The 63177-nt window shown below is 29.3% G+C and overlaps 8 protein-coding genes across 18 annotated transcripts; 2 read left to right on the forward strand and 6 right to left on the reverse strand.

The window, feature by feature from the left end:
- Nucleotides 1-3358: 3358 nt before the first annotated feature.
- On the reverse strand, nucleotides 3359-11367 carry LOC122538080 (sorbitol dehydrogenase-like). 2 transcript variants are annotated; one of them, XM_043671836.1, is made up of 8 exons: nucleotides 11178-11367; nucleotides 8714-8747; nucleotides 7798-7958; nucleotides 7079-7242; nucleotides 5479-5663; nucleotides 5192-5370; nucleotides 4648-4769; nucleotides 3359-4015 (listed from the first exon to the last, which is right to left on the reverse strand). In XM_043671836.1, the coding sequence occupies exons 1-8, from the start codon at nucleotides 11229-11231 to the stop codon at nucleotides 3862-3864; spliced, it is 1053 nt and encodes a 350-aa protein (XP_043527771.1). In that variant the 5' UTR covers nucleotides 11232-11367; the 3' UTR covers nucleotides 3359-3861. The 2 variants fall into 2 exon arrangements, with proteins under 2 accessions (XP_043527771.1, XP_043527773.1); XM_043671838.1 differs by lacking the exon at nucleotides 8714-8747 and having other exon boundaries at nucleotides 11178-11312.
- A 1601-nt stretch (nucleotides 11368-12968) lies between these two features.
- On the reverse strand, nucleotides 12969-15315 carry LOC122538081 (serine/threonine-protein kinase rio2). Its single transcript, XM_043671839.1, has 5 exons — nucleotides 15163-15315; nucleotides 14678-14819; nucleotides 14177-14555; nucleotides 13813-14097; nucleotides 12969-13727 (listed from the first exon to the last, which is right to left on the reverse strand). Exons 1-5 carry the CDS (start codon nucleotides 15226-15228, stop codon nucleotides 13076-13078), a joined length of 1524 nt encoding a protein of 507 aa, XP_043527774.1. The 5' UTR covers nucleotides 15229-15315; the 3' UTR covers nucleotides 12969-13075.
- A 2308-nt stretch (nucleotides 15316-17623) lies between these two features.
- On the reverse strand, nucleotides 17624-23610 carry LOC122538082. Of its 3 annotated transcripts, none has more exons than XR_006308782.1 (3): nucleotides 22662-23610; nucleotides 19155-22521; nucleotides 17624-18962 (listed from the first exon to the last, which is right to left on the reverse strand). XR_006308782.1 is itself a non-coding variant. In XM_043671841.1 (3 exons), the coding sequence occupies exons 1-3, from the start codon at nucleotides 23517-23519 to the stop codon at nucleotides 20626-20628; spliced, it is 2637 nt and encodes an 878-aa protein (XP_043527776.1). In that variant the 5' UTR covers nucleotides 23520-23610; the 3' UTR covers nucleotides 17624-20625. The 3 variants fall into 3 exon arrangements, 2 of the variants coding, with proteins under 2 accessions (XP_043527776.1, XP_043527775.1); XM_043671841.1 differs by having other exon boundaries at nucleotides 17624-22521; nucleotides 22662-22696; nucleotides 22814-23610; XM_043671840.1 differs by having other exon boundaries at nucleotides 17624-22521.
- A 108-nt stretch (nucleotides 23611-23718) lies between these two features.
- On the reverse strand, nucleotides 23719-29510 carry LOC122538084 (DET1 homolog). 2 transcript variants are annotated; one of them, XR_006308783.1, is made up of 9 exons: nucleotides 28609-29510; nucleotides 28369-28506; nucleotides 28163-28307; nucleotides 27971-28079; nucleotides 27688-27880; nucleotides 27328-27611; nucleotides 25992-26198; nucleotides 24225-24559; nucleotides 23719-23782 (listed from the first exon to the last, which is right to left on the reverse strand). XR_006308783.1 is itself a non-coding variant. In XM_043671844.1 (8 exons), exons 1-8 carry the CDS (start codon nucleotides 29014-29016, stop codon nucleotides 25609-25611), a joined length of 1668 nt encoding a protein of 555 aa, XP_043527779.1. In that variant the 5' UTR covers nucleotides 29017-29507; the 3' UTR covers nucleotides 24795-25608. The 2 variants fall into 2 exon arrangements, 1 of the variants encoding a protein (XP_043527779.1); XM_043671844.1 differs by lacking the exons at nucleotides 23719-23782; nucleotides 24225-24559 and adding an exon at nucleotides 24795-25792 and having other exon boundaries at nucleotides 28609-29507.
- Nucleotides 29511-30434: 924 nt separating this feature from the next.
- Nucleotides 30435-35471, reverse strand: LOC122538086 (E3 ubiquitin-protein ligase RNF126). 4 transcript variants are annotated; one of them, XM_043671849.1, is made up of 8 exons: nucleotides 35075-35471; nucleotides 34321-34422; nucleotides 33996-34156; nucleotides 33562-33660; nucleotides 32272-32444; nucleotides 32067-32182; nucleotides 31850-31947; nucleotides 30435-31686 (listed from the first exon to the last, which is right to left on the reverse strand). In XM_043671849.1, the coding sequence occupies exons 1-8, from the start codon at nucleotides 35153-35155 to the stop codon at nucleotides 31596-31598; spliced, it is 921 nt and encodes a 306-aa protein (XP_043527784.1). In that variant the 5' UTR covers nucleotides 35156-35471; the 3' UTR covers nucleotides 30435-31595. The 4 variants fall into 4 exon arrangements, with proteins under 4 accessions (XP_043527784.1, XP_043527783.1, XP_043527786.1 ...); XM_043671848.1 differs by having other exon boundaries at nucleotides 33562-33663; nucleotides 35075-35466; XM_043671851.1 differs by having other exon boundaries at nucleotides 32272-32432; nucleotides 35075-35455.
- A 6152-nt stretch (nucleotides 35472-41623) lies between these two features.
- Nucleotides 41624-45255, reverse strand: LOC122538083. Of its 2 annotated transcripts, XM_043671842.1 has the most exons (7): nucleotides 45096-45255; nucleotides 44787-45015; nucleotides 43887-44044; nucleotides 43575-43800; nucleotides 42466-43496; nucleotides 42071-42372; nucleotides 41624-41772 (listed from the first exon to the last, which is right to left on the reverse strand). In XM_043671842.1, the coding sequence occupies exons 2-7, from the start codon at nucleotides 44848-44850 to the stop codon at nucleotides 41700-41702; spliced, it is 1854 nt and encodes a 617-aa protein (XP_043527777.1). In that variant the 5' UTR covers nucleotides 44851-45015; nucleotides 45096-45255; the 3' UTR covers nucleotides 41624-41699. The 2 variants fall into 2 exon arrangements, with proteins under 2 accessions (XP_043527777.1, XP_043527778.1); XM_043671843.1 differs by lacking the exons at nucleotides 44787-45015; nucleotides 45096-45255 and adding an exon at nucleotides 44297-44428.
- Nucleotides 45256-47319: 2064 nt separating this feature from the next.
- Nucleotides 47320-51938, forward strand: LOC122538087. The gene is made up of 6 exons (XM_043671852.1): nucleotides 47320-47461; nucleotides 47691-47863; nucleotides 48292-48467; nucleotides 48592-48789; nucleotides 49289-50436; nucleotides 50560-51938. Exons 2-6 carry the CDS (start codon nucleotides 47699-47701, stop codon nucleotides 51477-51479), a joined length of 2607 nt encoding a protein of 868 aa, XP_043527787.1. The 5' UTR covers nucleotides 47320-47461; nucleotides 47691-47698; the 3' UTR covers nucleotides 51480-51938.
- A 506-nt stretch (nucleotides 51939-52444) lies between these two features.
- Nucleotides 52445-60300, forward strand: LOC122538085 (very-long-chain 3-oxoacyl-CoA reductase-like). Of its 3 annotated transcripts, none has more exons than XM_043671845.1 (4): nucleotides 52445-52862; nucleotides 56614-56989; nucleotides 58132-58475; nucleotides 59154-60300. In XM_043671845.1, the coding sequence occupies exons 2-4, from the start codon at nucleotides 56615-56617 to the stop codon at nucleotides 59389-59391; spliced, it is 957 nt and encodes a 318-aa protein (XP_043527780.1). In that variant the 5' UTR covers nucleotides 52445-52862; nucleotide 56614; the 3' UTR covers nucleotides 59392-60300. The 3 variants fall into 3 exon arrangements, with proteins under 3 accessions (XP_043527780.1, XP_043527781.1, XP_043527782.1); XM_043671846.1 differs by lacking the exon at nucleotides 52445-52862 and adding an exon at nucleotides 52908-52925; XM_043671847.1 differs by lacking the exon at nucleotides 52445-52862 and having other exon boundaries at nucleotides 56482-56989; nucleotides 59154-59377; nucleotides 59531-60300.
- The last annotated feature ends 2877 nt before the right edge of the window (nucleotides 60301-63177 follow it).

Here is a 63177-nt window from a genome sequence, read left to right on the forward strand (position 1 = left end):
GGTTAAAGAATCAACAAATAAGTACAAAATGTTACAATAGAAGTAAAGGGATATTACATAATATACACAAGGAACATTAATATGGCTAAAGTTAGCCATATTACAACGTCACAATATTTGTATTGGTTAGAATTCAAATTCAGTTGAAATTTAATTTTGATATAAAATTATAAATAACTTTTAGCGTGATATGTTCTGCTTAAACGTTTATATGCCATTTTTTCTATAATTGTCAAAAATTATGTGTAATAATTATTTGGTTAGATCTTACCTTGAATTGAACACAAAAATGAACGTTTTATCTTAAAAATTTATAATACAAATACAAATCTAACAATTATTGATCTAAATTTTTACCTAAGAACTTCTGGATAATACTTTTCGATGATTTTTCTGGGAACCACTTTCCTCTTTACGGACAAGATGTGCTTCCTTCCGCCATGATCCCGCTTAAAAATCGATCGTTCGAGAAATATCGATTACGTTCAAGAATCGTAAAAAGTGTATTGCATATTTCACCGTTGGGGCGCTGTAATCACACGTTTCACATGAACATAAATTGGAATAAAAAACAAAAAACATTGGTCTAAATCAAATACACAAAATTCATGACAAATTCTTCAAATGGACAATAATATTCATATATTTGATGAAAAATTGTCAATACTTAAAACTAAAATATGAGAAATTTTATTATATTACACAGTAGAATTATTATTTAAGCTATTAAACATACATACATCCTTAATAAATAATTATTGAATTTAGTATTAGAATTGTTAAGAATTATGCAATATGAGGTTAAAGAATCAACAAATAAGTACAAAATGTTACCATAAAAGTAAAGGGATATTACATATATAATAAACAGTTAGCCATATTACAACGTCATAATATTTGAATTGGTTAGAATTGAAATTTAATTTGATATAAAATTATAAATAACTTTTAGCGTAGTATGTTCTGTTTACACGCCATTTTTTTCTACAATTGTTGAAAATTATGTGTACTAATTATTTGGTTAAATCTTGAATTGAATGCAATAACAAACATTTTATTATATAAAAATTTACAATACAAATACAAGTCTAACAATTATTGATTTAAATTTTTACCTGAATTTCTGAATGACACTTCTTTCTGGATAATACTTTCCCCTTTACAGACAGGATGTGCTTCCTTCCGCCATGATCCCGCCTAAATATCGATCGTGAGAAATATCGATTACGTTCGAAAATCGTAGGAGGTATATTGCGTATTTTACCGTTGGAGCGCTGTAATCGCACGTTTCGCGCGAAATGGTAACTTGAAATAAAAAATAAAACATTGGTCTAAATCATATACACAAAATTCATGACAAATTCTTAAAACAGAACGATAATGTTCACACACCTGATGAAAAATTGTCAATACTTAAAACCGAGAAATTTTATTACATTATGCAGTAGAATTATTATTTAAACCATTAAATACGTACACCCTTAATAAATAATTGTTGAATTTAGTATTAGAATTGTTAAGAATTATGCAGTATGAGATTAAGGAATCAACAAATGAGTACAAAATGTAATAATAAAAGTAATCACAAATAAAATCACATAGTGCTTTTTTGCAAACAATGCAGATCTTTAAATTACGAATCTATACTAAATAAGATACCAAGAAAAATCATGTTTTATATCAAATTCGCAAGAAAATTATCTATTAAAATTCAAAAAATTTATTATTTATTATGAGTACTATACTATATCGCAAATAGTATCATTGGGCTATTGACTCATGTTACATTTTAATTAATATTTAATTTTACTTTACAGTTTGTTTCTACTCCGCAATACAGATTAAATAAAAAATTCCAAAGTCAAATAATTCAACGGTGAATTGCTATTGACCTAACGTTCAATGATACCAGTTAGGAATTAAGATAAAGTACCGGTAAAGTACACATCTCTGCGTGCTGCATATCTCGACAAAGGAGAAAGAACTCCAATATGAGAGTGACTCGAAAACAGGCTGCACGTTTTAAGCACCACTCGGGTAACGTAGAAGGCTAATAGAAGAAGTCATGCAGTGTCATTGTCAGCAGACAATATCACAGATGGTTAAGTTTCTTCTTGCGAATACATACTTCTGATTCATCGGAAACCATTGATCGAAAAGCAACGCTCGACCATTACCTTCCATCGTGCATGTCTGTATTTTATCTATACAGAGTGAGTCTTAAATGCGTACTTTTTACAAAATAGAATAAGTAAAAGAATCTACAAAATAAAATAAGTAAAAATATTATATGAATCTATATTCTACATACTTTGACTTTCGAGACAATGGAAAAGAAAATGTTCCACCTTGTGCCCTAGTACATGCTATTGCACATCGTAGTCTGAACTTTATCTAATTTTACAAGAATATCCATCGATATTCAGGCCTTGAGCGTTTTATAATTTGCAACAAATAAATATGAAGAAACAAATAAATTCTTTTTTTAATATTTTTTTTATATTCATATTTTTTATATATTTTTTTTTAAATTGCATTAGTTTTATCTCATAATATTTGTTAGATAACGAGATGCTGCAGAAAAAAAACACATTAAACAAAACACAATCCATTAAATTTTTATTTTTGGTACAATTTAAAATCTATTGTAAAATTATTCGAGAAATACTTGGCATTTTCTGAAAACTATGGAATTCAATGCTAAGACACGCAGTAACATCGTGGTATAAGGCAAACACATTGAACATTTTCTTCAATTTTTTATAACTCAAAAACTAAGATAAGGCATAAATTCATCTTGTCTGAATAAAATAAAAGTATAAACGGTCGATGAACTTATTATTTCTGAATGAAATAAAAATACTAGGAATCCTATCTTTTTTTACTTATTATATTTTGATTTCTTTCCACATAGTACTCATAATGGCAGTAGAATTTACTCTGTTATTTATATACATATGTGTATTAGTGTCATATAAAAATTTTTATTTGTGATGTAGAAGACTTCCAATAATATCATATCGCTAAACTGCGGATATCCATGCATTTATATAAGAAAAATATAAAAAAATGCATATAATATGCAAAAATATATAAAATATCAGAAGTATAAATATCTATTTAATTGAAATAATATCAGAAATGGAGTAATATTTGGTAGAAGAAACAAATTTTTGCTTAGACTTTCTTTTTATAAAAATTTGGAATTGTATAAAAATTCGCAGTCAACATATAAATGCATTGGAATGTAATGAACCACTGATTTTAAATATATAAATTTCAATTTTTGTGGACAGTAATATTTGCAGTTGATATTTGAATAACAATAGAAAAAAACATTAATAAAAAATACATTTTGATAATAATAATTTTAATAAAAATAATGAGAATTTTCTATTGTATATACATTAATTCATTGATCAAGGATTAAAATACATCGGTGAAAAAAAGAACATTTACATGTACACGTGCCTGCCGCATACAACGTAATGTGCTTTAGCATAAATATATGTCAATGTGTATCAATGTGCATCGGTATGTGTCATTATTTAATTAAAAACTGTACCTATATACATACATACACAACGAAACTTAATATGGACAATTAGCAAATTACCATTTGCTTTGGGAACTCAAACAGTATACATTTCATTTATATTTCATCAATAATGTGATTGCAACCGATGACAATGCTTTATAAAAGACATAAGTGAATTGTTCACGTTCACATATGCTACATATTTAACATTAATAGTATCAGTGTCAATAATATCGCCTGATCTTTGATTTTCCATGCACGTTTCATAGTTGTATCTTGTCGTAGTATTAAAAAAACAGTATTGAAATAATTCCGTTCGTTTTCTAGTTACAATGTATCATAACTTTAACAACATCGGCCTGTCCTGATTTAGAAGTTTCGAAAGCTTGAACTGTATCCTCTAATTTGTAATTATGAGTTATCAGTGGCTTCACGTCAATTTTCTCAGTAGCCAAGAGATTCAGCGCGTCGGCATAGCTAGAAAAATAAAACGAAAAACATTTTTTGAAGTGCTACTATTAATATTAACATTAACATTAATGTACGTATATTTTTACTCGGACATCATAGGACATTTCTCATTTTTAATTGAAATTTTAATTTTTGATGAATTTTAAATTGTTAATATATTAGTAATTATAATTATTAATTATGCAATAAATATATTAATAATATATCAAATTAAATGAATTACTGCAGCAAATATAACAACTATCCTAAGATTTTTGAGAAGATATATGTACAAATATTCACATGTAAGAATATATGTATATATATAAATTACATATGTAACATGTATACATAGTTACATAGAATCAAGATCATCGCCAAAATAAGCAAAAAACTTGCAGATCTTTCTTCTTCTTCTTCTTATCAAAAATATACTAATAAAAATTATCATTTTTCTATTTTACTTTACTGAAACAGTAGTAATAAATTATCACAATCTCTATGAGCTTATGTCATAAAATTATATCATAAAAAATTTTACAATCTCGATCTCTCGTTATTTATTCATCAGTAGTGGATATAACAAAATGTGCATGCATATACTTATGTACTAACTGCAATAGCTATTATTGGGAAAAACGAGAAACATTTGTACGTACTCGTTTGCGTATCGAAATACGCCTCTAATGTCAACTTCTCTCACAAGTGCGTTCATTAATGGAATTTGAACCTCCGATGCGCCCATTCCTACTAAAACAGCCACTCCGCCAGATCTGGTCGCCTAAAAATGCCATGTAAGTCCATTTAACTTACTAATGTACAGGTAAATATATTTACGTCTATTATATATATATATACATATCGTCTATTATTACTGGACTGCGGATTTTTTATGTATTTATGGAAAATTTGATGTTGCAGGAAAGCATAAAATGCACATGATGCGGAAACCTAGCACATGAAATGCCCAAATTACAGCACCCATTAGTATTTAATAAATTATTAATGAAAAAGGTACTACTTTTTAAATTATAAACCTAGAAATATAGATTCGCACAAATATCCACAGTCCAGTTTGTCTATGTGGATACAATTGACTAATTAATGTTATTATTGAGTATTATTATTAAATTGTAGTAGCAGTGATTCATATCGATAAGAAACAAAAGATACATATACGAGAACGAAAAATGAAAGGCTTACGAGAATCGCCAATCGAATCATAGACTGCGCTCCGCACGCATCAATCGTCTTATCGGGTTCTTCTCCGACAAGCTCGATTATTCTTTTTAAAATATGCGACTCGGTATCCTCCTTTTTCACTAATAATGTTTCATCAGCGCCAAGTTTCTTCGCAAGGTCCAATCGAGATTGTGACAGGTCTGAAACAGATCGAGATCCTTTACTTTATCATTCAAAATCAAACCAACGAATCATCTTGTTTAAAAAAAGAAAAAAACTTAAAAATTTCTCAGTAAAAGAAAACATACCGGTAATAACGACTCTACTGGCTCCCATAGCTTTCGCTACCAACAACGACAACAGACCAATCGGTCCAGCTCCCAAAATCAGAACCTTTGAACTGATGCCGATGTTCGCGCGCTTGCAAGCATGTACACCGACCGATAATGGTTCCAACAATGCTCCTTCAGCCAATGTCACATTGTCTGGTAACCTGCAACGCAAAACGATTTTGTTACAAATGTTGCTCTCTTCATTTACAAACTAAATTCATTTGCACAGTCAAAAAGTACTGTGCAAATTAAATCTATACAGTCAAAAATCGCACGGTGAAACAAAAGTATTGGCACACCTAGCTTTCTTGCAATATTTTTGTGAAAACGAGTGATACGTTAACGTAAAAGAATTTGTTTTAGTAAATACAGTAATTACTATATGCAGAAGTGATGCATGTACGAGTTATACACATACAATAGTACAAGTAATATAAAGATTCGAGAATGAAGGAAGTATTTATGTACAAATGTATTTGGACAGAATGGAAAATATTTTCAATGGTTTAAAGACAAACTTTCCTCTCTTAATGTTAGTGCGATATCATTCGATAACATTCCAGTGCTTACGAAAGAATATTTATTAGAGTAAAACGCGCTATTAAATGCAGATTAGGCACTGGAATATTTATATTTCTTGTACTGTTATTGTATAACACATCATTGGAAATTGCTACCGTGCACATTGCTTTTGTATGTAATGAATTATTTATGGAAATAGATTTTGCTAATATATCACTTGTTTGCACCAATACTTTTTATGAATGGTGACCTCGAATAAGAGTCTATGTTACACTTATCACATTCCGAGGTGACGCGGTTTAAAATTCGATATACTTTCAAAACACACAACTCTTTTTAGAAAAACACGTAACTCTTTTTATTCTGTTTTGCATCAACTTCTGACGGAATATTTGCTATCTATGTATACTGAAACGATCTCCAGAGATTGTAGAATCATATTATACTGTTAACTGAATTTCCAGAACGTGACGTAGACTCTTATTCAGGATTTTTATGCATTTGTTGGAAATTTGAAGACATAAAAACATAAAAATTTATAGAATGCACATAAAATATCCACACTGTAGTACTCACACTGTATAATTATAATATTTAAAGGATCTATTTAACGAATTTGGAATTTTAATCAGGAAATGTACGTCGACGTACATAATTAAAGTCGAGGAATGACGACTATACCAGAACAAATGCCTACTGTAAATTTAAATTGAATTACAACAAATGCTACAAAGTGTCTCGTTTTTCTACGCGGCGAGTAAAAACTGATCATTCCCTCACGATGAGTATGCTCGTTAAACACCGTAGAAGGATTAACGACACACACAACAATTCAAATTTCCATGGATTTGCATAAATTAAAAGAGAAAGCACCATAAGTGAGTGCCTATAAATATGTATCTTTACATCCAGTTAAGTGCAAAAATTCATAACATCCATAAAAATCTGTTCGAGCATAATTTTTATACCGTCGACAAGTATAATAGAAATGCGTCGTAATAAAAAAAAAAAAAAAGCGCGTAACATTGTTTGTTCAAAATTAATGTTAACTTACTTGAAACAAAAGTCCGCAGCATGCTTATAGAAACGTCTTAAATTCCCATGTACCGGCGGAGTGGCGCAAAATATCATGTCCTTACACAAATTGTAACGTCCTTCTTTACAAAACTTACACATTCTACAGGATACCCCAGGTTCAATGGCCACTCGGTCACCGACCTAAGTTAGACATTCGTTAAACATCAAAAAGTAACACAAGGAAACTGCATACACGATTGCATATATGTACATGTGTATATATAGATGCTATATATATATATGATTGTATATATGTACTCAAATATCACCTAACAATATTGGTAAAAATTATTGAACATCTACCTCCAACAGCACTAAAAATAATTTAGATATTCGACTCAACAATGACACTCCACATTTACAAAACGAGTAACTTTTTATTCGCGAATATCGATTATTGTAATAAATTGCATTTAATTCTCTAGGCACTCGATCTAGCTGAAGTTGTGATGGATAATTATTCGATTTGTTTCTCCTTTCACTCAATATTTATAAAATGTAATCTGAGAATCGAGTGACACACATGTACATACGTTTACATATACGTAACCACTATCTTCTTAATTTCACGTCATATATACACTGTTGTTTGTGTACGAAACAACAAGTTTTATAGATAATCAAATGTATTTTAAGTCTACAAATGATCAAAAGTATTTCAACAGAATTTAACAGTCGTCGTTCAATCGCACATACCTTCAAGTTCTTCACATTCTTTCCAAGTTTGACAACTACTCCGGAAGATTCGTGGCCTATTATCATTGGTTTTCGTACGACGAAATCACCTATTCTCCCATTAACCAAATAATGAACATCGGAACCGCAAATTCCAACGCAAGCCATTTGCAAAAGTACCTCTGAAAAAAGAAAAGCCGATTAAACGAAATTACATTGTTACTATTGGGCCAAGTTAGTCAGCAATCCTCGAAATCCTCAAAATGACAAAAATTTTTTTTTTTTTTTTGCAAAAAGTTGCCAATTCACGGAGCAATTATGCTTATATCATGCAATAGAAACTACTACTACGATCTATACTATTCGCTATTAAATAAGTCTATTAAAAAACATCGTAAAACAAACATTATTAAATATATTAAATGGAAATGAAATTTCTTTTTCTTTTCTTAAGTTAAAATCTTCAAATTAGATTCAGATTTCATTCCGAATTCCAGATTATTGAGAGCTATCTACGTCATATGCTCCAGTTATCGTTAGTAAAACGTCAATGTACGCATCTAGGTTGCCTGTGTGAACTATTATCGATAATACTTTAATCAATAATTAATTTTAACCATTAATTTTTATATAAAGAAATTTGGGAACAGAAAAATGCAGAGAATGCAAATACTATATGCATAAATATTTACGTAAAATGTAAAATAGAAAGTAGAATACTTGTTACAATAGTTTAATAGTGGAAATAAATTTTTGCTTAGGTTTGATTCCTTGAATTACGTTCATGAAAATATGAAATTGCATGAAGTTTCACAATCTAATTGCAGAGAATTAAATACAACTGATAAGGGGCAATAAAGTTAAGATATGTACTTTGTAGAACGCTAGATTAAACATGCACTTTTCTATTATAGTATCATTTAACAAATATTCTTACCATTTTGATCGGGTTCCTCGATCGGAGTTTGTTCCTGTAACCAAAGAGAATTAAAATTAAAACGATCAGTTGCGTACAACGATGGAACGTATAATGTTCAACATCGTCCAATTTTGATAGTTTATTAACGTTAGAACTATGTTAAGTTCCAATGTTAATTTAAATAATCAATTTATAATTTTTACTAAGAATTTTACAGTAATGTAGTGTAATACAGTAATATAGTTTTAAAGATTTAAATGATTTTTTGTAATGTGTGTAGTATTGTATTGTATTATAAAGATTTCTTCTATTCTTTTATTTTACTCTAATAGAAATTTTACATTTTAATCGTCGGTAGTTCTAGCACATAATTTTCAAAACCCTGAATGTCAATTATCTAATGTTCTTCCACCTTGAAAGCAAAATGCAAGCTAAAAAATTTCTATTACACTAAAATCCGGAGACTGTAATGGATTAATTGATTTGGAGTGTCCTTCAATCAATCTTAACTCTCGTGATACGCTTTGAATCTCTGATCTTATTGAAAGACTCATAAATGTAGCAAAAAAAAACTTCCATAATACTTGCAGCTAAATTTTAAAATATCTAAATATCCAAGTTTGTTTATAGTACTGTTAAAAGTGCACTTTTTGACAATTCTCCGACTACAAAAGCTGCCATACTATGACCGTATGCCATATCATCTCTGTCATGTTTGATGGAATTCTATTCTTTCCTATTCTTTCAACATATATCACTGCACATGTTTCAAGTGACATAAATATCATATACCACTATATTACTACCTCAGTCTTCTAATAATAACCGATCTTTATTTTTGTTAAACGTATGCTCGTATACTTTTAACTCTCGTTACATGTATAGAAAACAGTATAGAAATACAAATACGAATGTTAGCGTAATTTAGTGATTGGACTTTCCTGCATTTATGTTGCTCGAGAGTTTAACGATACACATCGACAAAGCTATACTACATCCGAATGAATGAATATCGTTTCATTCACACCGTATATATATATATATATATATATATATATATATATATATATATATATATATATATATATTACATTTTATAAATCCGCAATGAACGAAACAACGAACAGTAACGAAAGAATGATAAACGACACGATAGGCATTCTGGAACTTTGCATTCTCAAAATTTTAGAAGCATGACTAAAGAAACAGAACCTAGATTTAGTGATGCACATACAGTCGCATGTAGGCATCGCGTTGCACAATCCCTGCCTGCCTCTCTCCTTCATTACATAAACGAACAAAAAGAAAAAAGAACTAAAGGAGAAAAAGAGAGATAAAGATATTTATTAGAACGGTAACGGTACCTTCTACTGTTGATCGAGCCAAATTTATTACGCGAATTTAACACAGTGTTAAAAAGTTTCGCAAACAAAAAGAAATGCGAGGGACTGGCGGGCGGCGGAAAATTTTTCGAAATCAAGCAGCTGGTTGTGCCGTCACCGATCCAAATGGAAATTCGTTCCGTTACGTGCTACGGTATGCTTCATTTCATACAGCAGGAACGATGCAACAGTTGAAACAGTAGCGCGTTAGCGTTTAACAAGCGTGTCCGTGCACACGTAACGCAGAATAGATTGACCCCGGGGCGGATAATCGAAGAAATAATGACAAAAACGGTGAACCTTGTACTTGTACGTGTACACGGACGATCTGCCCCGTCCCTGGACGTGCGTTAATCGTATTAACGAAGTAACCGTTTCAAGTGATAACAGCGGAGACAAAGAGACATAATCGACGTAATCGCTTTGCTCAATGAAAAATAAATCTGCACGCGTACACGTCACATCCTCTTCTATCCCACTTTTCCTGTATTTTCGAAAAATCCGTCCGAGGCAGCGACGTTAGACGGGATAAAGATTTTAATTTCGTTTACTGGAAACAACGTCCGAGGCATCATCGAATATTTCCATAAATGTTCCATTGAACATTCGCGTAAACAACGTGCGATTATTCAGGACAAGATTATCACGACCAGCACAGCGTGTGTTACGTTAACGCTAGAACTATTCGACGAATACGGTCGAAACAACCGACTTATCATTTCCGTCAGAAATTTTTCGAACGTGAAATAATTTTCTTTTAGGGGTTTCCAATGATTTTTTTTTTTTTTTTTTTTTTTTTTTTTGTAAAATATATAAACGAAAAGCTTGCGCGCTCTGTCGCAAAGCAAACACGACAAAGTTCTTCTGCTTCTTTCACTTTAAAAACTTGGTGTTTTAAATAGAAACGTCGCAACGTTAAAATTTTCCTTGCGTATATGGTTTTTTATTTATTTAAATTCATCTTCATACGCGCAAAAATACGTTTGACGGTTGAAAATAAAAAGAAGGAGAGAAGGAGAACACATAATGGAAATTTTCTTTGAGAAATTACAAACATTAGTATATAAGTGTACAATGTATAATTTGTATAATGTACTGACCAGCCTAATGTCGTTGATGCCATAGAGAATAGCTGTGAGATTGTCGTTGGCCATGATACGAAACAACGTGTAGTTACAGTGATCGACGAGCGGTCTCTCGGTATCCGGAATATTTCACGGAAGAGCACTAGGGAAGCTAAAACTAGAAGAGAAGAGCACGCGCGGCTTATATATAAGCAGTCTAGCTGCCGCGCTCACCGCAACCAGCAACCTTATCATCCATCGCGTCTCCGTGGAACCTCTTTACTCCTCGAAAAGATATCGATGTTGTACGACCAACTTTCTTGATAAACTTTAGTCTCGTTCGAATATTCTCTCCTCCTCTTTCTCCTTTTACGAATTATTAGAAGTTGTACAATATATTTTTTTCTCTCGAATCGAACAATCCCCGAAGCAATCAGTGTCCGTTTATTCGGTTAAGAGGTCAAGATCGTTGATCCATTGCGAAATAATACGTTTATAAACGGCTATAAAATTCGAAGTGCGATACAGGAGCAATTCCTTCGGTTGGTAACTGTAACAGAAATTTCCCGCGACATATTTTATAATTTCGATAATTAAAATGTAAAACAATGCTGATTACATAATGAACACATACTTACACACTTGGTATACTTAAACACGTGCATTGACGTATTTGTCAATTATCTCGAACAATACGCGATTTTCGAAAATCCAAAAAGGATTATTTTGCAAATGTTTGTTACATATGCACGTGTATGTAAATCAAATGATAGAAAAGTACATTTCTACGCTTGTAGGAACGAATCGTAAAAATTAAACACATGAAAAAAAATCACAATATACGTACGCAAGTAAAATTGATGTAAACGAAAGAAAAAGAAAAAATTGTAACCACCGAATATAAACAAAATTAATGTAAATAACATTTGACCTTTGTATCTATAATCTGAAACAAACTAAAAGCTAGCTTATCTGCTCAATGCAAATTTCGTAATACGACAATTCTTTCAAAAATATCTCTTAATTTCCTTATCACTGTATAAATGGAAAAATAATGAAAAGTTTTATGATATTTAATGAAGATGTCAGCACCAATAGTTACATATCAAATAACATATCATATTGCATCTTTTGGATGCAACTTATAAAACTAAATAAAACTAAATAAAACTAAACTTATAAAACTAAATAAAACTAAACTTATAAAACTAAATAAAACTAAACTTATAAAACTAAATAAAATTAACTTAATTGTGAAGTATTTAAAGTTTGTTTATATTGTGTATGTTTCAAGAGTTTCAACTGTCAACTAACAAAATATTAGATTAATTATTTTGCAATTTCTCTTCTACTAAATACCCTTGTAAATTTTTACCAATCTATTTTCGGTATATAGATATTTATATCTATTATTAAATGCCTCTCTCTCTCTCTCTCTCAAGTACACATTCTTTTAGTAAATCAATTGTACATGATTATTCTTATAAATATTAAAAATGAAAAATTAAACGTTAACTTATATGAATAGAGAGGAGAGAGCAAGAGAGAAAATGTGTAAAAAATCATATGGATTTATATTTTCCATTATATCAAGTGTTATGTAAACACAACATGCTGAAAGATTAGACTGAATTTTACTTTTTATTTTATTTTATTTTATAATTTCAATTTTATCTCAATTTCATTTCCCTCTATTATCTTTATATTGCCATATAATAACTGATTCAATAAATAAAAAATAATACTAAATTATATTTCTATGGATAGTGAAACTATTTAAAAGTTAAAAGTATCATATCTAAATAAATTCTTTCAGGGAAATAATAGAAAAGAATTGAAACTTTATTTGTAATAAATATGTGATAGTTTTGTTGTTCTTTTTTTTTCTTTTTAATGAATCATCTACAATAAATAGCAAAAATGTTTTGTCAGTTTTATTCCCAACCCCATATCCCTGTCGACTGTTTAATTGTATCCTTATTCTCCCTCCTAGTTCTAGTTACCGCGTTTGCCTCTCCTTTCACGAGTATTCTCTTAGACTCTTCTTTTTTTCCGCGTTTCTGTAAAGCTAGTTTCACCTTTTTCTTAATGAGTTCGGGAGAGATTGTTGCATTTGTCATACTACTGTACATACTTCCTGAGTCACTAGATTTTTCTACGTCGGATGTTTCCATATCATCAAAAACCGAATTAGTCATTTCTTCATTCTGTTTTTCATTTAAATCATACGGCTTTGTACGCGTTACACTTTCCACTGACTTACTTATATCGATATTCTTGACACCTTCTTCTATAACATAATCTTCTAAAGATGAGACAATTGAGTCTTTCTTTTCATTTACTTTTGCGTTCACAAGTGTTTCCTTTGATGTACACATAAATTCACTTCTTACAGAGTTTTCAACTTGAAGTTGCACATTAATTTCATTCTCATCCGTACTTCTATCTTCTTCATTCGCATTCTCACTGCACTCATCCTCAGTTTCTTCATCTTCAACTTCGACCATGTCCATTTCCTTCAAAAAATCCTTAATTTGTTTTGTAATACCGCTGGCCTTAGTTTCAACATCAATATAATCTTCTCTCCTAAAGATAAATTCATTTATATAATTTAGCTCGTAACACTGATATTTTACTTAATGTTCATCTTTATATTTTTGCTATAACTTACGAAATATCATGAAATGTTGGGTATAATTCGCTTTCATAACCGAACCGTCTTTTAAAAAAGTCACGAACACACTTTACATCTCTTTCGAAATAAGCTGCAGCCTCCACATGCTCGGTGGAAATCATCTGCGGAAAATCAATAAGAATAGGTTTCCCGCTATTTGTTATCATGATGTTGAACTCGTTGAAATCACTGTGAATAACTCCATGATTTCCCAGTTTTACAATCAAATTCATTAATTCGTCGTACAACAGTCCAACATTACCCACTTTGTATACACCACATCTAGAACAGAGCTGTCTTGTAGATACTACACCTAAAATAAAATAGTAAAAAGATAGTAAAAAGAAGTAACGATACTTACAGAGGTCCACCTTCAACCAGCTCCATAACAACGCAATGTCTATTGAAATCAATTGGTTTAGGTACTGGAAATCCTCTATCGTAAAGTGCTTTCATGTATGCATATTCTCTTGTAGCCGCTATTCTTGATAGATACAACCACGATGCCGATTTTCTATGTTGATGATAATCTCTTTTACTTTTGATATTTCTAAAACAAGTCCTTCCCAATCTATGTAGTTTCAGGCATATTGACTCTCCCTCATCATTAGCAACTATGTAAATGTTAGATTCTTTTCCTACTCCAATTTGATTGCCAAAAGAAGTGACAGTACCTCTTCGTGCCAAAACTTTTAAAGCCAAATAATCGTAGCCTGTATTTGTCAAACGATAACCATCATCTAAAAAAATAAAGTGTTTTATACATATGCACATGTTATTTGTGTTGCTTTATTATTATCAAAATCTGTATTATATTATTTAAATGATCCTATTATTATTATTATTTAAATGATCAACTAACAATTTTTTCCACGTTCATAACTGAGAAGCCTATGCCTGCATAGTTCTTTCAACAACTTTTGCACACCACCGTAACGCAAATTTGCTATTTGAGCAGCCAGCGACGCAGGGACAAGTTCATGGTTCTTCATTCCCATTTCAATCTATAACAGTAAATATCAGGAGATTTAATAGTACTGCTATATTTTTTATTTTAAAAGTAACAGCTATTTTCTAACACAAGCTACATAGCATTGCACAATTAACTTGACCCAAGACCTGATATTTTTTCCTTTCCAAAATATAAAATTATATACTGTCAAAAGACCAAACATTCAGAGATACTCTTTAAACAATCATTTTCTCATCTTTTCACACATTAAAAGATATAAAATCCTGCAATGTTTGATATAACCTATTGTATCGTTGACATAAAATGAGTTACGATACGCATACGATAAAATATTGTTTTAATTTAATTATATATAATTAATAATGCACATTTACCGCTGTTAAAACACGAAAGTCCTCTCCCGTTAAATATCGTAAAATCGTCACGTTTAATTTCCCCATTTTAGATTATTTCACTATGATAGTCCGACGCTTCTCCGATTCCTTCACTTCCGACACCACTGCAGGTCAGCACAAAACTAACTTCACGTGCCACTGTACGTGAGTTAAGCAGCATGTAGCGACCCCTACTCTCTCTCTCTCTCTCTCTCTCTCTCTCTCTCTCTCTCTCTCTCTCTCTCTCTCTCTTTGAAGTATTTAGATCAACAATATCTATGTTCATTAAATCGTTCCGTCGAGATGTGTATTTAATATAAACAATAGAATATTTAAAAATTGTTAGTAATTTTATTATCACCATGGAATAGTGATTATGATAATTTAAATTTATATCACAATACTACAAGCACTTGTGACCGATATGCCATCTTGAGTTCTTAATCCAAACCAGAGTTGGGCATTATTCGAAAATTTTATATAATCGAATAAATTTTATAAAATTTTATATAATCGAATAAATTTTTATAAAATTGTTATTCGTAAATAACGAATAATTCTTTCCCGAATAAAATCGTTATTCGTTATTTACGAATAAATTTGACAGTATTTTATTCGTTATTCGTTCTAAACTCTGATCCAAACATCTGGAACAAGAATCAACATCATTAAGCCCCATTAATAAATATGGCTAGCGGATTTCCAAGACAAAACGCAAAATTCTTCCATGTGCTCTAATCTTTTTTCTTTCGACATGATTTCTCTTTTTCATGTTCACCAGACAAAAGAATTCATGTTCTTTAGTTACAATGTCTTTGTCTGAGACATGACAATAGATTATTTCACGAACAAAAATTACTAAACAGAATGCGTAATACATATTATATCTTGCAACTTTTACATTACAAAATTATTAAAAGATAAAAGTAATATCAATTCATTGCTTCTTTTAATTCTTGAAAATTTTTTTATCTTACACATTCACGTGCATTTCGACTATTTCGAAATTTCGAAAACAGAGACCGAATCGGTATTACGGATATTGGTAAAAAAAACAGGTATTTTTAGGATACTATTCGATTTCGGTTTGATGAAACCGAAATAGTGCGAATACCGATATAACGATGTTAAGCCGGTAGATGTGTTTCGGTATAATACCGGTAAATAAAATATTAATATATTAGAAAAGGAAAAGGAGACAATGATTAAAGTTTTCATAAAGCTGCCGATAGTAAATTTGACGACGTTTATACACGTACACTTTGTTTATTTTTATTAGCTTTTTTATTAGTTTTTAATTTTATTTTATTTATATTATATAGCGGCTAGCAGATGTCGGAGAAAGTCGTTTTCTCAGACATGCAATTAGGAGAGTTTACGACTCACGTCGTTTATGCTATTGAATTGTGAAGGTCAAGTTTATTTCTCACAATGCATAAAGATCAGACATTTGCACTCGGAGCTTTTAGTAATTCGAGCACAATAGCATTTCCACAAAGCGCCGTAAACCCTAGGTTTCCAAGGGTAATAAAATGTTTACTTTTCTGTCGTTTTTAACCATTACCATAATTATATTCGTTTTTAACCATTACCATAATTATACGTCATTATCCTTTATTATTTCTAATACTAATTCATCGTTGTATCTCTCACGCTACATTTCGACATAATTCAGTTTATTGTTTGATATTAAGAAAAGTATGTGCAATAAATAAATAAAATTTATGTTACTATAAACTATAATGAATGTTCTATTATATTATTAAAAATCTATTATATCATTAATCCAAATTTACTATTATAAACAATCGAAATCCACAATAATATTTTGAATAGCATGATGTCCGAATATTAATAAGAGTCACTGTACATAGAAAATGAAAAATGTGTTTTCGTCAGTAAAGCGGTATATACAGGTATTAAAACCGATTTCCCAAATACAGGTATATTACGATGAAAGCCCATACCTATATAATACCTAAATCTCAAAATATTTCGGTTTTCAGTCTCTTTTAAATTTTAAAACGTGTATACATGGATACGATCCAAGAAAAATATTTTCTATTAAATTAAATCATTTTACTATGTGTATATGTAATAAAATATAAATAATTAATTTAGAATCATAATTTATCAATATACATATGAATACACGATACATTTCGTTACTTGTAAACGTATTAAAAAAAAAGAAAAAATAAAAACTTTAAAAAATTTATTAATAAATCGTAAAGAAAAACTATTTTCATCATTGCTCGTCATATATCAATGGAATATCCATACTTGTCATCTAAGCAGAAAAATAAAAATATTTATCAGTATTAATTATCAATATTTTATATTTATAAAAATATGTAAATCAAAGATATTAAATAAACAAATGTAAAATATAAGTATAAAATAATTAAATATAAAATATGAGGAAAAGGTAAGTAAACAAAGATAGAAACACAGAGATGTATTTTATTTTAAATATTCTTGTTTATTAACTATAGTAGGTACTTAACAAATTGTTAATATTATGAAATAGTATAACCATACTACAGTTTAAAGAAATTAATTGAAAATATTACCCAAGTAATATAAGTGGCCAAGTACATTTATATTTGTAACATAATTGTTGTATGGAAATATTGACAACATTAAAGATGGAACGAATTTCTATATTAGAACAGAAAGAAAATTGCAGTAATAATACAATTTAAAAAACAATGATGTTACAAAGTAATAATACAATTTAAAAAACAATGATGTTACAAAATAAATGAAGGAAGCAAATTAAGATTTCATTTTACTAAATGAATTAAAATTTCAATTTGCTAATTTGTGAAAAGGACGAAGGAAAAAGATAGAAATCGATGTTTAATGTAATGTAGCTTGTAACATTTTTGAATGTGAAATCACAAACAAGATCATTATCAATTAGCCTTTGTATCAGTTATTTATCACTTTCTCACTTAACTTTAACGTGATATTCAAGCAACTAATTGCAAATACAAAATTATAAAGTCTTAGTCTGAGAAATTTTTTTACATTGAAACTTATCACTATTATCATCGCAGAAATATTTGCGGTGAAAAAATGAACAATTGCTTTTTTTTTTAATATTCTAATCCATCCTATATCTAATCTGTGCGTGCAAAAATCAGTTGTACATTACCCGTGCATATGCAATATTTAAGAATTAGAAAATTAACATTATACCAATAGTATGTACATTTAATTATATGTTATACACGGTGTTTACTGATATTTGCTTCAAACACTATAGGAATAGAATTCAAGAAATGAGTTTCAAATTCCATAAACTTTGTACGATAACATTTTTACAAATCTTACATCGAATTTATGAATATACAAATGACACTCGCAATTAACTAAGCTAAACAAGCTGTTGTAATACTTTCTCATCATATGTTAATTTACATAAAAATTAATCACATATATTAATTTATACGAAAGTTAACTTGTTGAGTACAGTTAATATTATTTTATATCATTCTCAACGTTGCAGGGACATTTGAAGAGGAAGACATTGGGAGAGAATTCAAATAAAAAATAACGTTCAATAGCTTACTCCACCTTGAAAATGTAAAATTCTATCATTTTCTAATAATACAATAAAATTAAAGGAAAATTTTGAATATATCTTTTATTATACAAGTCTTGTATTTTCTTTTCTACAAAAATGACTGGATTGCCCAATTTGTTTGGATTGTCTACCACCAATCTCAATCTTACTCTGAGTCGTACCTTTTTCACGGTAGCGGAAGTATCTTCTACAATTTCCATCCGATTCACTTAAAATTTTCGGCACGATCTTGCTTTTTATATAAGCGTATTCTAGCGAAATATGTATAGCTTTCGCGAAATATTTAAATCTTTTTTTTTTGCTACAGGCATATGTATAATTAACTTTTTCATGAAAAATAAAACCTTTTATTCAAAAGTGTACAACTTCCACAAAAATCGACATTTTTCAAAAATCCTACGTATTTCATTAGTAAATTTACGCAGAAATTAGAAATATTTGGTTTTCTTCTTTAGCTCAAACTATGAGACTGTAATCTACGCTACTGCAAAGGGGTGATGCATTGCGATGATATTAGCTCAATTATTAAAAAAGAAAAAAGAAAAAAAATACAGAATTATCTCTCAAGACTTGTATAATAAAGGTACTGCATTTTCCTCTAATTTTCTGTTAATTCTATTATAAGCAAAAATGAGAAAACAATATTTTACACATCCAAGGTGGCCCAACATAATGCTGATTTCTATCAGTTGTATCACCACCATATACTATACATTATTATAATGCACGCGCGTATTGCCACAAAGATAAAATATCTTTGAAGTTTACTCATTATTTTCCTACAATTCTATTTAATTTTTACTTCGTAAATTACTATACTTAGTAAATTAGTTGCTACATTTTTGCAAATAATAACATATATATTTAATATCATCGAAGTTCCTAAAAAGAAAGAGAGAAGAAAGAAAACCTAAAGAAGAAAAGAAAAAGTAAAAGTGAAATATTTAAAAAAGAGAAGAAATAAAGAAAAGAGATACTAATGTTAATGTTAATGTCGATATACTTATAAATATTGTCGTATTTATAAAAACTGTCCAAATTTAATCGATAAATTCTTAACATGAACAAACATTTTAATATACAAGTCAAATACATATTTTTTTTTTCATAGTTACTGATATCATGCATTGTCTCAATAAAAATGTGATGTTACATTTATCTAATGAATAGAACAAATTATTTAACGAAGATAAACAAAGTTTATACTAAGATATTATTGAGGAACAATTAACAAAAATGGAAGGGAATCCTACTTATTCCTATGTATGTCATTATTAATAACTTCTAGAACAATACATGTAATAATAAAGAATATGCAAAAATAGCAAGCAATTTTAAAAACAAAGAATCATAGAATCAATATAATTCAATTATAATTCACATATTGAAATATGTAATGTGACTCTGTAATTCACTATATATGTGCATGTAAGACGGACGCTTCTAATAAATATATGTATATATTGTTCTATTAGACGTATTGTAAGAAAATTAAGGATGATATTATTTTCAGTGTACATACATAAATATACATACAAACATAGATATTACTCATAAACTATAATAATTACATATACCTATATAGATGTTATGTGCTATACAGCTCTCAATGTTATACAATAGAAATGAAAGAACAAAAATCATATATTATGTAATGAAATCGTACACAGTAAAAGTAAAAAAGTACTGATTGAAACTGATTAAATTTAGTTAAATGTACAGTTCCTAGACAAAAAAAATTGTCAACTGCTTCTTGTATAAAAAGTTCATAAATTATTCTCATGTTGCGTATTGATCGTAAGTATGAATCATTATAGCTGCACTTACCAGTAACGTATTTTCAAAAATATCGTTTATCAAATTATTTATCATTAATCATGCGTAGATTTATCTTCGGCAAAAGATAACTTTTCTTCATCGCCAAATATTGATCCATCATCCGACAATTCGTCTGTATCAATTATTAATTCCTCTTTCTTTTTATTTCGAATCTTTCTGTGTGATCGCTTAATAGAAGTTTGCTGTAGCAACTTGATATAACTTTTCGTCTTCAAACAATTTGGTGGTGTTGCGAACGGTGATACATTTTCCGTGCTGATACTTGCACAATTCTGATTATCAGTTATAGGATTTGCCAATTTTTCTATCGATTTATTGCAAATCGACTTGTTTATCACATCATCTATGACAGCACAATTATTCGAAAGTTCTAATAGATTATTCGTTTCATTTAAAACATTTTCTACTGATATTTCACATTTTCCGTCCACGGAATGGTTACCTTCAATTAAGCCGATACTTTTCCACGAACTACTTCCACGTTTATTTTTTTTATGTGATTTTTTAATGGAATCTAAATTAGAATACAATTCCGTAGTTGACATATTTCTTGGGGTCAACCTACCCGTTACATCATTAGAACCGCAATCGTATATTTCTTCTGCAGTTTCATTGTTAACATCATCGGATTTTATTAATGTATTACATTTTTCCGCCCTTTTGCAACTACTTGAAAGATTTAATACAGGTGTTAAACATCTCGAGAAGCTAATATTCGGAATAACATCTTTCGAATGTTCAATCGATGAATCGTCAAAATGAGTATACTCTTTAGCAGCGATAGATACAATCAATGATCTTTTCCTTTTAAGGGGCGTGAAAATTTGAAATTCTTCTTTTGATGTATCCAATTCTTGTAGTTCAGAATCATACAATATATTTTTCTCGCTATCTGACGATATACCTTGTGGTTTTCTTCTTTTACTTGGAGATAATTTTTCCAGGGACGAATTCAAGCTCGCAGACGCCACTAAAGATGTAGAATCATCAATATTTGTAGCAATATCTAAATCCGAATAATTTTCCATACTATTTTTACATTTGGTCATATCATTATTAAATGCTTTATATTCATTATTTGTTACTAAATCTATATCTTTATTAAAATATTCTTGACGTTTTAAAAACCCAGATATTATCTTATTATGTTTATCCTTTTTATGAGATTTTTTAACTGAACTATATTGTGATAATAAAAGCCTGCTGGAATTCACTTTTTCGGGTGTACATGATCGCTCCTCTCTTGACACATCAAGATTATTCACCTTTGTAGGTACTTTATTTAGTTCAATATTTTCATATTGTACAAAATTTTGTGAACATTTAATATTCTCTTGTTCTTCTGTAGCTTTTAGTTTATCTTGTAAAACTTTCGGGCTGAACAATCTCTTTTTATTATCACCCTTAATTTTTTTATGAGACTTTTTTATAGAATCTTTAATAATTGTTTCTAAAATATTTATACGATTCTCAGGAGTAACAGATTTTTGCGAGTTTAAGTCTTCTTTTACTGGCACTGGAGTTACAGATCTAGTATTGTTAGTTGAATTATTAGCATTAATGTTGCTAGGATCAATTTTCGATAAACGGTCTACATTCTCCTCTAATTTTATTTTAACATCGAATTTATCTATTTCGTGTACGACGCTACTAGATACTTCTTTAGATTCTTCTAAAATATTTTTCTGTTCCTCTGTATAATCAAAAAGTGAACCTGTTTCTGATATATTATCTTCAGAATGATTTAAGATTAATTCATTAGAATTCGAATTTTCATCAGTACATCGATCAATATCTGATTTAGTATCTTCAAAAGAATCAATATATTTTCTATGTTGATTTGCTAAAAATCTAGATCTGTCTAGAGGTACACTTTCATTATCTATAAATTGTGTTGAGTAACAGGCACTACGCCTTGATGATCTTTCCTGTATACAACATTACAATATGTAAAAATTAATGATAATACATCACTTTAATACATCAAAATATAAAACTACTTATTTTTTATTTTTAAAAAGCAAAATTAACTGAGAGAAAAGAATTTCAATTAATTTTTTTTACTTACCTTCTTGTGGCTCTTTTTAATAGCACTCATACTTTCTGGAATTATACAAATTAAATTTTTAGGTGTGCATGGTCCATTGTCATCCTTATCATGAAATTCATGAAATAGATTTCTTGAAGTATTCACGATATCATTTGTATATTTTGATCTACCTTTGATACATTTTAATGACTGTGAACTGGGCGTTGCAGTTATATAAACAATGTTGTCAATGGTTTCTTTCATTCGACTACGTAGTAATGGTGTAAAACTTGCTGAACCTAATGATTTTCTGATATTCTTTGTGTTAGGTGTAGAATAATGTAACATTTCATGTTCCTTTGTATTTTGCTGCAATGGTGTCTCATTTTGGTTTTCATCAATAGAATCAGAAGATGAAAATAATAAACTACTGTTCGTAGACTCACTATGATTATCATCAAGATTTATAAATTTATTGGAAACTGACAAAGGAGAACTGTTTAGGCTCAAAGATTTTTGTATACCTCTCTTCACATGCCTAAATCTTTTTGGACTAGGAGTTAAGTTGAAATTTAATGACTTTTTTATTTTTGTTTTCCCATAATAAGAGGGGCTATTAAAATTTAAAGCCCTCATTATCTTAGCAGATCTAGATAAATGTTTATCTTCTTCAAGAGAGCTGTTTTCTAAACTAGAATTACTTGAATCAAAATTCAGGGATCGACTTAATCTGTATTTAACAAAACGTTTGTTTTTATATGGAACTGATCTACTACATGGTACATATCTATGTTTAAATGAGAAGTTGTCTTCTGGAGAGCTCCAAGGGATAAAGCATCTCTGATCCAATTTGCTACTACAAATAGCGTAATCTTTTTTACTCTTATCAATATTCATTTTCGCAGTCACTATGCAATCATCAAATGTAATTACAAATATGTTTTAAACATAAAGATTAACATACAAATATGTATATATATATATATATATATATAGGAAAATTTTTTTCATTTACAACTCCATAAGCTTCTATTCCTATATATATTTAGACAAAATTATAATACGTCAAGTGTTAAATTATTTCATGGCATTTTTATCATAATAAATGAGTTGTCTAATTATGATTTTGTTCTAAAATACAGATTATTGCCACTCTATAACTGCAACAAAAAGAAAAAATTAAACATTAAGCAATGTACATTTTAAAATGTTTTTAATTTTTAGTTTTAAAGGCAATCAGGTTCGTGTAATATTTATAGCAATTTTTTTAATTTTCAAATAATTTTTAGGACAAATTTAATTGATTACAAGAATTACAAAAACAAAATTTCAAACTTCTCGTTAAAATTAACCGAAATTGAATATATACAGTAACCTAAATATTGTGTACATATATCACGCCTCAATGGACGCACAAATGTATGCCATATCATGCATACATTAAATAATTCTCAAAATATAACTTCAATTACAATATATATGTATATTCGTATTAGTTAAGCTAATAATCACAATATATCACAATAAAATAATCACAAGTTAAGCTAATAATCACTTAATAATAATCACAAAACGAGTACAATTTTTACAAAAGTTACTTACCGAATTTTGAACAATGTGTTTAGAACCAAAGTAACATAAACTGACCGTCTTCGCATAGAAAAATCAAATTATCAAAAATTTTTCTTTACTGTGCCTTTCTTTTTTTTATGAATTGAACTATACATATGCAAAAATCCAGAATTCCATTTATTCAGTTAAAAATACACATATAAAAGACATTAGGTTTAATTATCAAGCACTTCACTTTAAACAAAACCTAGTATGGCTTCGCATTTCTTCTTCGGTCCCTTCAATACGTTCTTTAGCATCGATATACACATAAAATAGATGGCGCTGTATATTTTCCATGAATTGCTGTATATCCCATGTATATTCTACATATGAAAATTGTTCATATAAAGAAGAATTTTGTTATAGAATTATTTTATATTGTAATATTTTTAATTATGAGTGTGATATTAATGATAAAAACTTACAATAGCTTTAACATACAAAAAATTTTTTTTATCACATTAATCTTTTAATGAATTGAAGGACGCAATTTAATCATATTGAATATATGGTAAATATACATAATATACATATATAATAAAAACTTCAATCTATTCATTATTATATGCATTTCTTTATTGTATCTTTATCAAATTTATAAAAACCATGTAACAAGATTTTGGTATTTAAATTTTAACAATATATAAAAAATTATAATATTGAACTATTTTCAAATGGCACATTTCAACCTTTCCAAATTTCTTCATTAATAGAAGAACAAAGTCTTATTTTTTGTAACAATTATTGTGATATGAAATTTTGCTAAATATGTACAAAATTTTTATTTAGAAGTACCAAGTCCCAATGTGTTAAACTGGATTATAATATACATATACATTCATATATACATTGAAAAACATCTACTTAAAATTTTTGAAATATTTGATATCAGCTAGTTATGTTACAAAGATACTTATGATTAATTTTGTATAAGTATTCAGTCAAATGTGCTCAAATTATTCGAAATCAATAATGTAATAATACAAATGCTAAGTTTATCGTTTAAAACAATTGAAATAAAAATGCACAACAATACAACAATTAATATTAAAGTTGCGATGAACATCAATACAATGCAGAGATATGTACAGTATAAGTATAGGAAAATAAATAAGAATATAGTATATAAACAGTATGTATAAAGGTATAAGTTAAAAAGTTATACAGTTCTAATGTTAATGAAGAATAGGAAAGTATAAATGAATTACAAAATCTGATTAATTGTGAGTTCTTAATAAAATTATTTACATTTATATCAACTTTTTAAATAATTTTTTGTTCGAAAACGTTATCATTATTATTGAAACTGTACAATGAGATCGTATTCATCGAAGAAATGATAATGTAAATGTTAAAATACTTCGATGAAAAATTAAACGTGCCTAATATGGAAACTGACGATATATTCAGCATTCGTTCGTTGAACAGAAATGGCAAACGGATCTGTTGGATGAAAGGTAAATGCAACTAGTCGTCTCGCAGATGTAGGTGTTGTACGACCTAACATCCCCGCATACATTCGAAATTTTAAAAGACCAGAATCACGAGCGTAAAACCTTTAAAAATAATGCAATAGCATTAAATAATTGTGTTCAAATATTAATTGTTATTAAAAAGAATAATAATTCTACTTCTAATAATTACATGGAAGTAGTTTTAACAATCTATAGCAATTTTTCATATAAAATTAATACATCATACAACAAATTTAGTAAATAATTTCCATAAATATCAGAAATCAAATGAAAACTATACCGTATAGGATGCTCGCCACAAGCTTTGGGGCGCTCCATCATAGATACCCACTTATCGTCATAACAAAATAAGGCTAAATCTAGATATGGAGAACTTGAGTAAGATTGAGCGCATATTGGCAATTGAGCAAGTAATCTTTTTGTAGCTTCTGTAACACCACCATACCTGGCACTTATTATTGTTTGTTTAAACCTCTGTTGTAATAATCTGTAATAAAATTATAAATTAATACTATGACTTCAAGAACATATTTTACAACAAAATTGTACTATATTTTATGGATCACTGGCACTTTTTTATTAATTTCTTATTAGTAACTGTTCAAGCTTGATTACACTGGATGCGACATTTGTTTTATTTACTCAAAAGCATCAGACAATAAAAAAGAGAACAATACATTATTACCTAATGAACCATAAAAAATTAAATTTGTATAACTCTTTTATTTTATCACAATATGGAAAGTGTAAACAAATCAACGAGACTTTTATGTAAGTCCAAAAAGAAGAAACTCGAATTACTCTAAAAATTATCGATAGTTAAATAATAATGTAAAAAAATAACAAATTTATGTGGAAAATAACATTAGTATTATTATAACAAGTTATATTTTATTTGAACATTTGATAACATAATAGCACTTCCCAAAAAATAACTGAAAGTCGAATTTTACATCATTCGTAGTTCGCAACTTTTTATCTTTCGCAACTTGATTATCTTTTATTACACATTATTATCTTTTATTTTGAAAACAAATTATTTCTTCTGTTTTTATATGAATAATTTACATTTTATAATTTTTGGCATAACGAACTTTGAAGCTTCTGTATTAAAAATTGTAACAGTCCTAATAAAATTCAACTTAAATCAATATGATTAAAATTAGGAAAATCCTGCCACATTATTAACAATTTTTACATTATGATAAAACAAAAATTATAAAAATTTCACTTTTCATATATCAAATTAATAGCATAACATTTGTTGCTTTAAACATCAAAGTGCTGGTTCATATCAGTGATACAAATTGCCAAGATAATGAAGTTACATTATGTCGAATATTATTATATTTTAAGACATTACTATGTTTAGTTGACTAATAATTACATAAAGTTTCCAAAAATTATATAAGAAAATATATATATGTGATATATATATATATATATATATATCTTCATAGAATTCACTTCAAATGTCGTACAAACAATGAAAATTGAAAATTGACTCTCGAAATATAAAATTCGAAAATAATGAAAAAATTCCATGTTTTACATTAATTTATAATATACTGAAACAGAATATATGTATACTACATGTATTCTCGTAAATATTATACCTTGCATATATATTATTAGATGGAGAACACATATATTGACAGTCACCGCTCATTCTAGCATTTCTAAAGAAATCGCTGAAGTTTTCAAATTGTGTCAATAACTGTGTAGATGTATTATCATATGCAGCTAATATTTTAGCAGTAACCATATCATAAACTACCAAAAGTGCAGGTTGTACATTAGGTTCGTTCGCTTGAAGTGTTGCCACTTCTTCACTTGCAAATCTTACAAGAATATGATTTGTATCTAATAACTGCATTTTCCACATTCGTAATGCATTTAACTGAAACATTAATTTATTATGATTACATATACTTAAAGTACTATTATACTTCGAACTATTAAATTTTATACAATACTTGATCAAAATATTGATAAAAACGTCTTAATTCATATGGATCATTTGTTGTATCACTAATATATGCTGCTCTTTTATACAAGTAGACTAATAATTTATGCTTAAGACAATTTATTGTGACATCTCTAAATGGCCGACAGTTTACTCCTGGGCATGCACTTCGAACCAAATATGCATCATCCTCTAAACAAAACCTGTTTCCAATCAAAATAAGTTATTGACAATATAACAACAGTTATTAAAATAAATTTAAAACAAAAAATGTCTTTTTGTACAGATGGTACCTTCCTATGGTTCTAACATTAATAAACATTCCATCAAGAATTTGAAATATATGAATGGTTTGATGTTGTACAGACAGTACTGCCAATATATCTTTATAGAGATAGAGGCCTACATAAATAAAATCATTTGTTAAACAATCTGAAGAAGTAAAATAAATAGACATTCACAAATAACATTTAATTAATATTTACCTTGATTGTGGGACAAATATATTTTATCTACTTTAAAATGCCTAGTATCACATAATTTCCCTCCATGTAAATCAACAAGATGTAAGCTATAATCTTCAAGTGGTGATCTAGGATTTGGAGTCAGTGCTTCATTGTTAGAATAAATCTTAAAGAATAAAACTTAATATTATTAATCCTTAACAATCTAAGCTACATGATATTTTTACCTGATAAAAATGTGGTCTCAGTTCATCTGGAATATGTGCAGCTGACCCAACAATTACATAACGACCATCATCTGTAAATAAACTGCATTCTCTGTTCAATTGTTCATTACTTTGAACAACATTAACAATCCATTTAGCCTATAAATATCATAATAGATCTTGTTATTTATTTTCCATTACAACATTAATTATCCATAAGTGAAACTACATTATTAAAAAATTAAAAATAACACAATACACCTTAAAAAATCGACTAAAAATGTTTCTTCTAATGTTAAAACTACATTCGTCATTCTTATGGCCAATATATTCGCCTCCACAGCCTGCTAATAAATCAGCAGCTGCAGATGCACCACGATATTCGTAAACTTCTATAGAAGTTTGATCTGCACTAAATGCTATTAAATAACGACCATCCGGACTAAATTTTCTAAGAAAACACGGAGGTTTCTCCACATTCATAACGGTGAAATTTGGAAATACATTTTGATAAAATTGTCTGGCACAGTGCACGTGTGTTCCTGGATAAGGGCAACCAAACGTCTCACGACGTTTCAATCGTAATACTATATTCTGTGGACCTATTTTACGAGGTTTAATGGGGCAAGGTTCTGTCACGTATTCAATCTTTGCCTCCTTTTCAGCCATCCCTTGCGATTAATTGAAACATATATCAGAATATTCATTTCACTTGATGTATAGGTAGCTACGTAAACTGTGCAATATAAAAACTGTCTTCTATTCTTTTCTCTTCGTAGAAACAGATCAAACTTTCTTTTTGGTTATGTTTCATGCTTTGCTCAACCACATTTAATTTTGAAAATTAAAGTCAATTTTACGTAAACTGACAAGAGATTATCTTATTTGCAATATTATGAATATTTTTTTCAAAATTTAAATATTTGGCACAAAATCTTGAGCCATGTGTTTTCTTCCATTTTTTTTTTGTACGAAATAATTTGCTGTTAGTTTGAATATATCTTTTACATAACAATAAGTCCAACTGTTCCTCTATTTATTTTTTACTATTAGACTTTTCATATAACTCAACTAATCATATAACTCAACATAAAAATTTTCAAAATCTCAACTTGTTTCTTCTTTTTAATTTTTATTGTTATATTTATAAGAATCACTTTATTATTATACACTTTATAAGAATTACTTTATTAATACAAAGATACTATACTCATCTATAACTATGTATATATAGATCTATAATATATATATATATATCGCATACACGCATGCGCATATGTGAATCACACTAATTAACCTATATGAATTGTATAAATTTATTAATAAAGATAACATCTAGGATCATTCATATAAAAATAAAGAATAAAAATAAAAATTTTTTAATAATCTAATAACAATAATTCAATTATTAATTGAATTAATTAAAATTTTCATTCTTTTATACAATTAAATTTTTCAAATGTTTACATTATACTTTTTCAACTAATTATGATTCCTTATACATATGTATATTCTTAGTGTATAGTTCTTTTTAAAAATACATATACAATTCGTGTATATATATATATATATAATTATATATATATTTAATTATATGCAAAATATTTTTTAAAGATTCTACTACTACTTGCTTGTGTCACTACTATTGCTACTATATATTTTTGTTATCTGTTAAATATCTATAATTAGATTTTTTAAACAAAAATCATTTATTTATTTTGAAGCCTGTTTACAATTTTTTGTAATTAAATAATATTTAGTTATGTAAACTGAATACATTATTCTTTTTTTCCCCAATTACAATCTTTCACCTTTGCTCACTTGTTATATTTAAAAACAGACAATATAAAGACGTAATAATTCTTTATATTTTATTATATGTACTGTGGAAACAAATTAAATTTCACTGACTTATAAGAATAATCACTATAATGTATTATATATTATGTAATATGGCAAATTGAAGTATTTGTATACATATTGGTATTGCATAATTATTTGCTGAATTATATACTATATTGAAACCTATAAAGTTTAACATGATACGTAAACGTATCTAAATGCTATTCACATTATCTACTGTATTCATATGTCTCTGATATTTCAGCTGATTACCAGCTGTAAATTACGAACAATCAAATTTGCATCTGTACCAAACCTATATCAATTCAATAATAAATGAGCAATTTATATATTAAGCTAATATAATATAAGCTGATATTTATATTTAATTATATAATAAGGACATAAATAACACAGAACAGTACATACCCATATTTTAACAAAAATAAAATACAATTTCAAACAGATATACAAATATTATGGTCCATTTTTCATTTTTCGTAATTTCTATTACATTGTTACATAACTGATTTTTGGTGCACTTCATAAATCAATATTAATTGAATAGAATTTGTTAATAATCAAAACAAAATATAATATATTAATAACAAATTATAAAACAATACTAGTATAGACATATCGTTTTAAGAAAAAAATATAAATAAGAATATAGATATCAAATTTTTTAACACTTTTTAAATTCATATAAATATTATAATTAAATTGCATCAAAAATCAAAATTACGTAAATTAAAAAGAAAGTATACTAGAAAGAATTTGATACATAAATTTTTAATTAAACTGTACACAATTGAAGTCACTAATATTTGTTCCATTATTTTTATATATAACACTTCCTACACTTAGATTATATTACAGTATTTTTTCCTTTTTTTCTTTCTGTAAACATTATTGTATCATGTTAAATTTATTAAACATTCAAATTTAAATTTTTATAAAGAAACATACATTCTTTTTAAATTTCAGATAAGTCTGTTTAGGAAACTCCATGATCTGTGTTCTTTCAAGCTATGAAATTGTGTATATGCAACCGCGCGTAAATAAATATATACATATATATAGCAACAAGGATTAGTTTAACTATAAATACGCACGTCCTTCTTAGATTTTTAATGTTCATATCTCGTTATAATTCATGCAAAGCAACACATGCAAGTTGTAATTTGATACTGCATTATTTTTTTTCATGATTCATTACATCGTTCATTGAAGTATAAAGCTTGAAATTTATATTAATGTCGAGATACAATATTGATGAAATATATATGAGCATCGCTCTAGTGCCGGAAAACAAATTTGAAAAAAGTGAAAAATAGACGCGTGTTGTGTGTGTATATTTGTGTTTTCGGCTGGGTAAAGAAAATAGTAAGACAGGATAATCAATCTCAAATCTCACTCGATGAGTTACTACTGGAGTTATCACCACTCGAGGATGATGTTGATGGCGTTCTAGAATTGTTTGATTCATTGGTTGCCCTAGAAATAAATAAATACAATTGTAAGCCTTCTTAATATTTTTAAAAGGATATGAGAAACTCAAATTTTTATATGTTTCATATTATATTTTATACGTTTAAAAATATCAAATGCTATATTTAATTAAAATGTATGCTTTCTATAGACAAAATAGTTAACATACCTGAAGAGAGCGACTAAGCTACGTCCTACAGTATCCTGATGTACTTCTGCTGAATTTTGATTACCCAGGTGCTGTCTACAAATAGGGCAAGTACCATGCTAAATACAAAAAAAAAAGACATTTGCTGTACATACATTGGACAAAAGTACTTTTCATGAAAAGACATTTGTATTATTTCAAAATAAAATAGATCTTTTTAAATCTTTCTTTAACTTACCAATTCTAACCATGGTACAATACATGGTGCGTGATATACATGTAAACAAGGAAGTTGCTTAACTGGTTCAGAAAGTTTAAAGTCCTCCCAACAAACAGAACATTGAAGCTTACTATCTGTATATACAATTTATAAAAAACAATTTATTGTAAATATTTGTATTAATATTAAATACTGTAAATTACAATATACATATTTTACTCACCCACATGACACTGACTGACAGTTACGGTCGGTATTTCATCAATCTGTTTTCGTGGTAAGGGTGGTGGTCCAGTCCCATCAATTTGATTTAATAATTGTGTTACAATCGCATCTAAGCCATCTTGACCCCAGACATAATCTCCAGGATTTCCCAAGAACAGTCTAATATTGAATCTACATTATTGTGCTTTATTTTAGTAATACCAAATATCAAATAAAATAATAATGACTTTTATCCTGGGTGAACAAGCTTTTTAGTGCTTCTTTCTGCCATTATTCCATACTTTGTAAATATATGTTTACTTATATGTATACTGCAAATTAAATAAACATCATTTTTCATCTACTGTTTACAATATTATTCTTTATAATTTATAACTCATTGTCCTCAATACAATCATATAATCAAATACATTTAACAAATTTTATATATGTACAAAATAGATTTATTTAGTAATCGTTCGACAGAAAACAAATCAGGATTACTATGTCATAAATCATTCGAACATCTTGTAGAAAGTGTATAAATTATTATAATTTTCTCAATTTTTCATTAAAATTTTTTCCTTTGTATAGATAATCTAAAATTTTTTCCTTATTTTCATTGCTAGCATTTATTACCTTTTTTCATATAACATTTTCAAATTACTACTTTTATTTAATTTCTATTTTCTCTGACGACACATTGTATATGAACATTTGCGTGGAATCATTAAAATTATATATTATTATAAATAATGAACATACGTCTATATTTACATACACGCATCGCACACACGCACAAATAATGAAATACCAGTTTCACCTTCATGTGCTATTTGAAAAATATTATACATAAAAATAAAAAGAACTAGTATTACATAATTATATATAATATCTAAAAATAACTTATTAATAAAAAATAATTAAATACATCATCAAAAGTTTACTTTAATTTCATGAAAATAATAAATAATACTTGTATTTAACGATATAACTTGTATCTATAACCATAATAAAAACTTGTATTTAATTTTTTCTTAATAAATACCATAATATCCTGTTTTGTATGCCAAACAAAAAAGTTTACATGCAAATTTACATGAATTAAAACTGAAAAATTGCTTTTGGATTCACTCAGGATAATGTTTTACATAAATAACATACAAATTAAAATCATTTTACATAAAATAAGACTTTCTTATTCGCATTGTTCAAATTAATTTGAAATGCCTTGCAAACTTTCGCATCGTATACATATTTATAAATATTACGTAAATAATAACCACATAATAAAAATTATTATACATACACAGGTAGTTGTGCAGCTTGTGCTACTCCTTCCGAGAGATTAAGTATAAAATCTTGTATGAAATTCTCTACAGACACAGGTACTTCTTGTCTGCCACGACTGCTGTTCAACATAAAAATTACAATTACATGTATACACACATACTGCAAAATTAATAATGAGACTAATTATATTCGTTAACTTTCATTTCTGCATAAATAATTTTTCATTTTTTTTCATTTTTTTAACAGATTCAACCAATAGCAAGTCAATTTTCAATTTTCGTCTTCAATATATTTGACACAATTCAAATTAAAATGATAAAACATATCATTACATAAGAATATAAACATATAGCTTAATATATTATATATATAAGTCAAGAAAACAAACAAAAAGATTTCAACATATGTACATTCAACACATGTACTTCTGAAAAATTATAAGTGATGTACCTATTAGAACGACGTGTGTCTTGAGCATTACGCGACCAATGAACTCGTCTTCTACCAGCAGGACCATTATTTCTATTAGAACTAACTGGTGTTTCAGACTGATTGGAAAACTCCATTTCATATTCCCCTCCCAAAGGAACATCTGCATAACGTTCTAAAAGCTACATAATAAATATTTAATCAAAATAACAATTAAATCTGTGTATTAGAGTATAATGAAATTACAAAAGAAAAATATTAAAATTTCATAATTTATGTTCATATCACTTATAATGCTACTGACTATAACACTATTCATTATTATCAATCAAGAAATTGTATTTACATCATCTATGTCATTACTAATATGCATTCTAGAGCCACTGTCACTACTATCACTTTCCAATTCTTCTATGAAACCACTCGAACATCTTGGACATGTGTAATCCTAAAAGATAGATAAAACATTACATTGAACGATAATCAACAATGATCGTTGCGTTATTACAAGGTATTTCATAAAATAATTTTGTAAATAGAAAATAACTTGAATCTTCTCAAGTCTCTTCTCATGTATCTGTTAAGAAGACATCTGTAGATTTAATAGGTCAATAAACAAAGTATAATTTTTATATATTTTTCTTTTTTTTTTAGAAAATATTTACTTAAAATTACTCATTATACAATGTTCAATAATAAAGAAACATATTGCGTTAACCTTGTTTTTTAAAGAAATTTATGATCAATATTAACGAAAGTATCTAAAAAATAAGAATTAAGGAAATAGGATATAGGAGTATTTAAAATACATATTCGATCTAGTGAAGTTCTATACCAAAGTAATATTATCTTTTATAACACTCAAGCGTCAAATGATTTTAAGACGGATACGTAATGGTAGTAAGTAAAAATATAGAAAATAACGAAAGAATAATAATATTTGTATGATTTTTCTATATGGAACAAAAAAATAGGAGGAAAAAAGCTTTTGTCGCGTGATACCAAGTGACAATTCGAAACAAAAAATTTAAGGTTTTATAAATAGAGTTTCGTTTAATAGCACGAGCTATTAATGTGAAAAGATGGATAAATGTACTTACAGGTAATAAACGTTCAATTTCGATACTGCATTTGTGACAAAAAAATCGGGACATTGCCCCGTCTACAACGGCTTCCGCCATCTTTTGCGTGTCCTCTTTGCTCCTCTTGCCTATTTCTGACTATCGTGATGAATCGTAATCCGTCACAATTCTTGGTGTACTTGATTACGTTTTATGCGAATGCCGAAACTGAACTGGAAAACTACTGATTTTAATAGATACTTTTACATAGCGCGAGATGGCGTTTGATTAAATTAGTCGATTGCGCATCAATCTTTCATTATTACGTTCGATTACAGTCCTTTAGTTATTTTGTTGTTTTCTAACTTCTATTCAAATTTGAATCTTTTTCTCAAATATTGGTTTTTATGACACAGTAGCTTTACGACTTCTTTTTACGATCCTTTATTTTTATTATATATGAAAACGTTTGCTGACCGAGAAGACTAAATTATCTTCAAAAATATTTTCCTTTTTTTTCGTATATAATAGGAATCTTTTGCTTTCCATAGTAAAAAATATTTCAGATGTATGTAATAATTAATTATTTTATCGATCGTTAATGCATACGTACATACATATCGCTCGTAGATTTCAAATGCATTCAAAAATATATATTATAGGTTAGGTATGTATATTTGCGCATGCACGCGCGGATGTACATGTACAACACTTGATCATTTATTTAACTATTCATTTTTATTCAGGAACTGTGCAAAGAAAAAGAATGTTAATTAAAAGTATACTCTAGTAATAAATAATCTTTGAAAAAATATGTAATATTCTTGATATGATATTCATTAAAAATCATTATCTAATTATGAATACATTACATATATATTGCGTAAAACTGGACAGAGAGCATTCTGTTTCTACAAAAATAAGCTACATACACAAAAAACATTTTTTCATTAAAGACTTCATTTTTTAGGAAATCCTGTTTGAAAATTTATCAGTTTTATATTTGAATTTGACTAATTCCGGACCGGACAAGTGTGAATACTCGATTGGTTATTCTATATGCGAAAATAAGTGAAGAGAATGTAGAATAGAATTTTCCCATTTAAAGCTTCGTTTTCAAAAGAAACATATTTTAAGCATATTTAATAAAATACTGGTACGTGTATACTTGATAAATTTCCAAATTTATGAGACATGTCTTATGAAATAATTTTATTCCTCATCTTTTGTTCATTTTCCAGTGTAGAATAACTTCAGGTCTGTCGTCCAGTCTGAAATTAGCCAAATTCAAATATATTTAAATATTTAAACTTGATTTTTTTAAGAATGTGAGCGTAAATGAGAAAAATGTTATTCTTTTCGATTCTGACCTGTACAAACACCTTGTGTATACAAACATCATTTTAGGTATGTACAGTGTTCATATATTATTTTCGACTAGAGATATGCGTGCATATTTTTAACTATGTCTTTTCTTTACCACGTCTTTGACTATATTTAAATTCGTCAACCTTCATATGAATATTTACATAATTATGAGAAATTTAAAAAAGGGAAGGAGAAAACAAAAAAATATTAAAAACGTTATTTCAATTACAAAAATTTCGTATTAAATTATGTTAACATGTTTTGATATTTTTACATTAAAAATTTTTATTGACATTTTTCATTGTAAATCTTCTATCGACGGTTGTAAAATTAATTGTAAAGTAAATTAAAATACTCTTCGAGCAAAACAAATAAATGAATACAAGATTAGTTAAATTCAGTGCAACAATAGTTAATAACGAATAGATTATGTAAAGTACTGATTTATTACAATCAAACGATAGTCTATTGACACAAATGTTCTAATACAACTTATATCAATTTATAATACCTCACTTACATAAGTAAGCGTAATAAAGACTTTATTCTAAACCTACTCAGATAAATATATTACAATATTTTATAGATCACTAGAACAATTAAGTAATTCAAATTTTTGTACCGTTTGAACTACAAGAGTTTTGAACGTTTCTCAAATTTATTTCAAGTACCCGCTTGTACTTTTTTCGCCGAGCAATTGTATGTATATAGAAAGAGATTTATTATATAATGAACACATTTTTTTCAAAAATGTAATATAGTCGAGTTTAATGAACACACGAAATACGTCGATTATCATAAGAAGAGATTTCGATTTTCACAGACATTTTGCTTATAGTTGAAAGCATACGTATACTTGCATATGATTTTTGTTTTATGTATGCTTCGATTCCTTTTGAATGTAATTTTATTCATGAAGTTGATTTCAGAACTGTCTCCTATTACTACAATCTCCCAATTATGTGTATGCCTAATATTTTCATTTAGACACAGATTCAATTAAAAAATCAGTTGCATATACGAACTTTACATAGCGAAATTAATTTATTTTCTTTAAAAAGAAGACAAAAAAAAAAAAATATTTGATACATTTTTATTCAAATTATATCAAATGATTGTTATGAAACATTACATTTCACGCAGCCGTCTTATACCCTATTTTTTCCTTTTTTTTTTCTGTATCTTAATGGTTATAATTGTAATTAGAAATTATCAAAGATAATTTGTAACTGAATATAATGTAATAGTTCCATGTTTATCACTGTTGTTTATTGCGATATTTCAATAACTATCAAAACTCAAAGTCTAATAATTCCATATTTTTAAAAAATGATTATAACAGATTCAACTATTAAATAATTAATTTAATAACTAGAAACGCATTATTAATTTCACAAATGAAATATATATATTTAAAATTTTTTTCCATATAGATATCTGTACAGATTCCATCGACTTATGTATACATATTTCGACATATGTATTTCAATTAAAACAAATAGATACAAAATTTGAAAGAATTGTTAAAATTTCAATTAGTCTTATATCAAATAGTATGCGTTTCAAATAATCAAATGCAGAAATATTAAAAGAGCTATTTAAAGTTATGAATTTAAAAAACGAGTTTAGTATATAGTATTTTAGCGTTACAATTGATAAAGAATGCGAAAATGTTCATAATTAAATACTATAAATAAATAAATAAATTCAATAAATAAGTTCATAAATAAATTCAATAATTGCCAATGACAATTATAATGTCAAAAATATGCATAGTTAAGTTTCATTAAATCAAAAACATTTTAGATAAATTAGATATACCTATGTACATACATACATATGTATTATGAAATGCAGTTTAACATAGAATCATTATATTATGAATTTACGATAACATAGATTAAAATTCTTGGTATTGTGATAGACGCAATAGAAGATTATATTATAAAAAAACCTTTTTTTTTTTTTTGGTTACCAATATTTTTTGCTCGTTTTTATATATTCCACAATCTCTTTCATATTTTGAAATTTACTTAAGTATCCGTGCACGCTAATATGTATTATTTACAAAAATCAAAATAACGAACACTTCAAACAGATCTATTTTTCTTTCATACTAATAGAATTACATATGTAAGTTGAAAGTTGAAAATGAGCATTAGAAGTGTCATAAACTAAAAAGTACTAAAAAAATAATTTTTATTTTATCGATGTCTATTTTATACATATATGGAATTCACCCATTTACGAAATTCATAATGAAGAAATCGCAGATTTTTTTAAGGGATATAAGTTTGAATGTGTTTACTCAAGTTAAACACATATATAAAGTAATAACCAACACGAGGATTGCATTATTCTACTAGATGAATATAATTATAACAAAAAATTACTTCAATAATTAATTTGATATTTTTAAATGTTAATTCTTATATACACATATAATTATAATTAATGTAATACCTTTTAGGTATTGAATTTTGTTTGATTAATCCTAAACACAAATTTTACCTTCTGTTAATTTAAAATTTTTATTAATACTATCTATGTAGTATTATTCAGCTGGTGAAGTGTTTTACTTTGCCTATTAACTATAAATGATTGTCAATTAATCAGTTTACCAATTTATTAATTAAGAATTTTGAAAGAATTAAAATATTTAATTATATTTTATACATTATATCAAAAATTTATGTGCTATATCATAAAAGATTGTACATTTAGTTTGTTATTATGAATGATGTAAATATAATGGCATAGTAACACACTTTTTATTGAAATTGATTAAAAAACACATACCTTTATTTTTAAGTTATTTCAATGTCATAGTCTTATGAGACATTAATGTTATTTCCTATACATATTATGAAAATTATATAGTTTTCCATAGAGTTTTTTTATGAATATTATATTGTGTTACATAAAATAATATTGATATCTTACAAGTAATTTTAGAGATAATCTTTAAAGCAATTTTTTGTCACTGTTACATTCATCCATCTGAACTTATCCAATATTTCCTCAATTAGTTATATTTTTTTTTTCATATCTTTAATTACAGCCAGACAACAAAATATACTCTTTGTATATATTCAATTAATATAGGATGATAAATATATGCAATTTAATTATCAAAGAAAATCGACAACAATAATTATTAATTATTTTTTTCAATTGATTTTTACATTTCTATATTTTTTGGAATACATAAACAATAATTACGTAAATAAATATATATTTCTGTATGAAATAACAAATTTTTATGAAAATAATTACAACTGATATAAATATATTTTTCATACAATTAATTAATTATCCAATAGACTAAAATATTTTATAGATATAACAAAAATAAAAAATAACATAAGAGATTAAAATGGTGATGAGATTAGTCATAATGATAGTAAAATACTTATTATTTTTGTTAACATAGTATCAATAATTAATCTTCTAAAACTTACATTATTACATATTTTATAGAATTTTATTAAACATTTAACGTAATAATATAAAAAAAATTGCATTGTGATAGGGATTTTAATAAACATACAGCTCTGATTTGATTCAAATTGGAAATATTTTGCTATCATTAAATATGATCAGTCTGATTCTTAAATTCTATTCATAAATTGTCCATAAACTAAAATATTACAATTATCAGAAACTGCATGCTTTAGAAGACCATTGTCATTTTATATTTTGTTTCGTACGTTAAAAATTATTAATCGCTGATCAGAAACAGTGAATATTTCACTTATTTGCAGAGCATATTAAGTATGTTATCACAAATAATTCCTAATAAGTAAAATTTTTGTTCTCACTTCATATAAAGTATAATTGTATAGACTTAAAAATGTTTGTCTTTGTATCAAGATGTTAAGATCAGTCATTAGAAATTTTCATCATCTTATGTGAATATTGAATGTATAATTTTGATAACTACGATCATACTTCCCATTAAAAATTACGACAAAAAATGGAAGTAAAAGATTTTCCTGAGTCTCAATTTATGTTTTAAGACAAATGTTACATTTTGTGTGCGTAATACAATAACAATACGCTCACACACATAACACTGAAATATAGAAAAGAGAAAAGAGTCAACATTTACATAATTGGAAGAAATATGATACGTGTACTGCCGTTAAAGTTGATTCATACTATTTGGACCAATAGATCTGTTTCAAGCATATGTACAAATTGCCAAACTACTTTCATCATTTAATTTACTGTACAATTATGTGTCATACTAAATGAAAGTTAAAAATTAATTAATGTATTAAAAAATTAACTAAAATGAATATATTTATATAATTTTGATATAACTTGGTGGTTGTACTCAATATTGATATGTATTCTTAAAAGACTTCAAAACATATATATTTGTGCACTGCACATTATACATAATGGATTTATTTTTGACTATTTTTGCCAGAATACCAGAATATGGAAATTTAACTAGAATATCATGTTTAGATAACATAATTAAATAAAGACTCCTGTACTAAAATTTTCATAAAAACATGTTATAATAATAAGATAATAGAATATAACGGTGTAACAATATTCGAATAAGTTATCAAATTGCCATTAACTTACCTGCAACCTTCATATTCTATTCTACATTCACTTTTCTTTTACATTATTGAATAAGTATTGAAATTATTGAAATTATTGTAAATAGATATTGAAATTAATAATTGTTAATTAAATCATAAAAGTGTACATGTAACAATGAGTATAATGTGAAATAATCTGTTCTTTATATTTTATTGCGTTATTCAGTTTCAAGACAATGCTACTGTTCTTGTTAAAAAAAATTTGTTCTTCAACTCCGCAAGAGATAAAGCCACAAAAATTTAATTTTGAATTTTTTCGATGAATCTTTAACAAATGATATGCATCGAACATAATTAAAAAAAGATTCTAAAGATATAAATAATTATGTACCTAAACATATCGAAATTGTAAGTTCCTATGTATTAAATATATCTAAACTTTGCTCTCAAAGTTTAATAACATGTAAAGAAAAACTGTGAGAGCAAAAGTGTGACTCACTCATTTTTATAGGTCATACATAGTCGGAATATATACAGTGAACAAGATAGAAAAACTTTCACTGTAACACTGAAATTCGATGATATAATACTCTTTAACGACAATATAATACTGTTGTCTGCAACGCAATAAAATATGAACATTTTTTTATCTATTGTAGTATTGAATTTTGATCGATGGTAGTGTATTATAAATCATTTTAATAGTTATACGCTGCATAGGAAACACATAACTGCAATCAATTTTCATCCGAAGATTCCGTAGAACTTTGAGGCATGGGATTGAACCAATTTTCTCGAACGCCAGTGCTCCTAAATACAAAAGAGTATTGATAAAATTTAAGGTGCCTAATAGTATTAATATAAACTTACATTGTTTACTAATTTAGAAAAAATTTAGCTCGAATTAGGTAAATAATAAAATTATTACAAAGACATGGAAACAATAAATATAATAGAAGGCAAAAGAGAATGAAAGAAAGATATAAGTTTTATATAAATATTGTACTATAATAAATTGTCAAGCTGATATCACTTTTTTCTTCACACGATATGTTATTACAACCATTAATAAGTCTTAATTATTTTAAAATGATTTAATATTAATTACCTTGTTCGTTGACGGGTACTTATAGGCAGTGTGAGTGAAGTTCTATAATACTGAGGAGTAGCATTTGAAGCTGTTTCATCTGGTCTTCTATGTAACGTCATAGTTTCGTGCGGAGATGTAATTAATTCATCTTCGTTATCTAAGTAATAACGAGAACCTGTTGCGCTTTTACAATTTTCACATTCACTTCTATAATCATCTGTATCATCATGAAGAGTAGAAAGGGCTTGCATACTACAAGTGCATGCCACTGATTCGAAACTTCCTTCTTCATTAATCCCATTAGCTATATTTAACGGTGGCTAAAACGTATGAAAAACATAAGTATATTTGAAAAATGAACATTGACAACATTATAAAAATAGATATCAATATAAAATTTTGCACTACTGTACCTTAAAATCATGAGATTTTAATTCTATTTTATGATCCAATGGTTGTCTTTCAATTTGTTGCAATCCAGAAGATGATGCAGAAGAGGGTTGTATTTGTATATCTTCACGAAGTGTATCTGAATTTGTATTTTCCCTTGAACTTTCTAATTTGGTTGTAGCATCTTGTTGCGTAGGATGCAGTAAAGTCGGCGTAGTAATATCGGTCGTTATCGTAGATCGTAAAAATTCTTTTTGAGTGCAATCATTTATAATATCTTGTAACTTTGCACCAGCACGAGTTGTTAAAGTCCTAGGAATTGTACGATGAGTAGTCACACTAGAATTTGGCAAGGTTGCGGATATTGTAAACGCTGCAGTTTGACGAGGAAGAGTAGTATGCGTTTGATAACTTTTCGGAATAGTAGATTGTTGTTGGGTAAAGTTGGGCAAAGGTTGTGCAGTTACATCAGGACGTTGATTAACAAAGTTCGGAATTCCAATGGGAGTAGGTAAATTCTCGTAAGTACTTGTTCCCATTGTGAAACTCGTCGTAGAAGTTCCTACACTAACACTCGGAGATAGCGCTTCATTTTGATTCGACTGCCGATAACTAGCATATATGTTTGGATTCGATATTGGTCTATTTGGTGTTGAGATTAAGCCACTTTGATCCGTTATACCACTGTCGCAAATTAATGTTGATGAATTGCGATTTATACCACTTTGTGTGCTTCCTACTAAGGATATACTTGTACGACTATTAGTGTTTGGCAAATAGGTGTTTGGAAAATTTAATTGTGGAAGTGTTTGTGGGTTCATTGATAAAAGAGCTTGTTCTGCTCTCGCTGCTGCGACTGCTTCTTCATAAGGTGGTGGAGCTTCACCACGTGGAAAGTAATTGCTAGGTGGCTTCCATAATGGATAACTAGCTCCACATGGAATATCATCCATAGGAACACCATGCGATAGTCCATCTCGTTCTAAATATCCCATACTACCTAAATTTCTTTGGTCCTCTGCTAACTGTCTGTTCTGTCTTCCTGCCACGCAAACTTTCACAAAATAATAAAAATTTTTTATCTGTTATTCTAAAATAAGAACACTTGACACACATTGTAAAGGAAAAATACCTCGTATCTTTCTTTGGCGCAAACGATGTATTAAAAAAAATAATAAACTCAATGACAACACAGCTGTTACAAAACTAGCAACAGATCGTAGCCCTATGTCGTAATTTGTAACAGCATCAGTCGTGTTGCTACCAATCCCATCAGATTTGTCATTTGGTATAGACAACAATGTATCATCCAAACAGATATACTGGCAACAGATATGCCGGGAAGATTTACAATATTCCTGTGCATAGAATTAATTTTTCAGTCATGTGGAAAGAAAATGATATCAAGCACAAAGCAATATGATTATTTTAGCATTTGAAATACCTCTGCATACTTGCAAACAAGTGCTTTACACCACTTTGGATTGCCATTATCACATACACACAATGTACAAGGTTCTGGACCAGGAATGTATATAAAAGTATTTTCATAGGATCGTCCTTGTTGATCTTTGCAGGAGACACCGCTTTCTGCATGAATAACTGCAAAATATTTATAAAAATATTCATAAAAACATTTGTTCATTTATTTAATTACCGTATGATGAAATTACAAGAAATTAAATTAATTAAATTAATCTGTAGATTAAACAATTATTTAATCACGTTTTTGCCAATTTGTGTCTTATTTGTTTGATACTGTTTTGCAGATCATAAATATATTTGAAATCACAGTTTATACGAGAAATTTATATTTTATTAATAAAAAAAAAAAGAAAAGAAAATGGTACGCACATATCGTGATCAAGTAAGCAGGTGAGCAGCAATACATACATGCATCACACGCACGTTACGTCAATCGGAGAATCTATCAAGTAGCGAGTATTAAAAACTAAACGCTTAACACACAAACATTGAGAAAAATAAAAAAATCTGTGGAAATGTTAAAATGATAAAAAATCTACACCGATGCAATGGAAAATTTTTAAAAAATGATATATAATATTTCATTATTTCATTAAGTCGTAACTTTAAGGGAAAGATTTCTTCTTCTTCTTCTTATTGTTATTATTATTATTATTATTAATTAGAATGAAGCATGTAAAATAAAAAGACTAAAATCAATGTAACGAAAACAAAAAAAAAGTAGAAGAAATTTGATCGAAACAAATCGAAAGAACTGTGTGTACAGAAGTGAGGAAAGAAAAGCATTCAGATTGAAACAAACAATAGAAAAATCGGATATAAATAATAAAAGGAGAAGAAAGTGTCATGTTTGACTCACCGTTAAAAAATAGAATAAACGCGTAAACTGCATAACCAAGAAGGTTACTGCCACTGTATTTCATTCTGCGTTTGTTATCTCATCATAATCGTAACCACTCAGAGCGGTGCAGCAACGAAGCGAGAGGATATCGTTGGACGTTTCAAATGGTGTTTAGTTCCGATGGGTTGCTGTTGGTCCTCAACATTTTTCACGACACAATCCCAACTGACATTCTGAGCCAGAACACCTGTATCATAAGCGATTTATATAGGAGCAACAGTTATTTTGCACACACTTGCATATCTTAGAAACACTTCTTTTACTCACAAGTAGCCTTGTGCAGTACGCGTCCTCCCAAATAGGCACACCAACTTGCATCTACTTTGCACTGACTCCCGACACCCGGAATGATCGATTAGTAAACGGAGCAGCTATCGGTGTCGAGCACTGATATCGTAACTACCGCCATCTTCGAGCCATCCGTTGAACTTTCTACGAGCAATACTGTTATTCTTCTGTCTGTCAGTCATCGCGCCGTCACAGACAAGGTATATGAAGAGACCTTACATATTTTTTCGGCCCATGATTGGGGGGTCTAAGGACCATCTTACCATTTTCGTGTCACATCCTGTTGTACCGATTCAGGCAAGTTTTGCACTGCAGCACTACTAGTGATGAAAATTAAAATTAAAAAATATGAACAGTATTGCCACATCTTGCTTGAGAATCATTTATTGAATTGAACGTGGTGGTACTTCATCAGTGAAGGAATATAACGATTTAGAACAGATGAAAACTGCGATGAAAAATTGACCATATATTCGACTATTCGATTACAATATCCATTTAAAAGTATTAATAAATTTTAAAAGTATTTATAATATTGATAGGCAAAGTAGTTTATAGAAAAATGTCGAATAATATTTTAATTAATAAGAGAAATTTTTAACTAATGAATTGTAGAATTGATATTATTTGTCATATCCACTGTCCAATTTGCACTGCATTGGATAGTTATAATAAAATTGTTAAAAATTTAATATAAATTTGATAATTTAATATTGATAATAATTCAAAATTGTTTTTACGAATATTTAATAAAATATAAATCATTTATATCTAAAACCATGTATTAATAATTTAAAAATTTTAATTTACTACATATTTAAAAATCGTAATAAATCCGTAAAACATGGATAAAGCTGTTTCTGACATATGTACATTTAGTAAAATGATTTCGGTTAGTTACTAGCTTCACATTTCAGTATTGAAAGTTGACAACACTGTAATCGGTTTCAAAAATCATATTTTTGGCGCATTCCCTACTTGACCAACCTCGATCGTTTTACTTGATGTAATTCCCTAATTTACCGTTGTTTAAACGTAGAGTGCGCTAAAAAACCAGTGATTTCTTTTTTAGTATGTCGGTATTTCAGGTCACGGACCACGAAACCCCGTAAGGTGCTTGATCTATTCATATATCTTGTCTGTGGCGTCGTTCCTCGATTACCTTACCTTAGCCACTGCAATCAAATATTCTCTCGTCTACGTGAGCATATGATCTATTGCTTTATCATGCAAACACTTGCAAATTCTCTTTTTCTCTCTTATTTTTTTAACCTTCTAACGCACAAATTTCATTACAAAATGAAACTGATTAAATTCTGTTGTAATAAAAAACAGCGAAACGCGTAAGATACAGGATGTCCTGAACTTAAACGGTTAAATTGTGAAAGCTTGATCTGTACGTAAAAAGAAAAAAATGTTATATAAAATTTATCAGGAAATGCATGGTTATAACAGAGTTACAAATAAATATTGTATGAAATAGATAGCTACGCATTTTTCTTTAACATTTGATTTTTACTTTAAAACAAAAGATGATTTATTCAACGTATGTAACTTCATATGGAGAACTAGTTGTAAAGAATTAGAAACATAATTTTATTGAAACTCAGCAAAATTCTTAAAAACTTAATAGTGTTATATTATATTAACTCTATTATTCACCAGTTTCATCAAATTCGATGGGATTGAGAATTAATTTTTTTATTGTATTACTATAATTAATGATACGAAATTGTTAGCACATGAATAAAGGCATATACGACAGTCTAATGGAAAATGCTTCGTTACTTACATATTTCATGTATTCAATATTTATTCATAATAAAATTTGACGTCGAACTTTATATGACATCCTTTTCTTCTTTTTGTGTGTAGATTATCTCGCAATTTGGTCGCGTAAGTTCGGGACACCTTGTATGTATATATATATATACGCATGGATATCAATGGATGATTAAAATCAAATCAACCACTAAATAATCAACATACGTATATATTACAGGCACATGCATTAAATAATTGAATTAATTTTTACGTTATTAATTGATTACATATATATTGTATGTATGCATCGATATATGAACACAAGATGTATGGAATGTATGTAGTCTATACTTTCAAAACAAAACAGATTCTTCTAACTTATGTTTTTTAACCTATCATGTTACAACGACCTTAAGCCGTACAAATGTACAAAAATGTACAAAAATTTCAAGTAGTTCATACTCATTTTTCATAAATGAGTTTGAAGGAACATCCCGACATATAAAGAACAAGAGAGTAGAAAAAAATATCTTAACAGTTTGCATCTTCGAACAAATTTACAGATTGTAATTGCACGTCAGGTATGATCAACGTCTTCTTACGAAAAAAGAAAAGACAATTAATCGAAAATATATATACATATCGTTCATAATAAAATTACGACCAGGATGATAACAAAATATTGAAGAGTATCCATGCGAATGTTCTATTATAATATGCGCATGTTCTATTATAATCATATCTTTATTATATTATATTGCATCGCATTTATTCTAAATAAATTTATTGTAAATAGATTGTTATTCATAGAAAGAAACATGGAAAAAGACGATGATTCTCCCGAGGACGTTAAACGAGCCACTTCTGTCGAGCGTGAAATAAAGAAAGGACAAAAAGATGATACGTTCGAAGGTTATCCGCGAATAGTAGAAAAAAAGAAAAGATGGGAACACTGTGATAAACCAGCCTTAAAAAAACCTAAGGCAAATCGAATTACAACTTTCAACATTTTGAAATAAATTCGTTTTCTACTTTCATTATTGGACAGCTTGTTTTTGTAATAAAAACGAATCGCGTTAATTTTATACATTAAATTTCCTCGAGTAGATTAATCATTTTAACGAGAAATATTTTTAAATTAAGAAAGAATTATATACATATATGCATATATAATTATGTATATGTTGTATTTATACAATAGTTTGTTTGACGCAATTTAAATAATTCGTAACTACAGCTTAATGTCACTTGGTTTTGCTTTTCTTTTTAATTGTTCAATTAACGCATATTGAGAGTATTTTATTTCCCTGCTGATTATTTTATTTCCTTGTTGTAAACCAATTCTTTAATTTATTTATTGGCATTTATTGATATTAATATATTGTAATTTCACGGTGAATTTGTCCAGTAGCATATAGAGAAATCGAGCGACGAGTGCTGCCAAAAACAAAGAGGAAGAAGGAGAAAGGCCGAAAAATTCATAATGGTTTCAATGTTTGAAGAGGCCTGTACATTTCCAAAAATGGACATCATACCTAGACACTGTCTAACAAAGCAAGATTATATCGATATGTTGGCCACTCCAAGGTTCGGATATCGATCAACAATAACATTTTAACTGATTTCTATCTTACGAAATTCCATATCTCATTCCGATATCTTACTCTACGGAATTCCAAACCTAACGATAAATTCTAATATTTTTATATAGACGCAAATGTCCGCCAGAGTGTGGCAAAAAGATGGTACTTAGAAAATTGAAACCTGTATCACCGCGAATCAAAGAATTGGCCCAACCGTCAAGACAACGAATGTTAATGACTTTACAACAAGGCGCGTCGATATTACCCCCGGCTCTTTTGGACAATTTAGTCCGAACCATAGAGAAAGAAACTTGCTTAACTCCTGAGTAACGTATCAATATCTTATTAAACAGTTTCTTAAGTGAATAATTTCACTGTCTTTCATTTATATTTTTAGCTTTGCTTCGTTTTTCACTGAAAAGTATATAGGTCGATCAAAAAGTAACTGAACCGTCTTCATAAAAATCTTATTAATTAAAGAACTTAAATCTCGATTCTCTTCGAAATAGTTCATTCCTGAACTTTGATTTCATGTTTATGAATAAGAAAAAATCATGTAAAACTAAAAATAGGTTCAGGAAAAACGCAAACATGTTTTTCGAACACAAAGATCAAGGCAATAAATTATTCCTTACATACATTGAAATGTTCATAACTAAATACTTGGCATATTGATATGCAAGAGTATAGATTAGTGCTTCGTAGAACTATCGAGTATTTTTTCCTGAAATATCGATACAGTCTGGTTATTTTTTGATCCTTATGTGTTGAAGCACTACGTATTGAAGTATCGTCGAGCTCACGAATGTGAAATATTTTTTGCAGGCAAGCTGCGAAAATTTCACGCAAGAAAAAGGCTCGCAGAAAGAAAAGAAAAGGAGGAACAGATAAGTGGCAATATAAAGAGGCAAACAAATCAAAGAAACCGGGCGGTGGTATAACGCCTGGTGCAGGATCTTTCGATAAAGATTCAGTCTCTTGTCAATACCTTATGGCCGAGCGTTTTGTCCGAAGTATTTTAAAATGGAAGTGTTCATATCCCAAGTCGGAGTTCAACGATGTTACGGAAGTGATAGTTCGACGTTTGGTAGATATTCTCGAATACAGCCCTCCGCAAGACGAAGACCGTAAATCGCAACAACTGCGCTATTTGGCCGATGTAATAGCTTGTTGGATAACCGGAGTGTTGACCGAGGTTGCGCAGTATCAAGAGGAAAAACTCATGGAACAATGTAAGAAAAAAGAAGAGGAAATGAAAATAGATGAAGAGGAGGAGGACGAGGACGAAGACGAGGAAGATGAAGATAAAGATCTAAGAAGATATGAAGATGATTACGATCGTGAACCAGATTTAGACTGGGAAGAGGATAAAAGACCAATAGATAAAAAAATAAAAAAAAGAGAAGTTGTGTCGAAGCTTGAGAAAGAGATGGAAGAAGATGTAACACCTGAAATGGATGATAAAGTAGTGGAAATAGAATTACCGGTGGAAATGGAGACAGAAACTCAAGTAGAATCAGAAGAGCAAGTGGAGACGGAAATGCAAACGGAACCAAAAGTCCAAGTTGAAGTGGAAGTAGAAACTCAATTAGATACAGAAACGGAAGTGGAAAAAGAATTAGAAATAAAGTTAGAACCAGAACCAGAACCAGAATTAGAATCAGAACTCAAATTCGAACCAGAACCAGAAGCAACAGTAGAAATAAAACAAGAACCAGAAGCAACAGTAGAAATAAAACAAGAACCAGAAGCAACAGTAGAAATAAAACAAGAACCAGAAGCAGAACCAGAAGCAACAGTAGAAATAAAACAAGAACCAGAACCAGAACCAGAAGTAACAGTAGAAATAAAACAAGAACCAGAACCAGAATTAAACCCAAAACTAGAATTAGAAATCGAATCTGAACCAGAACCCAAAGTCGAACCTGAACCAGAAATCAAAGCCGAATCAGAATCAGAAGCCAAAGTCGAAGGTGAACCCGAATCAGAACTTAAAATCGAACCTGAACTAGAAGCAGAAGTAAAACCAGAACCAGAATCAGAACCAGAACCAGAACCAGAACCAGAACCAGAACCAGAACCAGAACCAGAACCAGAACCAGAACCAGAACCAGAACCAGAACCAGAACCAGAACCAGAACCAGAATTAGAACCAGAACCAAAACTACTAGAACCAAAACCAAAACTACTAGAACCAGAACCAAAACTACTAGAACCAGAAGTAAAACCGGAACCAGAACCAAAACTAGAATTAGAACCACAAGTAGAACCAGAGGTAGAAAGAAAAGAGGAAGAAGAGGAAGTTGAAGAACTCTTAGATGAGAAAGAAATTGAAGTACCTCCAGTTGAAATGAAATTACCCAAAGACATAGATATTATCGAAGGATTGAAGGATTTAGAAGAATTGTTTAAAACCGATCTTCCTTTTCTTACGTTCGACAAGATTATCGATACCATCTATAAAATGATCGAATGTATGCCAGAGAATACGGGTGAGGATCCAATAACAAATGGTATACATCGTGCAATTTACGAGAAATTAAGCAATATAGTGAGACTGGAAAATCCAGACCTTTTAACAGAAGAACTGAAGATTATCATGAACGTAGTGTGCGGAAAGATCGCCAATTGGTTGAGATCAATACTAAGCAAATCTCAGATTGCATTTATGGAAAAATACATACCAGAAGTGGAGTCTAAAGAAATTAGAGATTGGACCAGATGGCTCGTGTACATCAGTGACGTGGCTAAAGATTGGAATATATGGTTGCGGAGCATAATCGAGAAGCTATTGGAAATGGAAAGCGAGAAGATCACTCGCGGAGAATGGCAAGATTGGACAAGATCTTTCGATACTAAGGCTTTGCTTTGGAGACGGTTTCACCTACAAACTTTGCACCAAGCACATCGTAACGTTACAATGTTGATTGGTCGACATGTTGTTAAAACAGGAACGAAACGCATGGTTCCTGATATATCTGAGCAGTTAATTAACGTTACCGACCTACGCACTTGAAAAACATCATCCCGAATATTCGTTTTGTCATTTTCTTCGAATTTATATATTATAAACAGAAGAGCAGTCACGCGTGCGGACGATCACATTTATTTATCACACCCACTATAAGGTGGAATTCAAGCCATATGCATGTAATACATTAAGCGCAACACCATTCGGTTAGATGTCTATAACAGTGTACAATGTTATCGGTGTGTTAATTGAGACGTAAATGAATCGCTTATGAAAGGCACAACCTCGATCGAAACTCGTCGAAGCTCGTGAAACGCCTCCAACTTTCAAGTTCATCATTTGACGACGAATACGTTAACCTACTTGAAATTCAATAGATGTATATCTCAACGAAGTGGAAACAACAATCAAAATAGGAAGAAACGTAAAATGTGGAAACGAAAGACGAAAAAAAAAAAAAAAGAAAAAAAATATATAGAAACTATACGTGTAACTTGTAGATAACGAAATAAAGGAAAGCAAATTTCGAAATTGGATTATTCGTATTATGCATTTGGATGTACATTCGTGCGCTAAAGTCTGTAATTTCTTGGTCGAATTATTGAAGTAATATCAACGTAAGCTGGGTGAAACGCACAAGCAAATTATCGACGTCGGCATTCCACTTTTTAAATCGGGGGTACCTGCTACACAAGAGTGTGCCAAAGCTAAGTGTGTCAAAGAAAAAAAACAACCGTTCTCCCCTTCCCTCGGTAAGGAAGTGATAGGACTTTCTTTCGGGACAGCTTACGCTGACATTGCTCGCCATCTGTGTCGATCCGTCTACCACATTTCTCCGCATTTAAACCACGTTCATACATGCATCAAACGCGTGACGATCACGTGTGAGTCGCGCTTACATTCGTATATCTACGGTCTGCGCCCGCGCAAACTCAACAACGTTTCCTACCACCATCGACCGTGCCACGATATCGAGTCTTCTCGCTCCCTCGTATTTCCCCTGACTTCCTTTCCCCTCTTTTCACCATCACTCCCCCTCCCCCCCTTTCACTTCACCTTTCTCCACCGTTTTCCGCTTTCTCTTGGCTACTCTCTTCCGTACTCTTCCGCGATTTGGTCTGCTCTGTTCAGTGTCCCCGAGTTCGTTCGTCCTCGTATCGCTCTCAAAGCCCATTAACGTACAACTACGTCCTTTTTATTCTTTTTTTGCTCGTTTTCATTAACACCAATCGATATTAATTCGAGTTTTCGTTATCATTCCTCTGTGACGAATTCTACACGTGTGTGACTACAGTAGGGTCTTCCTCTCTCTCTCCAACCGCGGGAAAGTATTTCTTTTTTCCTTATTTTTTTTTTTTTTGATGAGCTCAATCGCTTCACAGTCACGACAGCGTTTCTATCGCATTGAAGAGAAACACGTCGAATCAAGTAAGAAACTCCATTATCATCGTTATCACCATTGCCGATCGATTTAATAGTATCAAATATCAGGTAGATTATAAACGATCAGTGCATGTTACAATTACGTATGATTTAAATCACTTGTTCATGTATAATAATGTAATTTTATTAATGGCAAGATATTTTCGCATGTTTTTAGCATTAATTAATAATAATTAAATTATGTGTAAGAGTGAAAAAAAAAAAAAGAAATGAAACGAGAGACAATCTATGCATGACTAAAAATGACTGCAAAAGATACAGTGTATCTCTGTTAACTTAGGAGCAGACGATATGTATCCCATGCTTGTGACGAAATTGATACGATTAGTTTATCACTATAAGTATATTTCAGAAATAGTCTTTGACCGATCATGGAAACGTTATTCATCTCCGTATAATTTAATTGGCAGAGTGGCACTGTACTGTATTCTACAAATATTATGAATTTTTTGTTCTCATAATCATTGTGGACAGGTACGTGCTGATACGATAGAAAGTATATTATTTCGAATTGATTTATTTCTTTGATTCTAACTCTGCTGTTTCCCTCACTTTTTCATTACGTTCAGTCTTTTTGGATATCTCTCTTTTTTTACAACACTTTATTTATGCAAAACATGGAAAAGATCGTAAAACGGTATTGAATGTTGGAATGAAATATTTAAAAATTATATGTATTTTAATAATATCTATTATTATTAAATACACATAGTTATTAAAATTATTATTTTCGGGTCACATAAATCTAAGAATTTTATAATCTAATAAAAATAATATGTAATTCTGTTCACAAATTGTTTTTCTGTAAAACATACTTTTTTGAGTTATATTACATTCGGTACACATATGCAATATGATCGTCATCGTGTCTTTAAAGTAAAACATACATTTGGTACACATATGCAATATGATCGTCATCGTGTCTTTAAAATAAAACATACTGTCGCAATGTTCACGGTTTTATCAATAGAATTCGCTGATTTGACAAATCTCCATGTCGAAAGATTTTATTATGGATTATAATTGAAACAGAAATTTGAAAATTCCAACATCTTTACGAAAATACGAGAAACTGTTCTCATAACTAAATCCAGCATGATCTTGAATAACTTTTATACACTATGAACAGAAGATAAAAATTAGTTGTCATTAATTAATAGTTATTAATCGATAATTAATTTGAACCAATACAATAGAGCTTTCCATGTCCAAATCACTGTTGTCGAAACACTCTAATGATAAAGTGTTTAGAAATAGAAATTAGCTCGTTAATGCTGAGATATGTGAGCTCATAATTTTAATAACTTTATCAGCTTATTCTTATCTCCTGTTATTCAAATAAATAAAAAAGTACGATATGAAGTGAATAGTAAGCTTAAACAAGTAGATAAACGAGGTTCCGGAATCACAGAATACTTACTTAGTTAGAATAAATGCCTTTTCACGTGCAAAATTATTTTATATGTACTATTATATAATATTTCACGTGTTTTACAAAACAACTTACCAAAACATAAAATACGAGATATTACTAAAACGTGGAACGTAGAAAAGATTATGTTTAATTCCATGAAAAGTCATACAGGATTTCATTTACGAGTGACGAAACTATCATAACATAATTTTTCTAAATAATAAGAATGTCTGAAACGAAAGATCATTTCAAGCACAATTAGGGGACATATTATACTCGTGTCGAAAAAGCTAGGTATTTCGGTTATATGTTAGTATATTCTATTGTAAATGGCGGTTGTTTTGTTATCAGAAAATCCCATTAACCGAATTTATTGTTAGTTCAGGTACGAGAGGCTTTACTGTACTAATTTTATCCAGCCACCGCAAAGCGTTACGTCGTGGATAAACGCCGAGACAAACGTACAACTATGAGTAATATTCATTACAAATTCATTAAAAACTAAGGCGTTGCATTGACGCAGTTTCGTTCGCAATTATACTTTAATCACGTAATAATGTAAAATGGTAGTACAATAATGATTAGGTAGTACAAATATTGAATACAAAATGGCTTTCTTGCCACTTTTCATTTTAGTCAATGTTGACTCTCGCATTAAAACTTGCAACTGTCGAGATTTTATCAATTGTTATCAACAGTCGTTATTCGCTTTTCAGATTCTAGCGTTGATTTTTCGTGGAACTAATTTTCCGTGGATTCGTCATTTACAGCTGATTGTTCGATAACATACCATCGTAGATATGCTTTCCCAGCGTCGTTGATCTGGGAACTTTCATTTCGATCAACACACTACCTGAATCATCATTATCGTTCAGTACAATAACAGACTAACATATATTGCAAATAGTGCAAATGTGCTCGATTTTTTAAAACATCCTTATTGGACATTCAAAATAGATTACTCAGGAAAACAAGACGAATTACGTCAATATTCCTTCAAGCTTTATACATACGTAAGATATATTTGCAAGTTAAATGACTGAAGTTATATAAAAGAGTTTTAATCAATATTTTTTTAATTTATTTTTATAATTAGCTGTAAGAAATATTTCAAAATATTATATTCAGAAATTTATGTTCTATTTAAAGTGCTATTAAATGCAAGGAAACAGAAATTTTATATGTTTTATTTAAGATCGTATTTTAAATAGAAAAACTAGAAATTTTATTAAAAATATCATTGTTGTATTAAAAATACCATTAAATCGCTTTTTAAAATACTCTATTTCTATAAAATATTTAAATAAATAGTTAAATATTTAAATCGTACGACTTCTAATATTTTAAATGATCTTTGAAATTATGATTAGTGAATTCTGCTCGTATATGTATGTTATGCAATATAAGTTAGTGAATAAAAGGTATTAATGCTAATACCTTTATTTTTCATCTCTCATAATTCATAAATATGCTTCTTTTGCTTCATTTGTAGTTGCTTTTCTCGTTTCTTAGATTAATACTATGATTAGAAGAAATTTTACTTTTTTCAATTTTATTTCTCTGTCCTTATTAAATCAATCTTTTTCCTTATCTTTTCCGCTATTTGTACATTATAACAAAGTAATTAAAAAAAGATTCTATAAAAAATCTATGACGAAATGATCTATCAACGAGTTCGTTCCTTTGTGCTTTTTAAAGAATATCTAGATATGTTATATTAACTTAGTTTGTTAAAATTACTAAACATAAATGCTAAACATTTATCCTTTACATTTGCTTGTAAATTTACTTTGAAATTATTTTCAGCGATTGTGTGTACTTGTCATATTTTCAAAAATTATAAAATATAAAAATTTTCGCAATACTTGTATAATATTATAGAATCGTATATTATAAAATATAACGATGCATGCGCGTATGCATACAAATTTGCATGTGCGCATGCATATGTAAAAAATGTATTATGTATATGTATAATGAAATGTATGTAAAATAGATGTTTTGAAAAACATTTTAAAATGTTAGACGATGAATGTTAAAAATAGTTTTCTTTTTTTTTGTTTTTTTTTAACGTCGGATGATCGAGGGCTAAAGTCAAGGCCTCTGAATTTCTTAAACCGACCAATGATTCGTATCATCGTAAAATACGCGATTGCGTGAGGAAGGAGAAACGAATGAAAACTCGTAGGAAGAAACGATATACGGTTACTAGTGAATGATAGATGCGTGTAACTGTTCGAAGATAATCGTTGTCTCTAATCATTTGTCTCTCTAAAATTTCAAATAACGAACGAAAGTCGAACGTTTGAAATTTCGTTTCAGGATGACGTTGACGTATTTGGAGAAAACGTTATTGACTATATTGGCAGTGATTGGTCTACGAATTTTATTTCAACTGAGTGTTCTCGTGTGGAGGAAATTAATCGCACCCAATCTCGGTTTGGCTATCGATCTGACAAAGCAAGGTAAATGGGCAGTGGTCACTGGTTCCACCAGTGGCATTGGCAAAGAGTTCGCGAAACAGTTGGCGAAACAGGGCTTGAACATTGTGCTGGTTTCGCAATCTCAAACGAAGCTCGAGGAGACCGCAGATGAGATCAAACAGAAATATAATGTTGAGGTTCGTATCGTGCAGGCGAACTTGACCGAGGGACAAGCGGTTTATTCGAGAATTGCCAAAGCCGCCGAAGAACTTGAGGTATTGTTCTGTTTTCCTGTGTTCATTTTTATTACGTCGTTCGCTCGTTCGTCTATTTGTCCATTCCTCTATTCATTTATGCATTTATCTGTTTATACAAAAAGCGTTGTAAACTGTTCCTTTCTCGAAACCATCGCGAAGTACTTGAAATTTTCACACATTCCGCGAGCGAGTGATATCTCAAGAGTTACAAGTTAAATTTTGTGAATGTGAATTACTCGCTCCGTACTTTTTTTTTAAATGGATTGGCATGTTCACGCTTAAACGACCGGCTACAACTATCAAAAATAAAAAAATTAATTCATATCGGCGAAGTCGTTCGGTTATACGCTTGGAAGACCAAAACTAGAAAGCTAGTAAGAGATAATTTAGGATACACTTATTTGATAAAGATGTCGACGTAATAAGTGTAATATTATGGCAAAATGCAGTGCCAGATTATTTTTGCTATCAAAGCTAACACTTTTCATTTGAAATATTCTTTTCTTATTCTGCATAGTTTCATAAAACTTTCATAAGCAATATAAAGTATAAAATATTTTAAAATATTTAAATAATATTATAATAAGATTTAAATAATATTTAAAATATAAAATATTCTTCTCGAGAGTAACTACAGAAGGATATTTTTCTTTCATTTTCCTAAGTTTTTGTTATTTACTTTTCTCTTATCACTATGTATTTCCATATTGCTTCTAATTACATTCTTACGTACGAACGTTCCTTTCTTGTTCCTCGTATTTTCTTACGTAACGATACACGATGTACGTGTACCTCAAAAGATCGAAATAAAATAGAAGCTACCTAATTCAAAAAGAAAAAAAAACTACCTAAATCAGTCGATCGAAAATTAACGTAACTCATTTTAAAAAAGTTGGGAGTGACACTCTTACGAAACCTCATCCTCGTAACTATTTTATATTTTAAATATTATTATTGCAATATTATATTAAATATTAATATTATTTATAGTCTTAAATGATAAGCTCTCCCTTCTACGCTTTATTTGAGACACAAAAGACTTTAAATTAACGCATTACCTTTGTCAATTGTGGAATCCCATAAAATCGCGTCAGTATGAGATGTTGAATTTTTTTTCAAAATTGTCGCTCAATCTTTTAATCGTAATTCATTTTTAACAGATCGCTGTGGTGATCAACAATGCCGGGGCCAGTTACGAACATCCAGATTTATTTAACAGCATCCCGGAGGAGAGTTTGACGAAAATTCTGCAGCTGAATGTTATGGCGGTGACGGGGGTTGCAAGAGCTCTTCTCCCTCAAATGTTCCAGCGTAAAAAGGGTGTTTTGATAAATATCAGTTCGATATTAGCAGTCATACCAGCGCCTTATTTAACTGGGTACGCTGCCAGCAAAGCCTATGTCATCAAACTTAGCCATGACTTGGCCGCAGAAGCAGAACCGCACGGTGTTACCGTCCAATGCATTATTCCTGGCTTAGTCGCGACGAAGATGTCAAAGATCAAGTGAGTTCAATAGAACCACGTGTACGTTTTATTTGCATTATACATATTTATTCCGAAGGATGCTTGTCATCGTCAAACGATCAAATGCAATTAAACGCGTAATTATTACGCAGGCAGTTTTTAAATTTATTTCAGCAAAAAGTATAACTGAAACGATAGCGAAAATTTGTCGGCAATTTACATGATTACAACTTGATAATTAAAAAAGGAAGAAAAAAATCATACAAAAAATTCATCTGACTTTTTGAAGCGTCATTTTGAAACGTAAAGCTCGATAAGTTGAATAATATCGTACAGCAAGTCCGTGTAAAAAGACATTCGAATTTTTACGATTTTCGAGGAAAAAAAAAAGTATCCTCACTTTTCTACTCGTCGCACAATGTAACATTATTTTTGAAAAAAAAAAAAAAAAAGAGAACGAATTCAGGGTTGTGAAACTAGAGGATTCGCTGTACAACAATGGATTGTTATATAATTGTTTCTTTCTTACGTTTTAAAATCCATGATTTTATGAGTATTTTTAAACTATATGTTAGTATTCTTAATTATGAGCTTTTCACTTAAAACCTATGATTTTTTTACGAGTATTTTTAAACTATATTTTAGTATTTTAACTACGAGCGTTTCACTGTATAATATACATGTATATATTACACACACACATATATATATTTTTAGGAAACCAACTTGGATGGCACCATCGCCGGAAACATTCGTAAAATCTACGTTGAAAACGATCGGCATCGAAACGTGTACAACTGGCTATTTGCCTCATTTCTTATTAACTGCCATTGTACATAGCTTGCAATACGTCTGCGAGAGAGGTGCGCTCTGGTTAATTTCAAAAACCTTGTGTAATATAAGAAATCGTGCTCTGAAGAAAAGCAGAAGAGAAGAAAACGGTACGTCAAAATAAGAGGTATCGATCCGATCTTCATCTTTCTCTCACTTTCCACTTTCCTTCTCTCTCCGCTCCTTTCCCAATTCATGTCCTTTTCCTCCTTGTACAACTACAGATCTCTCTTTTCGTTTTCTAATTTTTGCCTTTCTTTTAGTCGCCACGTAAGAAACATTAACTGGTTAATCGTAAATCTTTTCTCATTTAATGATACGGGGCACAACTGATGAAAAAATATGCACAATAATGAAAATATCGGATATTTCTTCTTGAACGTACATACAGTATGAAATTGAACATCATAAAATTCAATTATTCCACTAAATTTTTTTCTTTTTATGTATATATATAATTTTTTATATATATATATATATATATGTCTGCTATTTATAACTCGTTATATAAGTGAATAAAAAATGTGACAGTTTTCCTTTTCCTTTTTACTTTTTTCTTTTTTTTTTTTGTCGAACTATGTTCTTTTATATATGTACATGTCAAACAATATGTATTTGCCTTATAAATTTATAATTTAATTTCGATAACAATAATAATGAAGGAGAGAACATCTGTCCTTTTAATCATAAGAGATCTCTTCCAAAGTTGAGTACCTATTTGTTGTAATAGTCTTTTACAACATAATGATAATTTATTATGATTACAGTTGTTGTTAGAAGAAATTAATTTATTATAATTAGTAATAAATTGATAATCTATTGAACTAATTGAAAAAACAGACTGTGATTTGTACTTATAAATACATATAGTACATTAAGCGTTCTAATATATTATATTATAACTATAATGTTAAGAATTCAAACTTCTCGATTTATTCGTTGGGCAACTCAGAAATAATAGTTCGTCTATTAAATCATTCGAACATTTTATATATTTCTTATGTCATTGAAAATAAAGGAAATTATATTAGAATACTCTTATTTATTACAAAAGACCAAAAAAAGATTATTTTTCAGAAGATGTAACAAAAAATGAATGTAAGTATAGCCACATAAGTATAGGGATGCGAATTTTTATATTAATTTTCGACAATTCATTTCACGATAAAGAAACAAGGAAAATAGTCGGATTTTGTTATTCGAAAATTATTATTTAATATTAAAAACGAAGAATAGCATAAATATATCACCACTGACTAGCAATAAGAATTGTGAGATATTGTGCCCGAAACAATTTACTGCGTCTTAGTCTCAGATTTCAAAATACCGACCAAAAAAAGCTTAGACTATTTCTTGCACCACCCACGATTTGGTACGACAAATATAGAAAATGTTCAAATCACAGCTCAAACCATTACACTGAAATTTAGACAACGATTCAACACCTTCAAATTGAACCATACAAAATTCAAATCTCTTCGATACAAAACATAATATAATAGAAATAACAAATTGAATATATAATTTAGATGGAATAAGAATAATTCAATATAAATATAATAATATATTATTATTATTGTAACAATTATATCTTCTTTTAAATTTTTAAACCAACATATAACTCTATTCAATCTTATTCAAGAAATAAGCACGCAACAATCACTTAGGTGTACACGTAAGAACCAATTAGTTAATCATAAAATTAAACAAAATTAAATGAAAGAGAATCTCAAGGATAATCATGAACATTCTTGAAAAGCAACAAACGATAATACGTATTAGAACAGTAAAAACCATAAAACGTACTAGAACGATTGATTACCTATCGATAGACAAAACATTGAACGATGTACAAACAATGGAAGAAAAATTGATAAAGAATTTGTCTTTGAAACTAACTAAATCACTCGGTCATCAATGATACGAAAATAAATTCTTGGAAATCGCTAAATGTGACTTCTCTATCACAGTAATTAAAAATTTGATATATTTAAAGATTTTCTTTATTCTTCTTCGGAAAGGACTTTACGTCGGTGATTGAAATTCTGTATCAGGTTCTTCTGATACTGAGACTTCTCGAAATATAATTAAACAGGAATATCCCGTGAACAAGAAGGAATTTCTGGCTGAGAAAACGAACACAGTATCAGGAGAACATGAGAATCGACTAGGTAGCACGACAAGGCACAAAGTAGAACGGTTCTTCTGATACAGTAGCATTTCTAAAAAAATTTAAGTGGGATTATATCGTGAACAAGAATGCTCTTCTCGCAAAAATTTCGAATTTAGAATCAGGAGCATATGACCATCAAAGAGGTGGCACGAAAAGGACAAGCCTCCAGCGGGTATCCTGACACAGATTAACCGAAAAAAAATCCAAGCAGGAATACATCGAGAAACAGACAAAATTTCTAGATAAAAATTAGAATTTTGTACCAGGAGCATATGACCATCGAACAGGTGGCACGATAATGCCCAGCCAACTACGGTTCTCCTGATACACAGATGAATCGAAATAAAATCCAAGCGGGAATAAATCGAGAAACAGACAAAATTTCAAGCTAAAAATACGAATTTTGTATCAGGAGTACATGACCATCGAAGAGGTGGCACTACAAGGCGGCACCAACTACGGTTCTCCTGATACACAGATTAATTGAAACCAAATCCAATCGAGAATAAACCGAGAAACAGACAAAATTTCTCGCAAGTTTCGAGATTTGTATTAGGAGCACATGACCACCGAAGAGGAGGCACTATAAGACTCCGCCTACTACGGTTGTCCTGATACATGGATTAATCGAAGTAAAATACCAGCGGGAATAAATCGAGAACCAGAACAAATTTCTCGTTCAAGTTTCGAGATTTGTATTAGGAGCATATGACCATTGAAGAGGTGGCACTACAAGACAACGCCTTCTACGGTTCTCCTGATACACAGATTAATTGAAATAAAATCCAAACGGGAATATACGAGAAACAGACAAGATTTCTCGCTCAAATTTCCTGATATTTATTAGAAGAACATGACCATGGAAGAGGTGGCACTATAAAGCTCCGCCTGCTACGGTTCCCCTGGTACATGGACTAATCGAAATAAAGTACAAACGGGAATAAATCAAGAACCAGAAAAGATCTCTCGTTCAAGTTACGAGATCTGTATTAGGAAAACATGACCACCGAAGAGGTGGCACTATATAGATCCGCCTGCTACGGTTCTCCTTATACATGGATTTATCGAAATAGAATGCAAGTGGGAATAAATCGAGAACCAGAACAAACTTCTCGTTCAAGTTTTGAGATTAGTATTAGGAGCACATGACCATCGAAGAGGTGGCATTATAAGCTTCCGCCTACTACGGTTCTCCCGATACACGGATTAATCGAAATAAAATACAAGCGGGAATATATCGAGAACCAGACAAAATTTCTTGCTCAAGTTTTGAGACTTGTATTAGGAGCACATGACAATTGAAGAGGTGGCACTATAAGGATCCGTCTACTCCGGTTCACCCGATACACGGATTAATCGAATTAAAATACAAGCGGTAGTAAATCGAGAACCGGACAAAGTTACTTGCTCAAGTTTCGAGATTTGTATTAGGAGCACATGACCATCGAAGAGGTGGCACTATAAAGATCCGACTGCTACGGTTCTCCTTATACATGGATTTATCGAAAGAGAATGCAAGTGGGAATAAATCGAGAACCAGAACAAATTTCTCTTTCAAGATATGAGAGTAGTATTAGGAGCACATGACCATCGAAGAGGTGGCATTATAAGACTCCGCCTACTACGGTTCTCCTGATACACGGATTAATCGAAATAAAATGCAATCGGTAATAAATCGAGAATCAGACAAAATTCCTCGTTCAAGTTTCGAGATTTGTATTAGGAGCACATGACCAT

Source organism: Frieseomelitta varia, unplaced genomic scaffold (genome assembly GCF_011392965.1).
Source record: "Frieseomelitta varia isolate USP_RPSP 00005682 unplaced genomic scaffold, Fvar_1.2 scaffold_958, whole genome shotgun sequence".
In the NCBI taxonomy this organism is placed as follows: domain Eukaryota; kingdom Metazoa; phylum Arthropoda; class Insecta; order Hymenoptera; family Apidae; genus Frieseomelitta; species Frieseomelitta varia.

Bases quoted from the DNA above. Each gene is read 5' to 3' on its own strand.
- LOC122538083 (XM_043671842.1), bottom strand. From the start codon at position 44,850: ATGAAATACAGTGGCAGTAACCTTCTTGGTTATGCAGTTTACGCGTTT. The intron at 43,801-43,886 runs GTATTTCAAATG...TTCTATGCACAG, and splicing joins TTGTTTGCAAGTATGCAGAG to GAATATTGTAAATCTTCCCG. The intron at 42,373-42,465 runs GTACAGTAGTGC...CATACGTTTTAG, and splicing joins TAAAATCTCATGATTTTAAG to CCACCGTTAAATATAGCTAA.
- LOC122538085 (XM_043671845.1), top strand. From the start codon at position 56,615: ATGACGTTGACGTATTTGGAGAAAACGTTATTGACTATATTGGCAGTG. The intron at 56,990-58,131 runs GTATTGTTCTGT...CATTTTTAACAG, and splicing joins AAGCCGCCGAAGAACTTGAG to ATCGCTGTGGTGATCAACAA. The intron at 58,476-59,153 runs GTGAGTTCAATA...ATATATTTTTAG, and splicing joins ACGAAGATGTCAAAGATCAA to GAAACCAACTTGGATGGCAC.
- LOC122538086 (XM_043671848.1), bottom strand. From the start codon at position 35,155: ATGGCGGAAGCCGTTGTAGACGGGGCAATGTCCCGATTTTTTTGTCAC. The intron at 34,423-35,074 runs GTAAGTACATTT...TCTATCTTTTAG, and splicing joins AAATTGAACGTTTATTACCT to GATTACACATGTCCAAGATG. The intron at 32,445-33,561 runs GTATGTATAATA...ACAATAATGTAG, and splicing joins CAAGCTGCACAACTACCTGT to ATTCAATATTAGACTGTTCT.
- LOC122538087 (XM_043671852.1), top strand. From the start codon at position 47,699: ATGGAAAAAGACGATGATTCTCCCGAGGACGTTAAACGAGCCACTTCT. The intron at 47,864-48,291 runs GCAAATCGAATT...TTTGTCCAGTAG, and splicing joins CAGCCTTAAAAAAACCTAAG to CATATAGAGAAATCGAGCGA. The intron at 48,790-49,288 runs GTAACGTATCAA...TATTTTTTGCAG, and splicing joins GAAACTTGCTTAACTCCTGA to GCAAGCTGCGAAAATTTCAC.
- LOC122538080 (XM_043671836.1), bottom strand. From the start codon at position 11,231: ATGGCCAACGACAATCTCACAGCTATTCTCTATGGCATCAACGACATT. The intron at 7,959-8,713 runs GTAAGAATATTT...TTCTTTTTTCAG, and splicing joins CGAGGAACCCGATCAAAATG to AGGTACTTTTGCAAATGGCT. The intron at 5,371-5,478 runs GTATGTTTTCTT...GATCTGTTTCAG, and splicing joins CAGTAGAGTCGTTATTACCG to ACCTGTCACAATCTCGATTG.
- LOC122538081 (XM_043671839.1), bottom strand. From the start codon at position 15,228: ATGGGGAAATTAAACGTGACGATTTTACGATATTTAACGGGAGAGGAC. The intron at 14,098-14,176 runs GTAAGTATCGTT...GCTCTGTTCTAG, and splicing joins CTGGTTGAAGGTGGACCTCT to ATGTGGTGTATACAAAGTGG. The intron at 13,728-13,812 runs GTAAGTTATAGC...ATTTATCTTTAG, and splicing joins CCAACATTTCATGATATTTC to GAGAGAAGATTATATTGATG.
- LOC122538084 (XM_043671844.1), bottom strand. From the start codon at position 29,016: ATGGCTGAAAAGGAGGCAAAGATTGAATACGTGACAGAACCTTGCCCC. The intron at 28,507-28,608 runs GTGTATTGTGTT...TGATATTTATAG, and splicing joins TTTTTAGTCGATTTTTTAAG to GCTAAATGGATTGTTAATGT. The intron at 27,612-27,687 runs GTATTGTATAAA...TTAATGTTTCAG, and splicing joins TTTATCAATATTTTGATCAA to TTAAATGCATTACGAATGTG.
- LOC122538082 (XM_043671840.1), bottom strand. From the start codon at position 23,519: ATGAATATTGATAAGAGTAAAAAAGATTACGCTATTTGTAGTAGCAAA. The intron at 22,522-22,661 runs GTAAGTAAAAAA...TGTTGTATACAG, and splicing joins TTAAAAAGAGCCACAAGAAG to GAAAGATCATCAAGGCGTAG.